Source organism: Gopherus flavomarginatus, chromosome 3 (assembly GCF_025201925.1).
Source record: "Gopherus flavomarginatus isolate rGopFla2 chromosome 3, rGopFla2.mat.asm, whole genome shotgun sequence".
Taxonomy (NCBI): Eukaryota; Metazoa; Chordata; order Testudines; family Testudinidae; genus Gopherus; species Gopherus flavomarginatus.
The window spans coordinates 166,170,055-166,227,502 of NC_066619.1; the positions used below are offsets into that span (position 1 = coordinate 166,170,055).

The 57,448-nt window shown below is 43.3% G+C and overlaps 1 protein-coding gene across 1 annotated transcript; it reads left to right on the forward strand.

Annotated features, from left to right (window-relative positions):
* Positions 1-534: 534 nt before the first annotated feature.
* LOC127047363 (melanopsin-like) lies at positions 535-56,978 on the forward strand. Its single transcript, XM_050945482.1, has 10 exons — positions 535-552; positions 907-1,049; positions 6,303-6,436; positions 10,147-10,350; positions 21,571-21,742; positions 23,839-23,994; positions 25,147-25,254; positions 42,630-42,804; positions 47,620-47,772; positions 55,615-56,978. The coding sequence occupies exons 1-10, from the start codon at positions 535-537 to the stop codon at positions 55,999-56,001; spliced, it is 1,650 nt and encodes a 549-aa protein (XP_050801439.1). The 3' UTR covers positions 56,002-56,978.
* Positions 56,979-57,448: the final 470 nt, after the last annotated feature.

Below are 57,448 nucleotides of genomic sequence, written 5' to 3' on the forward strand. Positions count from 1 at the left end.
CATTTTTTAAAATGTTTTCCTCTTATTGAAATCTGTATTATTTAACCCAAAAAAGGTCATTCAGGATTATGATGGAAATTTAACTCCGTTAACAGGTGACCTGAAGAATTTTAAAAAAGATTGTATGCATTTATTTTTGGTAGTTCCTTTTGGGCAGGTACAGTACGTTCAATTCCCTCTTTAAAGCAACATGCACATGTATAAATCTATTATTTGTATCATGGTAGCATCTAGGAATACTAGTTAAAGACCATGACCCCACTGTACAGGCACATACAAAAAAGACAGTTCCTCCCTCAAAACACTTGCAATCTGCAGTCAAACAGGAGACAAAACAGATAAAGGGGATGGGGAAGGAGATGTTGAGAGGATGAGGTTACAAAGCTTCACAGACAAGTAGAGGCCTCAGCTTGCCATCCAGATAGGTAGTGATTTGCAAGCATCGTGGCACTTGACATAAATATTAAATAATGTAAATAAGAGGATTTTATTAGGAATTCTCCTTTAAATTCCATATTCTTTCACTTTATCCACATGTCCCCCAGCAAAAAAGTAAGTATCTAGATATATTTAGCACCTGCTTCTTATCTTAAATGTGAGACTGTTCTTGCAATCTCTCACATAATCCAGTAGTTCATTTTTTCCTTACACTTGTGTATGCTGTTGTGAAAGGTGCTAGATAGAGAGGCTTGGAGAATGAAGTGCTCTGTTTACATAGTACGAATATAGTGTTATCACTGGCAAGGCCAAATTTTCTACACGGCCCTACAAAAGTAAGGTATGTAAGAATCTGGCTTTAATTTGTAGCATGTGTTTAGGAATACATAGTGTATAGACAAATTGTCCCCTTGATTAAAAGCACTGATTTTGGTAACTTTTTCATTTTTCCTTTGCTTTTCTTTCCAGATCCTGGATATGGGAATTCATCACCATACTGTGACAAAAGCAGAAGTTCCTGATCATATCCTTTACATTATTGGAACCTGTATTCTTATAATTGGATCTATTGGAGTTATAGGAAACCTTTTAGTTCTCTATGCATTTTACAGGTATAGAAATTCAGTTCCAGACATGGTTGATTCAGCAAGCCCAATGACTTGAGCTTGTACAGAAGAGTGTGTGTGTTATGTGTGAGGGAGAACAGTCTGAATCAGTTTCTTCTCTGCACATATTTATTGATGTAAAATGCAGAAAAGGCCATGTACATCACTAGGAGCATCACTGTAAGTACTTTTTTCTTTGAGTAATTCAAAACTATGAGAAAATAAACACATGGGACTTGTTTCGTGATGGACTAAACTTACAGATTTGAAGAAATGCTTAATTGCACCATTATATTCTCTCTCTCGCTCTCCCTGACTCCCTTCACCCTCTACCACCCAAGAATATGTAAAAGATACTGTCAAGACTGCCTCAGACAGTCACCCGAAGGTGCTGGGGGAGGGGAAGGGAAATTGGATCCAGGAAGCGCCCAGGTACATGAAATAAGGCTATGCCATCAATGCTCTCCATGCCTGCAGGCAGACAGTATTTATACATTGATGGCTCATGACAATGTGAAGCAGGGTGAGCTCTCCCGTCGACATAATAACCAGCTCAACAAGCAGCGGTAACTATGTCAGCAGGAGAGCATCTCCCACTGACATAGCGATGTGTACATCAGCGTTTAGGCCAGCAAAATGTATGTCACTCGGGTGTGTGTTTTCACACCCATCTGGGAGGGCTGGTTTAGTGGAGAAGAATGGCACAGGGAAGTGGTCATCCCATCCCATGCCAAGAGCCTCACACCTATGAGAAAGTTTTCATCAGGAGAGACAAGCAGAGCGCGGTGTGGAGCCAGCACTTGCTGCTTTTATACCTTCCCATCTAAGATCTGAGGGCTTCATCATCTCTTTTGCTCACAGTGAGCTGTCTGCAGGGCCGAATTTCCAATTAGGCTCAGTAGGGATGCCTAAAAGTTAAAAGTGATCTCCTGGCACAGGTTGGTGGCTGCCTAGCATGTGGGGCTGGAGCAGGGTGAGCATCTGAGTCAGCCCACATGGGGGCACTATGAGCCATGGCCAGGAGGGGTGGCTGCTGCAAGTGCTTGGAGCATCCCAGCCACTTCCCAATCTCAGCTGCCTCTGCCCTGTGTCTGGGAAGGACAGGGAGGGGTGTGGCTGGCACCCCATTCACTTGCATGGGCAGAGCCAGAGCATGGCTGCCATGCTGGGCTGTGGGAGGGACAGAAGACGCTCAGGAACTGCTCACCATTGGAAGAGGTACAGTCCCCCCCTTCGCACCTTGCCTAGGGTGGGCGGGCTGTGCCCTGGCTCAGGATGGGAATGCCATGTGTAGCAGAGGTTCTCATGCCTTCCCAGGAAGGCTGTGCCCTGGCTGCTCCTGCTTCCCTGGGACTGCTCCGCCAGCAGACGGGGGGCTAGGAGCGGGCAGCACTGCTTTGAGAGGCTGCTGCAGGAAGGAAATGGGCCAGTATATTGTGGCCGGCATGAATACGCAATACGTTTCGCGTTCATATTGGTGCAGGGTCAGCTGTAGGTGAGGGGGGCACTGAAGATGGTGTTCCTAGGGGCACGTAAGGTGTAAATCCGGCCCTGGCTGTCTAAATTATGCCAGCCAGACTGATGTGGCTACACTTTTCCCACAGCAAACTATTATTGCAACACTTACTATTTTGCCCTTCGTATAAAAATGGCTCAACTTTGAGACTTGGCGTGTTAATACTGCTCCATCAGCCAGTGAGTTTGAAAAAAAATTGGTTAGATAATATTACTATATGCTCTTGGAAAGTCACTTCTGAGCATGCTCATTAGATATATTATAAGTAAACTAGAAAATGCAAGTTTTTCTTTTAAAAATAGCTTTTTTAACATGGCAGTGCTTAACATTAGGAACAGAAGAAAGTTTTGGTTTTGTGAAAACTGCAGTTCTAGCAATTTCACACTTTTTGCTGCATTCTGCAGTGTTCTGCTTTCATTTAAAATGTTTTTTTTTCCCAGTTTCCATAATAAAACCTGCTGTGCGTCATCAGGCATAGTTCTGTTGCCCTGTTCAATCAGACATGGAGAAAACTGTCTCCAGGAAACAATAGCAACAGCAAAGGTCCGAACTCTGCCCCCCCCTACAATCGATTCACTGCAGCAGGTTGTGAGTTTCCAAACCTAATTGGAACCATACAAAAGTTAACATTATTACTCAGGAGTGATTTATGTCTCAGTTTTTACTTCCTTTTTTTTAAAAAGAAAATTAAATTAGATTGACAGTAAGTATTTATCCTTTGGTAAAAGCAGCAAAGAGTCCTGTGGCATCTTATAGACTAACAGATGTTTTGAAGCATGAGCTTTTGTGGATGAATACCCACTTCATCGGATGTATGCATGCAAGTGGGTATTCACCTACGAAAGCTCATGCTCCAAAACATCTGTTAGTCTATAAGGTGCCACAGGATTCTTTGCTGCTTTTACAGATCCAGACTAACACAGCTACCTCTCTGATACTATCCTTTGGTAGTCATCAAAAGCCAGGTACTGTACAAACAGAAAACAGGCCAGCTCTGATTTGAAGGGTTTACCATCTAAAGGTTTTTGGGGGAAACCTATATTAATTAATTACTTATACTGAACCCATCACCATGAGATCCGAGCACTAAAGGGTGCATAGCTAAAATAAATAATGTAAAGTTTTTCACAGACCACTTGAGAGACTTTCAACATTAAATTTGTTTTCTATTTTTGTTTAATCCCATGTTAGGTCAGTGTTTTTTCTTACAGCTAAGAACTTTTTATTATCAGTCTGGGCAATGATTCCTCCTGGTCATGAAAAAATGAAAGTGTCTGTAAATTCTTCCATTCTGAAACCTTCAGGTGCCATCATCTTTGATTTCGTACCATTGGTAACAGCGTACTTGGCATCAGCATATTCTGCTTTCATGTTTTAGCTTTCTAGTGTCAGAAAAGGACTTTCCAGCTACTAATTCCAATCAGTGAACATTCTTGAGCTTTACTGGAGACATACAAGGCTGCTGATGGACTGGCTGAAATAGGTTCTCTTGCTTTACTAAAGACATACCAAGGATGACATCCTATTGGAAAAATATCAATGGAGTTTTACGGGTTGCTTTTTAAACTTGTTCAAGACCGAAAAATTAACATGTAGTCTGTGATTCAGCTGTGACTTTTTCTTTAAGTGTATCTTGTTACATCCCTTCTAATAGTATGCACAGTCAGGATTGGCTGTTTTTATATATATATGTGCATCCTTTGGATGTAATCCTGAAATACTAAGAATTATTGCAGATGGATTCTGAGACCAAAAATAAAAAAAATACTGCGTACTCCTTATATCTGATAGACATGTGATGTCACCTCTTTTTATATTCTTAATCCTATGAAAGGGGCTGAATTCAAATTCTAGAAAGAGAAGCCTTCTATTTGTCCACATGACTGATACAATAGAAATCACAGTACTGAGAGCATCTCTCCACAGTGACTTCAATCCTGTTCTGAGTGGATCACCCACAGAATTGAGAGGATGTGGTAGTTAGTCTCCATGTCTTTGCCATCCAGGGTCCCAGTAATAGTGCTGTTTTCTACATGAGCTGAAACCACTAATTTTTATGTAGCCCACTGACTCTTGATCAGTGGATGACGACTTTTGGTCTTACCAAGAGGAATAAATTCAACCCAGTGACCTAATGCAGAAGTGAAAGGTTCCATATCTCTTTACCAGACCCTTGAGCCAGTCAGACTCCAACTTTAATATAGAATGGCATTTGTAGGCTTTATAGTACAGAATCACATGCCACCCTTGGGAGATCATAGCTTAAGGTCTGTCTCAGAAGTCAGTCTCTGGGCCAGAGCATGACAGTGTGTGAAAACAGCACAGCCGATTATTGCAGACTTGATGCTTGTATCCAGTTAGTATATATGGCTTCTTTGAAGCACCTTCTGATAGCTGAAGGGTGGATCCATTTGACACAGCTAACATTTTCGACAAAGATTGAGTGGAGAGAGAGAGAGAGAGGAGACTGCAGTATTTACAGTAGGCAGAAAATGCAGGTCACACCTTGGTCAGGCTTTTCTATACAAGTCACTGCTTTAGGGAAGCTGAGTGCCACTTCTGGCATGTGCCTTAAATTTGAATGAATTTTCAAATGCAAAACTACACAGAAAATCATTGAGATGAAAGCTCCACAGTGCCACTTTTACAGTCACTTTCCAGTTAAATGATTTTAGAAGCCAAGGGAGAGTAGAATCAGCATTGAATACGAACTTCTTTATAATGGAGGGGTCAAATACAAGGAGCTGCTGTAGTTATAAATTGCTTCAGCTTCTTTGTTGAAGACAATCATAAAGATATTCTATTGCAATATTAACCCGTCTGTGATCATTACGGTAGGTACACAGAGCAGTGCTGAGAATGTATTTTGCCACATGTACCCGTTATATTTGGTGGCATTGAAGCAGTTAAAATGTCTCAGCATTTCCATTTTGTGTGTATATCTTCAAGGATTTATAACTGAGATGTAACAATTCTCCCAGGCAGAAATTTGGCATACAAGTAAGGCAAATGTTATAAATACTACAGTGCTAGTTGGAAGAAATGAAAATATGTAATTGTACCTTGTGGTACTTTGTCTCTTTACACACCAGTTACTGTTTTAATTATAAATATGTAGTCTATAGTTTTACTTCTTATAAAGAGCTCTTTAATGTGAGACTCCAAGTGAATAAAATGTCGTTTGGTCTTGTATGTCTCCTTTGAAGCTCAGGTTATCAAAAATCACTTGGAAAAAAAGTGAGTTCGGTCCTGCTAATACAGAGACTGACTGAACCAGCACAGCAGCTGTTAAAAATTCAGTGATCACCTGCGTGCAGCCTTTGACACTGTACTCTCTGTTAGGGTCTGACTCTGTGAAATGGTGAGCACTCTCAACACTTACTGGTGTCAATGGCAGCTGAGCGTGCTCAGCACGTCAAGATCTGTCTCTATTGAGCAATAACATGTTTCTCAGGAAATTTAGAGTTCTCTCCTACTCTGTTAAAAGGGAGTTTGGTAAGTATGAGTATGTTCAATATATTTCTACATTTATTGATAAAATGTTGAAAAATAGATCCTTTCCTCTTCCCGTAGTCATTATTCCAAAATCCTGACATCCATAGCTGTGGTAATGGATTGATGAATGAAGCATAAAACTGTAACCTAGAAAGTGTCAGATTCTTTGAGTAAGGAAACAGTAAAAACAAACTTAACTGTCTGGCTTGCATTTATTTATTCATTTTATTTGTTTTATTATATTTAAGCAACAAGAAGCTGAGGACACCGCCAAACTACTTTATAATGAATTTGGCTGTGAGTGACTTCCTGATGTCTGCTTCTCAGGCCCCCATTTGCTTTATCAACAGTTTGCGCAAAGAGTGGATACTTGGAGAAATAGGTACTTTTCAATACTACTTCATATATCCCTCTGCATGGGAACCTATCTTAGCCACCAGTGTGTGGCATGGAGGCAGCAGCATCAAGACTCTTGAGGCACAAGCCAGAGTCTTGACATCATCAACCAACAGGACTGGCGCAAAGTCACTGAATTCCGACCCTCTTGTCTTTTATAGGTTTGGTTCCTTCCCCTTCCAGTTCTTTGAATGAAAGGAATCAAACCTTTGGATTCAAGAACAACACCATAGTGATCACATGACCACTTAGCATATGAGGCCAGTTACCATGCTTGATGATGGGTAGAATAATAGGTAGGATAGTTTTGTTAAGGCATATATAGAGTTTTTTCTTTTTCTTGATTGTCAGTGAATTATGTATTTATTTGTTTAGAAATGTATACCCGGTACCCAGTGCGAGGCCTCTGGGAGCATTCAATCAGTAAAAAGAATCACTGAATAAGAGAGCCAAATGATGGTCTTAGCTGTTTCTCTCTTCCCCAAAACAAGGAACATGTGACATCTAAATTGTAGTTCTTTTGAAAATATTGCAAGCTCCGATTAAAGGCCTGATTCACAATTGTGTTAGTTTTGCTTTTAGGCTGGCATAACTCCATTGATAGCAGTAGAATTAAATCAGCATAAAACTGTAGCAGCACAGTGGTGAATCAGGTCCTGAAACAACCTATTTAGTACCAGCAGAGGAGATGTATTCATTGGGCTCACAGTATTGTTTGTCTCTCCCACTTCGCTAGACAAATCCTGCCTGCCATGCTTACGCAGGTCATCCCATGATCATAAATGGGACAGTTTGCATGAGTGAGGCAAGAAGGATTTCGTCCATTAACTCCATGCTCCTGACATTGACTTGATTACTTTTGGTGTCAACTGTGTCATTTTGAATTATGTGCTGTCTCTAGCATACCATCATGTTTCTCTAGTGTACCATCATGTGTGATGACACGATGTCACAGACAATCCTAAGAAACAACTATTTGACACTGATTTCCAGGTCAAATTATTCAAATTGCAACTCTGTCTTTGTCTTTTAGAGAATATACAAAAGAAAAATCATTCTGACTCAAAGTGAAAATTGTAACTTAAAATAACATTGTGTACCATATTTCATAGGAAAAGTGGCTGTGTTTTCCATATAGGCTTTTAAAATGGCATGGAGTCAAAAGCACCTCTGCATTTTTCATTCATATAAAACAAAGTTAGATACACAATGTGGGTGAAGTTTTATTAGACCACTGTTGCTGGTGAGAGAGACAAGCTTTCAAGTTACACAGAGCTCTTCTTCGGGTCTGGGAAAGGTACTAGCTTGTCACGGTGAAATGCAAGATGGAATGAATTGTTAGCATGAGTAGTTAAGACATATTTCAAGGGAACATTAAAGGTGACATGCCCATTAATCCCTCTCCAGTCATATGGGGAAGGAATTGGGGAAAGAGTCTGGGTTGGAGGGCATGGGAACTTAGAGGTGCAGAGGGTGCTGCAGCACCCAAGGTTTTACGCAGGCTCCTTCTTGGAGCTCCCAGTTGCTGCCCCCACGCAGGTCCTGGTTGCTGGTCTGGGGCTCCGCTCCTGACCCTGCTCCCATCCTTCCCCCAGCTGTGGCCCCATCTTCAGCCCCCTGACCCCTGTCTGGGTCCCCCTCTCCTGGAGACACGTCCCTGCTCCCAGCCCCAGCCTGGAGGTCGGGGGAGGACAGGGCCCACTACTAAAAGAATTCCAGCACCACTGCGTAGGATTAAGTGGTTTACAGATTGTTGAAATGAGCATAAATCCAGTGTCTGTGTTCAGTCCATGACTGTTAGTGTCTAGCAGAGTTATGAATTTAAGCTCCCAGGCTCTCCTTCTGAAGGTGTCTCTTTTTCCTTTGAGGATGAGGGCTGTGAAGTCAGATACAGAGCAATCATTTTGTAAAAAGTGAAAGGTGATATGGCATTTTTTGTCTTTTATCATTTTCCTATGTGAATTCATTGACAAGCATAGTGATTCTCATTTCACCCACCTAGTTGTTACTGGGGCATTTAATACATTGGATGAGGCCAACCATATGTTGTGATAGGCATGTGTTGGACCCATGGATCTTGAAAGGTGTGTTGTGAGGAGTGTTGATCATCATAGCAGTGAAGATAAGTCTATAGCAGTGGTGGGCAGCCTGCGGCCTGCATGCGGCCCATCAAAGTAATCTGATTGCGGGCCGCGAGACATTTTGCTGATGTTGACCATCCACAGGCATGGACCTCACAGCTCCCAGTGTGGTTTGCCGTTCCCGGCCAATGGGTGCTGTGGGTCACAGGGAAGTGCTGGCCACCGCTTCCCGCCGCTCCTACTCACTGGGAACAGTGAACCGCTGCTAATGGGAGCTGTGCGGGGCCATGCCCGCAGAAGGTCAATGTCAACAAAATGTCTCGTGGCCCGCAATCAGATTACTCTGATGGGCTGGAGGTTGCCCACCACTGGTCTATAAGTTTTGCATTTTTTGTTCTGGCAAGGTCTGGTGCCACTATAAGTTGGTGTGGTCCTGGTGTATGGGGAGCTTGCTTCTGATGATGAGCTTGGAGAGGTTGGAGGGTTGTTTGAAGAGGGGGTTCATCCTGATTTCCTTTCTTTCACAATGTGGTCCTCATTGAGTATGGGTTTTAATTGTTGCTGATATCCCCCATGGATTCCAATGTGGGGTGGCAGTCGGAGGGGTTTTATTTCTGTATTGAAGTAGGTTCTCTCAGGGTATTTGGGTGGCCCTTTCCCCCTGGACTGGAGAGGTGTTAACTGGCCACTTCACCTTAAATGGTCCCTTGAAATAGGCATTAACTACTTATGCTAAACAATCTGTTCCACCTGGTATTTAGTATTTAACAGTGACACTCTGGGTATGTCTACAGTGCAGTTAAAAACCCACAGCTGGCCTGTGCCAGCTGACTGGGGCTCACGAGTCTCAGGCTGAAGGGCTGTTGAACTGCAATGTGGAAGCTCAGACTGGAGCCCAGTCTGTACAACCATGCAAGGTGGGAGGGTGCCAAAGCTTGGGGTGTAGCCCGAATCCAAAAATCTACACCACAGTTAAACAGCCCTGCTCCTCAACTGTGAGCCTGAATCAACTGGCTTGGGCCAGCCATGGGTTTTTAATTGCAGTGTAGATTTAGCCTCTGAGTAAAGTTTCCCAGACCTGAAGAAGAGCTCTGTGTAGCTCAAAAGCTTCTCTCTCTCACCAATAGAAGTTTGTCCAATAAAAGAGAGAACCTCACCCATCTTGTCTCTCTAATATCCTGGGATCAACACGGCTACAACAACACTGCATAAAACAATGTTCATTTTTTGATATATCCTTTTGTCTCTAGGACACAAATGTCTGTTTCAGTATAGTTAAGGTCATTATATTGGGCAGCATTCCAGGAAAATGTAACTTTAATTGTATTGGATTTTTGTTGAGGCAGTTTTCCACTGACAAATGATTCTCAGTCATAGCCTACAGTAGAGGGTCGGACATTTTTCCTGCTTACTTTTATATTAATTTTATATTTGCCCCATTAAACAAAAATAAACTACTGATGCAGGAAGGCTGTATAAATTCCTATGACAAGAGAAGTGTCTTGAGTCAAGAACAGCATGATCACAAATAGGAAGTTGATTGCATCAGGCTGTAAGAGACAGTTCTACATTTGTTTAGAAAACTAAAAATCTTGCGTTCCACTTTTTTGTTTAGGTTGTGACCTGTATGCGTTTTGCGGGGCGCTCTTTGGAATAACCTCAATGATGACTTTATTAGCTATTTCCATTGATCGATACCTTGTGATCACTCAGCCTCTGCAATCCATGCGGTGGACTTCCAAGAAACACACATCGCAGATCATTGTTATTGTCTGGCTCTACTCGCTGGGATGGAGCGTGGCTCCACTTCTTGGGTGGAGTACGTTGTTTACTCTTTTGTGTGTGTGTACATTATGGAGCTTTTGCTTTGTTGCAGATGTGTAAAACGGCCCATAGGCATTATTGTTGAGTGTATATATGGCTAATGCCTGGGGGTTTGCTATAATATAGTATATCTGTACCTACAGCAGTGCAGGTGGGTTTTTTTTTTCCAAGTATGCTCAAGCAAAACAAATCCCCCAATGGCATAATAGGCGTGTATCAGTACTTCTCAAGTCAGGAAGGGTAGGTACCTTCTCTCTTCAGCAGTAGTTGTCAGCACACTCTTACTTTCTCAGTCATCTTTTATGTCAAGATATAAAGGGACAGGTTATCAAAAGCCTGCCTTCCCTTCTGAGCTTGACAATAAAAGCAGGAGTGATGAATGTCATGTAGATACCTGAGGTGAATATGCAACCTGGTAGTCAGTTATCTACATTAAATCAATAGCAACCTCGGTTATTTGCACATGCAAAATTGTATGCACAAAAAGGGAGGGCACGTTGAGCCAAGGCTGAGAATTTCCCCTAATATTTTTTTTCCTTCTGTATAGGCCTTATATAAATACATTGAAGTGACTATCTCAGGAGGAGTAAAATATTAGTGTTACCACTTTTAAAACAAGTAGCTTTGAAAGATAACACTGAAAAATAGTATGTCTCCCTAGTCAGTGAGAAAAAATTGTCATCTCCATTTCAGCCTGAACAGAGATTACATAAAAAATAATAATACAATATTTAAAGTATTTTTAAGTTCTACTTCAAAGTCCATTGAAGATAGGAGGACTCTGTCTATTGGCTTTAATGGTGTTTGGATCAGGACCTTAAATTCCTCCTACCTTCTTGTCTTTGTTAGTGAATCCAGTCCCTGAGTATCTCAGTCTGGCTCATAAACTTTTCCTTGGAAGTGTTTGACAATTCTAATTTTGTTTAGCAAGTGTCGTGCTCCTAAGAAGAAGCAAAGCAGCACAACTGAGAAGTTGCAGTTCCATCCTGCACTGTGATCAGAACAGAGAATCTCCTGAAGAAGGAAATCCCTGGGTTCAGTCCAGCTCGTGTGACACCTAACGCATGCAAAAGTGTAGGGCTCGTCTAGCAGGTGCAAATAGCCAAGTCAATGTCTTTTGTGCAGCCTGCAAAATTTATTCATAGTTCCTTTAAATTGTACTAGAACTGAGTATTGTATCCAGTGTTATACACAAGCATACTGATATATGAGAGAGGAATTACGGTCACATTTTGTAGATAAGAACATAATAATGGCTGTACTGAGTCAGACCAATGGCCTATCTGACCCACTATCTGTCTTCTGACAGGGGCTAATGTCTTTTGCTTCAGAGGGAATGACCAAACTGGCAAATATTGACCCCTACTGTCCACTCCCAGCTTCTGGCTGCAGAGGCTAGGGACACCCAAAGCATCTTGGCTAATAGCCACTGATCACCTATCCTCCGTGAACTTATCAAATTCTTTTTTGATCCCCTTTATAGTTTTGCCCTTCACAACATCTCCTGGCAACAAGTTCCACAGGTTGACTGTGCATTGTGTGAAGAATTTATTTCCTTCTGTTAGTTTTAAACTTGCTGCCTATTAATTTCAGTGGATGATCCCTGATTCTTGTGGAATGAAGGAGTAAATAACACTTCCTTATTTATTTCTCCATGCCATTCATCATTTTATAGACCTATACCATATCCTCCCTTTAGTTCCCTCTTTTCCAAGCTGAAAATTTAGATTTGCATCTAAAATCCATCACTGTTTGCTTGCTTCCGCTTATTTAATTTGGAATTAAACTTTGATCATAAATAATTTTAGCTTCCTGTGCTTTTAGTTTCCTTTCTCTTTCCTTTTTTAAAGCCCTGCTTTCTTCCTATCCCCAACTTTTCCTTTATTCTCTTTTCCAAATGATCTCTCCCTCCTTTCTCTTTCCACTGTCCCTTCCTTCCCTTTCTCCACTACTTGCCACAACCTTCTCTTACTGTCTGCTACTAAACTTCTCCAGACACATGCACGCACACATTCACATCGCATACCTACCTGTCTCCACACCCACCCACAGATCCATCACTTACCAAACATCCTCCCCACCACAGATCCATCCAATCTCCCACTAGTCATTACTTCCTCCATCTGTTGGGTTTCTCTCCACCCTCAGCGTCTTATGCTGGGACATTGAGTATCTATCTCTCCTTCTGTCCGCTGCTTGGCATCTCCTTACCCCTTCTCAGACAGCCTGGCTAAGTATGACAGGGATGTGACAAAAGTGGGGGAAGAATAGTTTTCTGGTTAAGGCACAAACCTTTGAGCCTGAGAGCCACAGCTGATAAGAATTCTATTCCTAGAGTCTCCACGCCTGTCTGATCTTGTCCAATCACTTGGCCTCAGTCTCTTAATTTTCTTGTCTGTAAAAATGGGATAGCAATGCTTACCTATCTCACAGGGCTATCATTTATTAATATTTGTTAAGCACTCGAAGACCCTCAGCTTAAATGTGCTACAGTGGAGGAAAATAATATTTCTGAAGGGCAACATTTTCAAAAATGACTCTCACTTTTGGGTGCTGGATTTTTTTGTGTGTGCCCAATTTGAGACATCTTAAAGGATTTTTAGCAGGTGGATACTCAGCACTTCTGAAAATTGGACCTCTTTAAAGCATCCAAAAAATCAAGACACTCAGAATTATTGCTCGCCTCTGAGAATGTCAGCCTTAAGTAACAATAATATTAGTTTGGTCTTCTGTAGCATATTTTATCTGAGGATCAAGAAGTGCTTTACAGATTTGAAGGTGTCATTACCCCCTCTTGAAAATCTTGGTCTAAATCTAGATATTTAGCACAAGTCAGATTTTTGGTCTTAAACTTTGATGATATTGTCCCTTTGCCTGTAAATTTCTCTACTTCTGTGATTTTACCTCATGACCTTAAAGTGAGGTTTCATTGAGATAAATGACCTAGTAAAAATTATGCCTTCTTACTCAACAGAAATATTCCTTGGGTCAGATCTTCAGTTGACATAAACTAGTGGGGCTAATGTGATATACACTTGTGTTTATTCAGTCATATCTACTGACTTTTGTGATAGAAAAAGCATCTTACTGCTTTTGAGCCTGGTTAGCCCAGGTAGTGTTAAAACAGATGGATGAGCTGGATTTCTGCTTATTATTGTGCATCATTCACAGACATGTTTAGTTAAATCCCATTTGGTTAAACCTGTGCAATGGGGATGCACAGATGTAACAAAGGGTATAATTTAGCCAGCAGGACATGTATTGATGGTGTTGTTGCACAAAAAAGGAAAAAATGAGGTTGAGTTTGCAGGGCTGGTAGTTGGGGGCAGGGGTGTGGAGGGAATGGATTTTTACTTATAGGTAGAGCAGCTTTGTTATGGAAATTATTGAGAGACCATGACACTGTGTTTAGAGACATTTTTCAGAGTAGAACAACACTTGAATATTTTGAATTAGTGCATTTAGTGTTTGAATAAGCAGAAAAACCTCTTCATACTTAACAGAGCATATAATCTCTTCACAAATAGTAATGAAATCTATTTACTCATGTTTTTCCTCCAGGAACTGAGGCAAGCATGCCACTTTCTGCTTGAAAATGTTTTTGTGTTTTTAGAATTGGTCAAAACAAAAAGTAATCTGGATTTTGTGGGTTTTCTCCCTTTTGTCCCCTTTTCTAGTATTGAACCAAAAATGGGAAGAGGGGTGGATCATTCCTGTTTCAATCAAATTCAGATGTTTGATTTTGAATGAAAATGAATTTTTTGTTTGATTTCAATGAAAAATTAAAACCTGCCACATTTTCAAACAAACCAACCAACCCATATTTTATTTATTTATTCTTAATTTTTCACTAAAAATGCTTTCCATTTTTGGAACAGACCTAATATTATCATAACTATTAATTTACTGCAAAGCCAGAAACATTTCAGCCTTCTTGTCCCCTTCATCAGAATCTTATGAAGCCTGATTTAATCTCATGTTGTTCCTTTCACTGCAAGTGAAGGTGCAATTTAACAACTGACAATAGCCTTTTTGTTTTAATATTAAGATAACATAATTCCATGCCTTGTTTTGCTGCTCTAGTTTTCTGTATTGATTTATTAGCTAGCTTTCTTTTAAAAGATAACAGATTACGTTATCATTAGATATCCCAATAACTACACTTTTGTGTCATCGCTGCTATCTTACAGCTCTTCTGTTACCAGTATCTAAAACTGAATTATTGTGAACATAGAATATGGCATTTTTCCTGCAACTGGGCTTTGAATTCAGCTACACTGCAAAAGACATCTGCCTGTAATCAATAGCTTAACAGCTGTGTATACTATGTAGGATTTAACTCTGAATAAGGCTTTAGCATTGATATCTGGGACAATTAATTCTTGTAATAGTAAGTAATGATCTGCTTAATTGAAAGCCTTGGATATGTCAATAAAATAACACACAAAGTTATTGCCTTTAATCAGGCTTGCAAATTTTACTCACTCATTTGCCTGCGGTAAAATTTTGTGAAGTCTTCAATCATAAGTGCCATCCCAACAACAATAAAAAAAATTGGATCTGAGTCCCATTTACACTAAGAGGTTTTGCATTGAAATTTACACTGGTGCCCAATTGTCAGGAAGTAAATCCTTGCCAATGTGGTCTGTTAAGATGTGGAATAGTCTTGCAGTGAAAGCTCCATCACCTGAGTCCTGTAAAATTAAACTGGGCAAAGCAAGTAGAACAATCCTGCACTGACAGGGTAATTGCACAGTGACCTGATAGTTCTTTTCCATCTCTTAATTCCTAATATATGAGTTAGAACAATATTGTGGCATCAGTAGAAGAAAATAAACCAGATCAGCCTTGCAGTTGCCACATCTGCTGATTTCCCAAAACACAGTTGTCATAGTTCAGGGCTATCTGCACCTTTGAAGCTGCTTAGTTTTTCTGCACCCACCCCCTTTGTGTTACATGCCTGTGTCTTCACTTCTCAGGGTGGAGTCGCACAATTTCCCACCTCTCAGACTGGTGCACCTTGTGCACCAACAGTGATTCCTTAGCAGGCATGAATGGTTTGAGCTGTACAAATCTTCCCTTCAGGAGCTGTGACCAGTGTGTGAACACAGTAACATATGGGATGGGATATTCACCCCCACACAAGGCAGAGCAGGGTAAATTAGGTGAATTAACCTGAGAGGCTGCACCTGAGGGAGAAATATGGTTTGAGAAGCTGTTTGATGATGGAACCCAGCTGAGAAGGAACCTGCAGGGCTGCTATAAAGCCAGGAAGCTGGCAGCAGAAAAGAGCTGCAGGGGAAGTTGTCTGCAGTTTCCCTCTGAGAGAACAGGTGTGTGTCTGGGAGTTACAGAGCTATGTAGTCTGCAGTTAATCCATTGGAGGAGGGAGTGTGGGCTGGCTGACTTAGAGAGAGGAGAGTTAGAAGATGTAGGAAGGAGTCTAGGGAAAGAGCAACAGGGTCTGGGAGAAAGCGGAACACGGTTGGCTAAACATAATCCCCGATCTGGAACCTGGGTTAGTGGGTGGGCTTGGGTTCCCTACCAGCCAGTGGGGGAACTGGCAAAGACTGGGCAGGGGAGCAGAAGACTCTCTCGGATAGTCATGTGATCATAGTTTAAAACCCCAGAAGTGATGCATTGTAGTGAAATGGCTGGGAGCCCCAAGCCATGAAGAGAGATCACCCTGAGTTGCATGGGGCAGCAGGGTGCATGCACGAGTGACAGAAGGAGCTGTTGGACCTGGAAGGAGCTAATCCCCCGAGTAGCCAGGAGGAGACACCCTACTAGTGAGGGGACCCCATGACAACATAAAACAGTTTAAACAAAGCATAGTTTAACCCAACAGTAAGAACAAAGCATAACAAGAGTGAAGCCTTTTTAAATTTAAAAACCTGTCTACGTGCATAATTGCCTTACCTAAAGCTTATGTATGCAGTGTTGTTGTGTTTGTCAAAGGATATGAGGAAGACAAGGTGAATGAAGTAATATCTTTTATTAACCAACTTTTGTTGGTGAGAGAGACAAGCTTTCAAATTTAGAGGGAGTTCTTCGTCAGGTCTGGGAAACTTAATCAGAAAGTCACAGCTAAATATAAGATGGAACAGATGGTTCAGCATAAGTAGTTAACACATATTTCATGGGACCGTTCAAGATAAAGTGACCCGTTAACCCCTTGCTGGTAATAGACAGAAAAGAAAGAGGGGGAAGCATCTGGGGGTGATTACTGATAAGTTTTAGATTGTTGTAATAAGCCATACATCCAATGTGTCTATTCAATCTGTGATTTTTAGTATCTAGCAAAATCATGAAGTTAAGCTCCCAGGTTCGTCTTTTGAAAGTGTTGTGCAGGTTTTCTTTGAGGATGAGGACTGATAGGTCAGATACAGAGTGATCGTTTTGTGAGACGAGTTCACCCACAGGTGATGTGTGTTTTGTCTTTGAGAGTTCATCCAAGAGTATAGTGATTGTCTGGTTTCGCTCACATAGTTGCTATTGGGTCATAGTGCTTAGGTAGGCCTAACTTGTCTTGACTTTCCAAGATTTGGTACTGGGGTTCAGTCTGCTCCCGGGCGGGGCGTGTGTGTTTGTGTGTCCATCTGTCCCTTCCTCCCTCCTTTAGGGACTGCATTCCTTTATCTACCCCAACATCCTTTGGCTTGGTCTACACTACAGAGTTAGACTGACACGAGCTGCCTTATGTCAACCCATCTCTGTAAGTTTCTACACTAAAAAGTAGCTCCCACTGATGTAACTTACCCATTATAGCGATTTAATAATTCAGTCTCGCTGAGAGGTGTAGCGCTTAGTCAACGTAGATAGGTTGCTGCAGTGTCAGTATAGATGCTGCATTGCTTATGTTTACTGCAGTTGCCTTTCGGAAACCATCTCCAGTGCCCCACCCTGGTAGTTAAATCAGTGCAAACATTCCTGGTGAGGATGTGCACCGCGAACACAAGGACGTAGTGTGAATGTGTAAAACTGATTCAATTACTGCCGTGGCTGTACGTCAACGTAATTTAGGTTGACTTAATTTTGTAGTGTAGACTTGCCCCTTGTCTCCCTGTGTCTCTTGACCCTGTTTAAACTGGTTTATGTGGCCCACTAGGTGGGAGTTGTTAGGCAGCACACAGAGGGAACACAGTCCCCGCAACAGTGGGGAGTTCCAAGCCCTTTAAATCCCACCCGCAGCTCCGGCGGCCGGGCTGGAGCCGGGATTTAAAGGGCTCGGAGCTCCCCACAGTCTATAGTCTATAAAGTGCCACAGGATTCTTTGCTGCTTTTACAGATCCAGACTAACACAACTACCCCTCTGATACTGATATGCTAGTGATCTTTCTCTAAAAACTTTTTAAAAGAGTTTAACATCATCCAATGTTGTTCAGCTTTCCTGAGTGAAGAAATGGAAGTGGGTAATGAGTGATATTTTTCTTTTTTGTTATTGGTAGTGAAAGCCAGGCACTTGCTTAATGTTGTTTCCCTTGACTTGCCTATGAAAAGCAAAAACAGTACAACTTTACCCTGATAGTGAGAATACTCTGAATTCTGTTAGCATAATAAGATAGCTAGCATGCAAATACTAATAGAATTACTTTCATCCAGTGAAGAGGATTTTCTGATGCTAAAAGGGTCAGACAACAAAGAAAAATTATATTAAGCATCTTCAAGCTGTTTTCCTTTGCCTTCACTGATTTTTTCTTCTAATTAGCATCTCTGCTTATATCCATTCCAAAGCTTGCACTCGCTCTCTAACCACCACAGCTCTGCTTTTGATATTCAGCACTGTGTGTCTTATATTTACAGCTCATAATCAAGAAAAGGAGTTAGGTGGAGTACTGGGTTTTACTGCATAGCCCATTAGGATTATTTCTCATTTGTTAAGCAATGACAGTGTGTGTCACAGTTTATAAGACACAGCGGTCCCTGCTTAGGCTGTATCCTAAAGTGTTTAAAATCTAAGGCCCAATCCTTCAGGCTGATCCATGAGCCTGCAAGTTACCCTGTTCAGGGTATGTATTCACAGCGGGTGATGGTGTGATGGCAGCTCAGGTGCACACACTAGCTTCAATCTAGCTAGCATAGGTAAAAAGAGCAGTGTTGACATTGTGACAAGGAGCTAAGAACTAGAGTCAGGGGCGCGGGGGGAAGCTGGTACAAATTACTGGGGCCAACGAGGGGGGCGGTCCGGAAGGGGGCCTGAGGCTTGGCTTCCCCGGCTTCATCGGCCCTGTTTAGCTGGTCCGCCCTTGCTGGGGTGCCCAAAAAAAATATTTCACCAGGGCCCGACCTGTTCTCGATGATCCTGACTAGAGTACATACCCAGCCTCCCTTGGTTGCTAGGTGCGCTGAACCTCCTGCTGCCACATCTACATTACTACTGTTACCTTCGCCAGCTAGATCAAAGATAGCACACAAGTGTTACCATACTACAAGCACACATACATTTGCAGTATAGACATACCTTCAGTGAGGCTCAGCTGAAGCATAAAGTTCTGACTCCACTAGTCAGCTGGCAAGATCAAGGCCTAAGCCCCTGACTGTGCCAAGGAATCTGGGCACATGCCTGCACCTGTACAGAGTCCCATAGACCTCAGCAGAACTCCATGTGGGTGTAAGAGTCTGCCTATGCAGAGCTCAGGCCTTCCACTGAACTAAGGTGAAAGTTCTGAGTGACTGGAAGGGAATGGTTAAGAAATGCTTCTACAGCATTCACTGCTTCTCCTGCTCTAATACACATGTACATAAACCCAGTATTAATACAATATCATGGAGCAGATATTTACCATTTCACTGGTGCAAACTACAATTGCAGCCATTTCAAGCCAGCTTCAGAGGATTCCCACAGCACAAGGAAATCCTCAGCTGGCAGAAAGCTGCTGTAGCCAGCTTTGTGCTATTCTCTCCCACTTCACTCTCAGCGTAGGCATGTGTCAGATGCAGGGAGCAGGAGTGGAGCGCGCACACTGAGCAATTTAGGTTGCCCAAAATCTTAAATTAGTGCCAGTAAAAGCCTTCTAGTGCACCACACCATCAGGCATTTTATATGCAGATGTTGCAAGAAAGCAGTTTAGAAATGCTTCAGAGAGGTTTTGAACATTTTATTGGGACTAGTTTTGACATCTGTCTTGTGTAAAATGAGTCTAGTTTTAACCACCACACACCTATCCCCCACACAGCCCCTTGCCCCTGCCTTTCCCTAAGGGCAGTTGCTGAGAATCTCTGGTGGTTCTGCTGTCCCTCCACATCCAACCCACATCTTTTTAGGACATATCGATTTATAAAATATGGGTAGGGAAAGTAGCTTCTAGGATGAGACTTTGCAAAGATTCATCCTGTATCAAATTTGCACAGGTAACGTTATGAATCCTTTTAAATGAGAGACCGTCTCCAAAGTAATCTCAAAAGACCCTCAATTACAGTGGTGTCAGCAGATTCGCCTTTAAAACATGTCTATTACTGAAGATTCTTAAACATGTCTTCTGAAAATGACCTCCTTGCAAGTAACTGAGAGGTGGGGAGCAGTTGGATAGATTGTCTCTCCACTAGACAGTATTCAAAATGCCATCATGTACCACTTAGAGTACTTTAAAATGTTGCTCATGGAAGACTGACAGTTAAGAACATAAGAACGGCCATACTGGGTCAGACCAAAGGTCCACTTAGCCCAGTATCCTGTCTTCAACAGTGGCTAATGACAGGTTCCCCAGAAGGAATGAACATGTAATCAAGTGATTCATCCCCTGTCTCTCATTCCCAGCTTCTGGCAAACAGAGGCGAAGGACACCATTCCTGCCTGTCCTGGCTAATAGCCATTGATGGATCTATTGTCCATGAATTTATCTAGTTCTTTTTTGAACCCTGTTACAGTCTTGGCCTTCGCAACATCCTCTGGCAATGAGTTCCACAGGTTGACTGTACATTGTGTGAAGAAATACTTTCTTTTGTTTGTTTTAAACCTACTGCCTATTAATTTCATTTGGTGACCCCTAATTTTTGTGTTATGAGAAGGAGTAAATAACACTTCCTTTTTTACTTTCTCCACACTAGTCATGATTTTATAGACCTCTGTCATATCCCTCCCATTAGTCATCTCTTTTCCAAAGTCCCCATTTTATTAATCTCTCCTCATATGGAAGCCGTTCCATATCCCTAATCCATTTTGTTCCCCTTTTCTGAAGCTTTTCCAATTCCAATATATCTTTTTATTTTTTTTTGAGATGGGGTGATGACATCTCTACGCAGTATTCAAGATGTGGGCGTACCATGGATTTATATAGAGGCAGTATTATATTTTCTGTCTCATTATCTATCCCTTTCTTAATGTTTCCCAATGTTCTGTTCATTTTTTGACTGCTGCTGTACATTGAGTAGATTTTTCAGAGAATAATCCACAATGACTCCAAGATCTTTCTTGAGTGCTAACAGCTAATTTAGACCCTATTATTTTACATGTATAGTTGGGGATTATGTTTTCCAGTATGAATTACTTTGCATTTATCAACACTGAATTTCATCTGCCATTTTGATGCCCAGTCACCCAGTTTTGTGAGATCCTTGTTTAGCTCTTTGCAGTCCGACTGGGACTTAACTGTCTTGAGTAGTTTTGTATCATTTGCAAATTTTGCCACCTCACTATCTACCCCATTTTCCAGATCATTTATGAATATGTTGAATAGGACTGGTCCCCTGGGGAATACCAATCTTTACCTCTCTCCATTCTGAAAACTGACCATTTATTCCTACCCTTTGTTTCCTATCTTTTAACCAGTTACCAATCTATGAGAGCACCTTCCCTCTTATCCCATGACAGCTTAATTTGCTTAAGAGCCTTTGGTGAAGGACCTTGTCAAAGGCTTTCTGAAAATCTAAGTACAGTATATCCACTGGATCCGCTTAGTCTATATGCTTGTTGACCCCCTCAAAGATTTCTAGCCGTTTTCTTATTGTCTGTGCATGATGCAGTTTTTTTAATGAGTTCAGACTAGGTGGGAGACAAGATGTATGCCAACACTGTATCTGTGCTCTCCAAATTCTGGAACTGGCTTGTACAATACAGCAGTTAAGTAATTATGTAGTACAGGATGGCCAGTGAGGGTCACATGTATAGTATTACCATTTGCTTGTTAACTGTCCAGTTCTTAAACCTTGACCAGTAATTTTACAAACTGTGTGTGTATACATATGTATATATATATTTACTTTTCATGTTTCTTAGGTTCCTATGTGCCAGAAGGGTTGATGATATCTTGTACATGGGACTATGTAACCTATTCCCCAGCAAACAGAAGTTACACCATGATGTTATGTTGCTGTGTGTTTTTCATTCCCCTGGTTATAATATTCCATTGCTATTTATTCATGTTTCTGGCCGTAAGAAGTACTGGCAGGTAAGCAGGGTAGCAGGGGTAGTTAAATCTCTTGTCTTCTTGCTGTAAAGCATACTTTAAAGCTCTTGGCTGAAAATCAAGCTGGGCAGTAGATTTATTAATGATGCTGCTTACACTGAATATGTATTCTCCTTTGATGTCCCACAGAATTACAATACAGAGAACTCCTTGCTCACATGCTCCAGATAGACAGTCGAGTTAGCATTTCTGCTTCTATTTATCTATTTTCTCATATTCAGCTATTTTTCATTTTCTTCAGTGTTTGGGTTCATCATTTAAGCCTCCTGGAGGTTATGACAATGAATACATCTGTTATACAGCAAAATGGGCATCACCTGATTTTAGCGCACTCCACAGACTTTAAAGTCCTTGACCTCAAGAGTTTCATGTATTGTAGACATTCCAGAAATCACAGCTTTTACAGCTGAATTCAGGGAGATGAGATGGGCCATGGTGCATACACATCTGTTCGTGCATGCATTTGACCAAATTTCATGCAAATATACAGGCAGGTACAAATTGTTTTGCACATGACTCTCAGCCTTCTCTTGTAAATATTTGAACTAAAAATTTGGCCTGATCAGAGATCAAAAAGGGAACTCTCTCTATTGTTTTGCCTCTCAATATGTACATATTACTCATTCGGGGCCTAATCCAAATCCAGTTGAAGTCTGTCAGTCTTTCTACTGACCTGAATGGGATCAAGCCCTGTTGCCCTGTTTCAGCAAAGTAACTAATTCCATGCCTAACTTTAAACATGTTTAACCCCCAACGACTACAATGAGACTTGAGCACATGGTTAAGAAGCTTTGCTGAATAGGGATGGACTTGCATAGGTGCTTACAGTTACACACTTGCTTGTGTGCTTTTCTGATTAGGGGGTTGTGAATGCTCTCTGCAATTGCAAATTTGATAACAAGGAATGGTAACTTGGTCCTTTAAGCAATATCACTACATATGAGCATTCAGCATGGCTGCTGCAAGAATTGAATATGTATTCTTCTTGCCAACACAGTGTCTTCTGCAGGCTTCTTCCATAGTGCATCTATTTGTGTATTATCATTTTATGGAAACAGCTCATCACAGCGCTAATTTGCATAGTGGCCTTCCTTTTTAAGTAAATCTTCACTAAAATTGTTTGTTTTTATGCTAAATCCTGTCAGACCAGTTTACTATAAATTGCAGGATATTAGTTGATTTTACTGCCATAAAAAAGTGATGATGATATCTGAAGAATCCCCACACAATAGCTGTGAGAATTTCTCCAGGCTTGTATTAATGATTCCTTCAGAATATCTGCAGCTAAACCATGATCTCCAAAAAATATCCCTAAGCAAAAATTATGTCATCTCTCATTGGCTCAAATACCACTGTCCGATGGATAAACCTGCAGGAGTGTGAAATAGCCCCCTTAAACATTACGTGCCAGCATACAACACCAATATACCTGGCTCAGTGAGTTGGAATCTGTGGAGTTCATTTGACATCATCTCCTCAAGAGACAGGAAGGAGTCAGTGGAAGTGTGTAGGCAGCAAGGAGCGCTGCCCTTGTGAGGAGTGAATCCATGCATAATACATGAAATCCCCAGAGATGAGATCAGCCCTGATGACAGCTCTGTTGTCTGGCCTCCCACCCAACCCTGCCAGCATGGCTCCTCAAGGAAATGAGTAACCTCCTTGTGCCTCTGGCACTGTCGCAGAGGGCAAGGAGTGGGATTTTCTGCTCATTCGCTACTGGAGATCTGTCTGGTCCAAAAGGACTATGCTACTCCCCAGCTGTGTTAGCCTCATCCCTCAGAACTGCACAGCCCCATCTGGGCTGTTCTTGAGGACAAAGAGTGAGCATGTCACGGAGGCAGTGTCTCTCTTCCTGCTTTCTCCTTTTGGCTGTTTTGAGGCCATTTTACATGTTTACTCCCCTTTGCAGGGTGTAGCAGAGTAAGATCTTTATCCTTAAGATATTAAATAACTGAGTATATTTGGGCAGGGAAAGATAAAGTGTGCGCTCCATTTTATTTATTGTTAATAATGCATTGTGCGTCTTGTACCAAACGTTTTCTTACACTGGGTGACTTCCCTTGTTGTTCTTCTCACAGGGATGTTCAGAAGCTAGGGTCCTATGGTCATAAATCCTACCTCTCGCATTCCATGAAGAATGAATGGAAGCTGGCAAAAATTGCTTTTGTGGTCATCGTTGTGTTTGTCTTGTCTTGGTCTCCATATGCTTGTGTCACCATGATTGCATGGGCAGGGTAAGTAGAAATCTGGTGGCCCTTAGTCAAGATAAGTTAGTAATGAGGAGCAAGTGATCTAGCCTGAAGCTGCCCTGAGATATTTCACAGAAATCTGACTCCTCCATGGATTGTAAATGAGATTCAACTATAATCAGTGTTGTCACCCATAAGGAGTTCATCTTCCTTTTAAAAGGAGTTAAAATAGACACCAGATTAGAGGTGATATATCATTCCTCAGGATAGCCCTTTGAATAAAAGAGTACAAGATTAGCTAGTTCTTACATGAAACTTCATGTGCTTTTTTTTCCTGAGCACAGATTTTTGTTTTCACTTCCTTCATGCTGCTTTGTGTGTGTGTGTATTCTGATTTTATGCAGAGTAATCCTAGGCATCTCAGCAGATGATCACTCTCCTCACATCTGATCTCTCAAGAATCCCCCTCCTCAAGACAGTGACCAGTAGAGAGAGAGAGAGTCAAGAGGCTTTTTTACCCATCTTTTTTAATTCAGAGCTCATGTCCTCCTCCCTTTCCCAGCTCTCCCCTGTAGGGGGACCTCTTCCCCTGTTGATGCACATTCAACTTCACTGATATTGTAGGAGTTACATGATTAATGGAAATTTAGACTCCTCTTAGCAGCTGGAAGAGTTTGAGGCAAAAACAGCTAAAGCTGATCTCAGCCCACTTCCCCTTTTTCACGCTCCTTTCTTTTCAGACACTGGAATTTCAGTCTCCTTGATGCCCTTTGGTGTGCAGAATGAAATTGATACTATGGGGTGGCAATATGAGATTTCCATTCTGAACTGGTTTTTATTACCATTCCATGCCTATCTTGTTCTCCACATTAACAATCTCTTCGCCTGCTTCTGACTAGCAGAACAACAGAGAAAGAAGTGATTGTGTGTGTTCTGGGTGCTTGTCGTTCTTAGAAACAGAAAAGTCATTGGTTGGTGGCCATTCAGCTTCTCCAAGTAAATGTAACCAGTATGGCACCAAATCATGGTGGTCTTAGTCTCCGCAAGGAATGCACTGAAACAAATTAACTTTTCAAAGCTATTTGTTGTCAGACCATCACAGGACATAGTCACTCAAGAAAGAGTAGTTTGTTTTGGTAATTTAGTTAACACACATCCATTAAATACATTTGTGTTTTTGTTTTTGTTTAATTTTAGCCATGGCAACACTCTAACTCCATATTCTAAGTCTGTGCCAGCTGTTATTGCCAAAGCTTCTGCAATCTACAACCCTATCATCTATGCAATAATTCACCCGAGATACAGGTACAGTGAACACAGTACAACTGTCTGTCAGTACACATACAGAGGTGTACATTAACAATAATCCCTTCTGTGGAGGGCACTTCACTGCAGGAGCAAGTGGGCACAGTGCCATTGAAATCAATAGAGCTGTGCCCCCTTTTGTCAGTGGTGTATATGGCCCAATAGCTGTAAAATGTGGGTTGCAGGATAAAAAAGTTATTGCAATTGCACAGTGTTCCCTAATATTTTTCATCCATGTGCAGAATGAATTTTGTTATGTGCACCAATATCAAGGTAATGTGCAGATGGCCCTGGTGCCCTTCTGAGCCCCAAACCCTGCCCCCCTCTTGCACTCCTAACCTCTACACTATGTTCCCTTCACTCTAACCACTACATTCCCCTGCTGTGCCTTGAACCCCTGCACTTTTTCCCCTTTACCCATAACCCCTCCTGCGCCCCTAACCCCTGCACTGTGCTCCCATCACCCATAACCCCTGCATCTCCTTCCTGCACCCATGAATTTTCTGAATGAGGATGGACTATTTGCACTATGCCATCTTGCTTTTTGAAATCCCAGTATACCTAAGTGCAGCAAATCTGCTGTGTGATTGTTGTGAATTGTTTCCTGATTTATTTCTTTTTCTCCTGTTTATTTCCTTGCTGGTTCCTTCACAACTGGTTTATGGGTTTCTGTGCTGAAGTATTTGAATTCTGTTTTACCCACCACCTCAATGAACCAGAGGTTGAGGGGGTATAATGACCATCCATTCCCATATAGATGAGAACATTATGTAGGTGATATTGGGGGTGGGGCGGGGCAAAGGGAAGGATTCTACCCAATCACATGGATGAGGACACCCAAAAAATTAGGGTGAGACTAACTGGGGAGAGGCGCATATGGGTTAGGATAGTACTTAAGAGTGGGTGGAGGGATAATGTGATACATCTTAGGCAGACTTCCAAAAGACCAGACATTCTTCGATTCTCAGCACAGGCCCTTTTGCAATCTCCATTAGTGACTCCTTCATGGCCTCGACAATGTTCCCACAAGATCCAACTTGTTCTTCCTCTGCTACCATAGGAGAAGCCTGGGGAAGCACACATCGTGCTTTTCGTAAAGGTCATTAATCTAGTCTTTGATTTGTAAATGGCTGAAGCACTGCTGTTCCATAATAGGTGATTTTTTAAAAATACTGAAAATCCTTTAGCAGTCTGAAAGGAGTCTGTTCCACAAAAGCACTGCCTCATCTTATACAAGACAAAATATATCAAAGGGCTGGGGTCTTTCAGTGGCACAGTCCCAAAAGATATTAAAAAGCACTAAACCTCAGGTCTAGTGAGGTGTCCGACTGAATGGTGTCAAACTAGCACATACTTACACTGCATTTCCCAGCAGCAGCTTAAGCCTTGGACTTCCTTTAAGCCAGAGGCTTTTCTGGGAGTTGCTGTGAAATTTCATTCCAGATAGACCACTGGCCTTAATGATGGCGTGGGTCCAAGGACACCCAATGTGGCTGATTGTCATCAATAATTATGTTGGATATTGTATAATTGTTCCAGCTAACAGTGGGAAAGCTCGCTGGCTGATGGCCACTTAGATTTTGCCTATTACAAAGAGATATAACCAAGATCAAGCACTAGCTCAAATGTAGCAATTTCAAAGATATTTAGCTTGTGCTATATCCATCAACCTAGGGCCACGTCCAGACTAGGGTATTAAAATCGATTTTAGATACGCAACTTCAGCTACATGAATAATGTAGCTGAAGTCGAATTTCTAAAATTGAGGTACTCACCCGTCCAGACGGCGCGGCATCGATGTCCGCGGCTCTCCGTGTCGATTCCGGAACTCCGGGTTGATGGAGTTCCGGAATCAATGTAAGCGCGCTCGGGGATCGATGCATCGCGTCCAGACTAGACGCGATATATCGATCCCCAAGCAATCGATTTTAACCCGCCGATGCCGCGGGTTAGTCTGGACGTGGGCTAAGAGTCATCTCCATGGCTAAAAGAAGAGGACCATGAAAACTGAAAACAAACCCTAAATTGGAATGGGATTGCAATCATATTTTTTTCTATCAAATTGGGATGTGGAAAGCAGAAGATTCCATTGTATATTTTTCTGCTCACCATTCTTTTCTGGTTTGTTTTCTAACTTGGTAGGAAAGAGTTCAGGGGTGGTTTACACCCGTAAGAGTTCTAAAATGTTTGATTTCTAAGAATCCTGTGAAAACACTTCTTTTTCACACAACTTTCTGTCCAAATACATATTTTCAACAGAAAATATGTGACTTTTTAGAAGGAGAATTTCTTCTAACCATAACTGTTTTTCATTATTTCACATGATTCGCCAACAATTCTTTCAAGGAGTATCTCTTGCAAAGCGACTGTATATATAATAGCAAGCCTTTGAACAAAGTAAATGTGTGAGGTGATGGTAAATATATAAAGAATTGTACCACTAGATGGCAGTGTAAATTGTCTATAAGATTTTATTATCAGTAGAGGGGGAAATTGCAACATTGTCTCATTTGGAGCTCTAATTTTTTCCCACAGTTGGATGCTGGGAAAACCCGGATAGTTAATTACTTTGAATATCTGATATGTAATTAATTAAGATATTGGAGAAAAAAGATTCATATAAAAATGAGAACATATTTTTCTGAAAATTAAACTCCAAATTAGACAATTTTGCACTCCAACATTTTGATTTCCTGCTTAATTTCAGAAGACTGTCAGATGTCTTGAGTGTACAGTAAAAATTTTTGTACCACTTTACATCTTAATTGGTTTTCACTAGAGTTGACTAGCTTTTCTTCGCTCATTTCTCTGCCTATGGGGACCAAACTATTGAAAGCCTGGAGAAGAGAGAGAGTCTATCCCCTATCAGAAACATAACTCTTAAAAATCAAGAGCTACTGAAGAATCAAAAATTGCCAGTATCTTTTTTGTAGTTGGCATCTGCCCAGACTGCTTAGAGGGGCAATGTCAGATCTCCCTGTCTACTTTCAGAAGTCAGCAGCCTCCAGTGGTTTGCAGAAATAGAGGAAAGTATAGTATGAGGCTGGAATTTCTGAGCCAAAGTTACTTTTTCCCACGATTTCATGTTTATATTTTATGTTTGTAAAGAAATAAATTACTGTTCCCTAAATAAGCACTATGCTGTAGGAACTGCTTCTGAGAGTCTTTGTATATTGAGCAGAGTTCCTGAACCAAAATATTATGCAGCAGGGACTTTTCAAATGTGCTCAGCATTGGCTTAATTTTATTCTCTTTGAAGTTAGTGGAAATGTTCCATTTATTTAAATAGGAACAAAGTTAGGTTACCACTGAGCACTTTGAAAAATCCCATCCCTTCTTTCCCATCTGTATTTCCATGACTACAGACACCAGAAGTGTTCATGAAATCCTTGTGAAAGCACTTTATGGATCTGAGAATCATCCAGTCAGAGAGTAGAAGCAATATTATGTCACTTAGGAGAATGAATCATGCAGACCACATAGAAAGTTACAAATAGCGAATAAGTCGACACGATGAATAGTTTGCAAGCAGTCCATTGATGGAAATATATATGCATATATCATTCCCCAATAAGTCTGACTAATGAGCAAATATTCCAAGATCAAAGTCTGTTTATGGATAATTCACAAACAGTGAAATGGTCTGGATTAATCAAATCATCCATCCAACTCTAAATATCACAAAGATGAGACATTTTGTTCAGTTTTTGACTATGAACAAAACAAAACAATTTTGTCTTTGATCTTCTGACTTGAGTGAAACCAACTTTTCCCTTTTTGACTTTGATAGGTTTGGATGGTACACATGAGTCACAGAGTTCAGGAATAGTGAACTAAAGAGTTCACACACAGTGCAGGACGTTTCCTTGTGCTGAGAATTGCTGTTGGTAGTGGGATGAATTTAAAAAGTAATCAATGTAAGGAAACATACTGTAAAAATATGTTGTAAATAGGTAAGCCAAAAAAATGACTGCATATAATAGAGAAAATAGTGCTGATTCCAGTTACAGTCGTAGCAACATCAGGAATTTCTTTAATAATCATGGCATGTGTGCTCTTTTTAGCCTTGCTAAGGTCCAGTAAATCCTGTGGAAGTTCATTAGTTGGACTGATCAGGTGTTTATTCCTAGATACCTGCTGAAAAAGCACTATCCAAACACTGACTTAGTCGTTATTGGATTACTAGGAGTTCATTCAATTTGAAATGATGATTTTATATCCAGAATTATCTTGCTGTTAAAGCAGGATCTCAATATTACATCTGGTTAAAATTTTTCAAATTTTAAAATTTTTGTCGGATATTTTTGTCTGAAGTGTCAATGAAAAAATTTTTTTTTGTTTGCAAAACATTTTTCATTTTTCAACCAGCTTCACTTGAGACGTGAACAGCTACATTTCCTAATACACCTCATCATTTTTCTCTATGCCAGTACAATAAGCTATAGTATGACTTGACTTGAAATTCGCATGTTCATTCTAATGGCCTGGAATAAACCATCTCTCCATGATAAAGATCACTGGAAATAACAAATTTTTTGAAAACCACTAAATATGGAGAAAAACTGTACATAAAACTAAAAAAAATTACTTGATAAAAAGTTTAGCATTCATTTCATTTTAGAATTATTGCTGTTACTTTCACTGTGATTTGAAGGGATTTATTTAAATGATTGGTTCATTCAAAACAAATTAATTTTTTTTCCTTTCTGTGTTTGTGAATCATTGTCAAGCAGATCACAATGTTCTCAAATGGATTTGTTCAAAATTATTCACCAAATAACTTCCATGAAGAAGTTTTGGTCTATAGCTTATTCTCAGGTAGTTCTCTGCGAGTACTCAATATATGAAATTTGATTACTTTCTTTTATTTCAATTTACTGTAAAATCATCATCCAGTAAGTACCCTTCACAAGCTGCATCCATTTTAAATTTTAAAATGTAAATTATGAAAGCACACTTCAAAATCCATGTTAGCTTCAATGTCCCATTCTAATCACCTCCAGAAGACTAACATTATTATAAATCCTGTTCCTCAATACACCTGTTCCTCACATGCCCCAAGAAAAAGCTTGGTTTTGCAGTGTGTCCTGATGGCAGTCGAAGAGAGAAGAATGGCAGAGGTGGTCTCCCAGGTAATCTGGTCCTAAACCCATTCAGGTCTTTTGAAGGTTAGAATAGACCTTAAATTCTTCCTGGAAATTCACAGGCAGCTAGTGCAGTTCATGTAGCTCCAATGTTTAATAAGCAGGTTGCCACCATCTTTAGTTACTGAATAGTGATGGGAGAGTGCATTACAACTATCTAGTCCCAGTGTGACAGCAGCATGAATTATGGTAGCAAAGAAGTGGTTGCACTTCTCTTCCTAGCTGCAGGCAGAAAACGGTAGTCTTGGCCGCAGGTCCTATCAGACAATTCAGCAGCAGCCTGGGGTCTAAGAAAATGTCTCAGTCATGAACCTGTGTCACAGTCACTGGTTGCATTCCCTCAGCTACCAATAAAACCATTGCTAATTCTTCCAGTTATTTCTTCCACCCAATGAGCGTTACTTCTGTCTCACCTAGATTAAGGCCTCAATCCTGCAGTGAGCTCCAAAGGGGCAGATCCCTGCCTTCACTCAGCACTACTGAAGTCAGGGAGGGGCTCTGCAATTGCATAGGCGGGACTCTTTGCAAGAACAGAATCTAAGACTAAGCCAGCTACCACTCATTTGGGCCCAAATCTCCTGTAGACATTAAGGCATCCATTCCATTGTCCCAGCAGGGTCTGTAGACAAAGAGCTGGGGGGTCCTAAGACTACCGAATATGATGCAGTCTGTCTTGGATTCCCAGATCATATGATACATTTTTGTTCCTTATTCATGTGAGAGTATCTTTCAGAATCAGATTTCTGAGGCCTCTGTGCACTTTTACAAATGTAATATTTTCTTGAATATTGGAGTATTTGCTGAAAAGTCACTATTTCCTCACACATTCCTGCATGCAAAGTTGTTCAGAAATTTGTTTAAAATGTTGAATTAATGTTGAAGCAATTTTTTTTTTGTTTTTGTAATAGTCATCCAGCTCTAACATGTGCTTCTGGAGTTTAATATATGTTTTTGCTTCCTTCGGTGATATGTGATTCACAAGTGCACAGAGCAGTAGTGGTTGTCCACTGTATGTGTGGCTTGTCCTATCTTATTCATTGTCTTTGTGCGTTTCCGTCTGTAGCAATATTTGCTGGTATTGTGTTGATTGCACTAGAATTAATCTGGAGTAATATGAGGTTGTAGATTTATTATACCAAGTACAAAGGCATTGGGCCAGATTCTCTGCCCTTGAACCATCTGCTTTGCACAACACAGGGAGCCTCAAGGAGCTGGAATCTAGTCATCGCTAAGCAGCTGAGAATTCCCTCAGCAAGGAAGAACCGTGAGTTGGCTTCAAGTCAACATGCCTGGCTCCTGTGCCAACTGACCACCACATCACAGGGGAGTGGGGGTGGTTGGGCGAAGGACCAGAGGGCTCTGCCTATTCTCATCTGCCAGTTTTCAATTGGCATATGGTCCCTTGTGGAGTGTAGCCAACTGGCGTGGATTAGTGGAACCCCCTAGGCTGCTCTAATTTATGCTGGGGCTGGGCCAGCACAGATCAGCCCAAAAACTCAGGGACCCATAACTGTTACTTAAGGCCTGTCTGCATGGTGCAGCAATGTGCATGAGAGGGTTGTGAATTCTGAAGTATTCCAGTGCGTTGCACACAAAGAGTATGGCTACACTGCAACAAAGACATGCGGCAGGGCTGCAGTTGGCCTGGGTCAGCTAACCAGGGCCGTAGCAACAAAGAACGTGGCCCCCTCCGAACATATGTCCGGGGCCCCTTACAATGCAGAAACTAAAATGCGGTATTTATTTTATACAATATACAGGGTTCATATTATGTATACATAGGCCTACAGTGTACATGTATTCCGTATTTACGCAAAGCGCTTCTTTCAAGCCTTGTTCTCCGCAAATTGGTTAATCAATGCATCATAGTCCAGAGATCTGGCAATCTTGTTTTCGACTGAGATAACTGCAAGCGCAGAAAGCCTGTCATCTGTCATGGTTGAGCGCAGGATATTCTTGATCAGTTTCATTCTGCTGAAGCTCCTTTCAGCACCAGCGACAGTAACTGGTGTGGTCAGAAGAATTCTGATGCAAATGCAAAGATTTGGATATATCTCCTGAAGGCTGTTCTTGTATATGTATGTTAAAAAATTGTTTGCCGTGACAAGTCCTCACTCTTTCTCGATGACATAAATAAAACGATTCAATTCCATTATGAGTTCGTTGGCATCAATGTCTCCCATTTTTCTTTCAAAATTTTTGCTGTGATTCTCCAGTTCATTTTCTCTGTGACACTGCTTCAGGCTGATAGCGTTGTACAGAAATCCAAACAACTTATACCACTCCACGAGTTGGTCAAATCGCGACGAAACAGAAGATATGGCCTGATCAGTGAGAACAAGAAAGAACTGCGATTTGAATTTTTCTTCGGCAGAAAGATGACTCGAATCATCAGCACATTCGTAATCAAACACTCTCTTCTTACGTCGCACCCTGGTTTCTGGAAACACCTGCTCAATACCCATATGCTCTGCTATTTCACGTGCATTTGTGACGACAGAGTTATATCCTGTATTTCGATAGTCTTCCAAAAACTTCATTGTAGCACCGACTTCTGCCTGCAGTATGTCAATTGATACATCTGGTGACTGAATTAATTTGCTGGTTTTATTGACTTGAAATAGTATATCGTACCACGTGTACACAGTCAGAACAAAAGGCCACATAGTAACATGGTCTAAAAGCACACCAGCTTCTGTTGCTGTATTGCCATCTTTATTTTCGAGCGCATATTCTCGCAAAGATGACAAAGCGTTGCACAATTTTTCAAGGTGATAACGCAATGGCTTCACAGCATCAATTCTCGACTCCCAACGAGTGTCCAATAACCCTTTAACAGATATTGGCATATGTTCTTGAAGTATATCCTAACGTGAAGGTGAAAAAGAAAAGATAACGTATATTCTGTTAATCAGACCGAAAAAGTCAACGGCATATTTCGATGACTTTGCCGCGTCTGAGATCACAAGATTCAAAGTGTGAGCTCCACATGGTACATACAAGGCACAGTCATTTATTTCTAGCATGCGGGCTTGAACTCCTTTATTCTTTCCTCTCATATTTGCGCCGTTAACATATGCTTGGCCTCTCATGTCAGCAATGTCTATTCCTAAGTGGTTTGCCTTTTCAAGAAATGCTTCCAATAAGCCCTTGCCAGTTGTATCATGAACATTAAGGAAACCAACAAATGCTTCACGAATATTGACACCGTCTTCACCGTTGCATTCAACAAAGCGTAACACCACAGACATCTGTTCTTCATGTGACACGTCGGGAGTACAGTCCAAAATAACTGAATAATATTTTGCTTTTTTAAGCTGCGCTATGTTGGCCTCTTGAATGTTACTGGCAACAAGTTGAATCAGCTCATTTTGGATCTGTGGACTGAGGTACTGAACATGTGTCTCTGCCTTCTTAATCCTCTGTAAAAGTTCGCTGAGGACAGTATCATACTTTGCAAGCAATTCAAACAGTCCCATAAAGTTGCCATTCGAAGGATCGCCGAGCTTTTCATTACTTCCTCGAAATGCCAAGTTTCTTTCGGACAAGAAAATAACGACATCAACCATGCGTTTGACAACATTTCTCCAGAAATCTCTTTCTTTCAGAAAAGCCTGCAGTTCGAGTTGGTCAATCGATGTACGGTTTACTATGCCTGACCGAAGGTCAAACCATTTCACCATACAGTCTTGATGACCTTTGCCTGTTTCATGCTGCTGAAGTCTTTTTGACAGTGCTTTCCAAGCAGATGTTCCACGACGTAGCGGTATGTCGCCAGTGCCAAATAATTTACAACAAAAACAAAAAATGGCATCTCTCGGAACTGAGTACCTTAACCATGAACGTCTTATTTTCTCGCCATTTGCCATGGTTCGATAGAAATGAGTACTTGTGAACCTCCGTCTTTCCTCGTTAAATGGAAATTCATAACTTTCATTCTGCTGCGGTGGGCCACGTGCAACAATGTCACACACTTGCCTTTCCGATATTATAGATGGCCAATCTCCTGGATCATCAGTCAGTGGTTCAGATTCAGATACTTCTTTCCCGGCAGCAGCTGGAATATCTGTCACAGTTTGTTTGGTAGAACAACTGGCTTCACCTTCGACCTCACTTGAAGCACTTCTGGATAATTCTGGATACGATTCGTCGCTGCTAGCGCTGTCCGTTTCATGTGCCTGTACCTGTACGTTGGATTGCAGCGCAAAATACGTTGACGACTTTGGAATTTTCTCAAGTTCCTTCTCGGCTTCTTTTGCTGCCTTTCGTTTACTAGCTCCGCTCTTATACATTCTCTTAGACATCACAAAGCACGCTTCTGTGTTGGAAACGATAAAAAACTAAACTAAATTAATAACATTTATCCGCTGACCGCCATTATGAATGCAAATACACATTCTTTGAATGGGTCCAACTAAAATTCGAAACTGACCGACAGACAACTGATGTAGCCAATAGCATTATGATGTATCATAATGACTTCACGGTTTTGTCAGTAAAACCGACATGCATTGTGCAATAGCGTCAATAAATGTCACTTACCTAGTTATACCTTACATTTTTTTTTGCCACTTTTAGGGGCTCCCTTCCTTGCGGGGCCCCCTCAGGTCAGAGGGTACGCTTGCTACACCTCTGCAGCTAACTCAGGTTCTTCTTCGAGTGATTGCTCATATCCATTCCAGTTAGGTGTGCGCGCCGTGCGTGCACGTTCGTCGGAAACTTTTTACTCTAGCAACTCCAGTGGGCCGGCAGGTCGCCCCCTAGAGTGACGCCGCCATGGCGCCTGATATATACCCCTGCCGGCCCACCCGCTCCTCAGTTTCTTCTTACCGCCGTGTCGGTCGTTGGAACTGTGGAGCACGGCTTTGCTGTCTTCCACGTCCCTAGCTCTCCTTCGTTGTACTGTTTATAGTTGTAGTTAGTAGTTAAGTGTAGTTAGTTAAGTAGTAATATAGTAAATAGTTGTAAATAATAGTTGTAAATATTTGTTAGCCGGTTTGGGCCGTAGCCCTTCCCGGCACCGGGCCCATGCCTGGTTCGCCGGGCTTCAGGCAATGCGCGGCCTGTAAGAAGCCGATGCCGACCAGCAATCTCCACAATGCGTGCCTAAAGTGCCTGGGGGAATCGGACATCTCGGACAAGTGCCGCATTTGTAAGGCTTTTAAGCCTAGGACAAAGAAGGAGAGAGACCAGAGACTGAGGACTCTCCTTATGGAAGCGGCACTCGACCCGGCAGCTTCACAGACCGTCACCTCTACACCGGCACCGGACCGCACCGGCAGCGGAAAGACTCCCCGGCACCGACCTTCCCCGGCACCGGGTCCCGAAGCAAGGCCCTCGAAGTCTGCAACTCCATCCAGGCAGACTCGAGTGGAGTGCCCGGCACCTGCCTCTGCCGTGGCACTACCGACAGAGATCCCGTCGAGTCCGGTCCCGCCTAGCTCGCCCATAAGATCTGGGGTTGAGCTATTGGTCCCATCGACGCCGGAGACCTTCACCTTGGCATGGGACCTAATTGCCCTGACTGAGCCAACTCAGCCTCCACCCCCGGTACCTCCGGTGCGGGTTGTGTCCAGAGGCAAACCGATGATGAGAGCGCCGTCTCGGGACTCACGCTCGCTGTCAAGGTCCTGTCACCGTGGTCGCTCCAGATCCCAGCGCCGCTCGCAGTCCCGGCACCGCTCCCCTCGGCGGTACCGGTCGCATTCGCGGCACCAGTCGTCCTCCAGGCAGTCCCGGTCTGGTTCCAGTCACCGATACCGGCACCGGGACTCTAGGAGCCGTTTCCGCCGTCGATCAGCTCCCCGGTCGACCTCCCGGCACCGAGCTGGTGGCAGGTCCCGGTCCTGGTCGACCTCCCGGCACCGCGTCGGTGGCAGGTCCCGGTCCCGATCCCGGCACCGAGTCAGCAGCCGGTACCGGTCCCGATCCCGGCACCGAGTCCAAGACAGACCTCGGTCCCGATCCCGGCACCGGTATGACTCCCGGTACCGGTCCCCAGCACCGAGAACATCTTCGGCGCAGGGACAAGGAGATTCGTACCAGCCGCGGTCGGCCCCTCCATGGCCTTCCAGACAGCCGTCTGTGTCGTCGCAGGCGGACAGTGTTTATGCGCTGGGCACAGACAGGCACGCGGCCCTTTTTCAAGACCCTCCGCAACAGGACCAGGGACCGCAGCAGTGGGGGTTCTGGACACCCTGGGCGTATCATCAAGCCCAGGGCCCCCAACAGCCCCCTCCTAGGCCTGCGACGATGGAGCACAGGGCTCCGGAGGCGTCGCTGTCTCGCCCCCCCCCCCTCCCCGGACGGGGAGGACGGGTCAAAACAGCAAGACCCTGAGCTCCCTCCGGAGTCAGAGGCGAGGGCTGAGACAGACCCCCCGCTGGACACTCTCTTGCCAGGGGTCTCCTCATCGTCTTCTCCCGATGAGGCTGTGGCAGGCACCTCTTCCACTAGCCCTCCTCCACTAGATCTCAGGGCACATCAGGACCTCCTCAGGCGCGTAGCGCAGAACTTGAGCCTGCAAGCTGAGGAGGTCTCTGAGATCGAGGATCCCGTCGTCAGCATCCTCTCCTCTGATGCTCCCACCAGGGTCGCCTTGCCCTTTATTCGAATGATCCAGGCCAACGCCAATAAGATCTGGCAATCGCCGGCCTCCATCCCCCCTACTGCACGGGGCGTCGAGCGGAAGTACATGGCCCCCTCCAAGGGCTCTGAGTACCTCCATGTTCACCCGACACCGTGCTCCCTCGTGGTGCAGTCGGTGGATGAGAGGGAGCGTCATGGACAAGAAGCCCCAGCTCCCAAATCCAAGGAGGCCAGGTGTATGGACCTCCTCGGCCGCAAGGTCTATTCAGTGGGGGCCCTTCAGCTCAGGGTTTCCAACCAGCAAGCCCTTCTTAGCCGCTATGCCTTTAACTCTTGGGTGGCAGCGGATAAGTTTAAAGAGCTGTTGCCACAGGAGGTGCGTCAAGAATTTGCGGCAATTCTTGACAAGGGCAAGAAGGTTGCAAGAACCTCGTTGCAGGCCTCCTTGGACGCTGCGGACTCGGCTGCTCGCACCCTCACCTTGGGGGTGACAATGCGCCGCATCTCCTGGCTTCAGGTTTCTGGCCTTCCACTGGAGCTCCAGTACACCATCCAGGACCTCCCGTTCGAAGGCCAGGGCCTGTTCTCGGAGAAGTCAGACCCCAGACTAAAAAGTCTGAAGGACAATCGGGTCATTATGCGCTCCCTTGGGATGCACACTCCCGGGACACAACGCAGACCCTTCCGGACGCAACAACAGCAGCAGCGCCGGCCGTACCCCTAGTTCCACCAGCGGCAGGACCTCAATAGGCGCCGTGGCAGAAATGGCAGGCGCAGACAGTCGGGGAATCAAGGGGGGCAGAACCAAAGCTCGTCTAAAGCCCCACCTGGACCCAAACCTTCGTTTTGAAGGTGCACCTGAGGGCGTAGTACCAGTTTCCCCCACGGATCCTTCCCCCCAGTTTTCCAACCGCTTTTCGTTTTTCCTCCAGGCGTGGACCCAAATAACATCCGACCGCTGGGTCTTACACACGGTGCAGACGGGATACCGTCTGCAGTTTATGTCTTTTCCTCCCTCCTGCCCCCCACCCTCGTCCCTCTTCAGGGACCCCTCTCACGAGCAATTCCTCCGCCAGGAGGTGCAGACGCTCCTTGACAAAGGAGCCATAGAGGCGGTTCCGGAGAACGAGAAGGGCAAGGGGTTTTATTCCCGCTACTTTCTGATCCCCAAGGCCAAGGGAGGCCTCAGACCCATCCTCGACCTGCAGGAACTCAACAAATATCTGGTGAAGTTGAAGTTCCGCATGGTATCCCTGGGGACCATTATCCCATCTCTGGATCCTGGTATGCCACCCTCGACATGCAGGACGCTTATTTTCATATCGCCATATGGCCACACCACAGACGTTTCCTTCGGTTCGTGGTCGACCGCCATCACTACCAATTCGCAGTCCTCCCGTTTGGCCTCTCTATGGCCCCGAAGGTATTCACCAAATGCATGGTTGTCGTTGTCGCACATCTTCGATGCAGTCGCATTCACGTGTTCTCTTACCTCGACGATTGGCTAATTCGGGGCACGTCAGAGCTGCAGGTCCGCAGCCACGTCCGCAGGATCACTGGCCTGTTTACTACCTTGGGCCTCATGATCAACGTGGACAAGTCCACTCTGCTCCCCTCGCAGAGGGTAGAGTTCATTGGGGCCATCCTGGACTCCACCTTGGCCAGGGCCCTTCTACCGTTGCCCAGGTTCCAGTCGCTGTCGACCATCGTTCAGCACTTGCTGGCGGCACCCCTGACCTCTATAAGGACATGCCTAACCCTGTTAGGCCACATGGCGGCCTGCACGTTTGTGACAGGGTATGCACGGCTCCGCATGAGGCCCCTCCAATCTTGGCTCATCGCACAATACCAGCCGGCTAGACAGTCGCTAGACACACTTGTCACAATCCCCCAGGGGGTGTTGGATTCCCTCGGCTGGTGGCTAGACCAGTCCATCGTGTGTGCGGGGCTCCCATTTCACCCACCCCAGCCCTCGGTGTCCCTAACAACGGATGCCTCAGATCTCGGCTGGGGGGCCCACCTGGGAACCCTGAGGACACAGGGCCTGTGGTCCCCGCAGGAGGTGGGTCTACACATCAACATGCGGGAGTTGAGAGCGGTCCGCCTTGCTTGTCAAACTTTCTGTCACCAGCTTCGAGGTCGTTGTGTCGCGGTATTCACCGACAACACGACGACCATGTACTATATCAACAAGCAGGGCGGCACCAGATCCTCTCCCTTATGTCACGAGGCGATGCGACTCTGGGACTTTTGTATAGCCCACTCCATTCACCTCACGGCTTCCTTCCTCCCCGGAGTACGGAACACGCTGGCGGACCGCCTGAGCAGATCCTTCCTCTCGCACGAGTGGTCCCTCCGCCTGGACGTCGCCCTCTCGATCTTCCAGAGTTGGGGTTGTCCCCGTGTGGACCTCTTCGCGTCCAGGGGGAACAGGAAATGCCAGGCGTTCTGCTCCTTTCAGGGCCGGGAACCTGGGTCTATAGCGGACGCCTTCCTTATTCCGTGGATGACCCACTTGTTCTATGCGTTCCCTCCATTCCCACTGGTCCACAAGGTCCTTCTGAAGGTGCGCAGGGACAGGGCCCGTGTGATTATGGTAGCCCCAGCGTGGCCCAGGCAACATTGGTACCCCATGTTGCTGGACCTGGCTATAGCCAACCCAGTCCCCCTGCCCCCTCACCCGGACCTGATCACCCAGGACCACGGTACTCTCTGTCACCCAGACCTCCAGTCGCTGCAGCTAGCAGCGTGGCTCCTGCGTGGCTGACCAGATCCGAGTTACGCTGCTCTACCCCAGTACATGAGGTACTTTTGGGCAACAGGAAGCCTTCCACCAGAGCGACGTACTCGGCCAAGTGGAAGCGTTTCTCCTGTTGGTGCACAGAGAAGGGTTTCCTCCCTATGGAAGTTTCGGTCGCCAATATTTTGGACTATATTTGGTCCCTCAAGCAACAGGGCCTGGCGATATCGTCCCTTCGGGTTCACCTGGCGGCTATCTCCACCTTTCACCTGGGTGGGGATGGCCGCTCCGTTTTCTCTCACCCGACGGTGACTAGATTCCTTAAGGGGCTGGAACGTCTATACCCCAACGTCCGACCCCCTGCCCCTACCTGGGATCTTAACCTGGTTCTGACTCTGCTCATGGAGCCCCCCTTTGAGCCGTTAGCTACTTGCTCCCTGCTCTATCTTTCTTGGAAGACTGCCTTTCTAGTAGCCATTACCTCAGCTAGACGGGTGTCGGAACTCCAGGCGCTCACGGTAGATCCCCCGTATACGGTCTTCCATAAAGATAAGGTGCAGCTGAGACCGCACCCTGCCTTTCTCCCCAAGGTGGTCTCAGCCTTTCACGTCAACCAGGAGATCTTCCTCCCAGTTTTTTTCCCGAAGCCTCATTCCTCACGCAGGGAGCAACAACTCCACTCGCTTGATGTCCGTCAGGCTCTCGCGTTTTATGTGGAGAGGACCAAACCGTTCCGCAAATCCCCCCAGCTTTTCTTGGCAGTAGCGGACCGCGTTAAGGGGCTTCCCATTTCCTCGCAGATGTTATCCTCGTGGGTAACGTCCTGTATCAGGACCTGCTATGACTTAGCTCACGTTCCTACGGGCCGTGTGACTGCGCACTCTACCAGGGCGCAGGCGTCGTCATTGGCTTTCCTCGCCCGTGTGCCCATCCAGGAGATCTGTTGGGCGGCGACCTGGTCATCGGTCCACACCTTTGCTTCCCACTACGCCCTGGTCCAGCAGTCCAGAGAGGACGCGGCCTTCGGATCTGCAGTGCTCCATGCCGCGACTTCTCACTCCGTCCCCACCGCCTAGTATGGCTTGGGATTCACCTAACTGGAATGGATATGAGCAATCACTCGAAGAAGAAAAGACGGTTACTCACCTTTGTAACTGTTGTTCTTTGAGATGTGTTGCTCATATCCATTCCACACCCGCCCTCCTTCCCCACTGTCGGAGTAGCCGGCAAGAAGGAACTGAGGAGCGGGTGGGCCGGCAGGGGTATATATCAGGCGCCATGGCGGCACCACTCTAGGGGGCGACCTGCCAGCCCACTGGAGTTGCTAGGGTAAAAAGTTTCCGACGAACGTGCACGCGCGGCGCGCACACCTAACTGGAATGGATATGAGCAACATATCTCAAAGAACAACAGTTACAAAGGTGAGTAACCGTCTTTTCATGGGGCTCATGCTGATGGGCTACAAAATTGCAGCGTAGATGTTCAGGTTCGGGCTACATCCGGGGCTCTGAAACCTCATAGACTCATAGACTCTAGGACTGGAAGGGACCTCGAGAGGTTATCGAGTCCAGTCCCCTGCCCTCATGGCAGGACCAAATACTGTCTAGACCATCTCTAATAGATATTTATCTAACCTACTCTTAAATATCTCCATGAGGACAGTGGGTTTCAGAACCCAGGCACCAGTCTGATCTCAAATGTCATACTGCAAGTTTTAGTCCTGCAAGCCCAGGTAAATGGACATGGTCCCTGACACTCAGGGCTACAGACTTTTTTTTTGCAGTGTATATGTACCCTAACTGGCCCCATGCTATGCTAGCATGCTGGGGAACTTTTAGTTCATGCCAGCAGGTCTGTACAGGCTTGTTTGTGCACAACACATCGGTGCACTTTAGATTCATGCCCTTCTAGTGTCCGTGGCAGATTAGCCCCTGGGCCCATGGGGCCCATGCCCAGGCACCCTGGCCAATTAGGGGGTCTCCAGAAAAATGGGCTCCCCCACGCCCTGACTCCTCTGCCTGCCCGTCCACCAGATGCTCCTGTTGGGGCATGTGGGCTTTCCCCACTCTTCCCGCCTGCCTGGCACTCCATTCGGGGCACGGGGGCTTGCCCCACTCCACCCATCCACCTGGCACTCCTGCCAGTTCCACTCCCCAACAGGAGTGCTGGGAGGACGGGGGAAACCCTTGTACCCCAACCCTATTTCCCCTGCATGAGCACCAGGGAAGGGGAGGCACTTGGCCCAGGGCCCCAAACATCCATAATTCGACTCTGTCTAGTGTGCATTGCTATGCTGTGTAGACAGGCCCTTAGATTGCTACTAAACATTGTGCAGATTGTAAATGCTTGTCGATTGTAAGCATCTTTTTGTTCTATGTTTGTACGTTGCCTAGCACATTAAGGTCCTGGTCTGTGACTGAGGCTTCTAGATACTACCATGATACAAATAAATAACTGGCTCCTCAGTGCTGCTCCCCTTCTCCTGTGCACAGAACACATGTCATCACAGGACAGAATCTGACCCCTTATGGTTAAATAGCTTTGTATGTTTGCATATTAATCCTTTATTTGCAATTAAATGAACAACTAATCATTTTTAAGTTGAACATCTTACTAAAAATTGATTGTATTTTCAATTCTCACTACTCATCCATGCATCCTTTAAATCCTTTTGGTTTAAAGCCACTGAATCCATGTGATGTCTTTCCTTTTGTCTTGTTAACAGTTCACGTGAGCCCTAACAAGCTACTTCCAAGTAATCTTTAATCTTTATACAACAAAACAAAAGCTATACTGAGATTACTGAAAGAGAGAGAATTTCTGTAAGATCATTTTCCAAATAGTGCTGCTAGTATTTGTGGAGTTATGCAGCTTGTAACTTTTACTCTTCTGTTCCCCTTCAGGAAAACCATTTGCAGTGCTGTTCCCTGCTTGCGATTTTTCATACGGATATCAAAGAGCGATCTCTCATCAGGTTCTATAAATGAATCATCATTCAGGGCCTCTGTCTCCAGCCATCGCTCTTTTGCCTCCAGGAACAAGAGTAGTTGTGTTTCATCAGTTTCCACTGGAGAAGCAGTAAGTCTGTCTTATTTCCATGGAGGAAATTGGGTATAAAACTTGCCTGTCTGAAACAAGTCAGGTCCCCAGTTAATTCTCTATAAACGTATCCAAAGTCATACTTTGGCATCTGTTTCTGAAAGCCTTGGAAGGATAAAGTTTCTGTATGAGAGTAATCACTGTCTGTGGTTCAGGAATATTATTGTTTGATTTATTTATCCAACTTTTACCATGCATTCCAATATGGTTGTTTCGTAGAAGTGGAATCTTGGGCGTCGTAGCAGCTGGTGCTCTGCCTGGGGTATAGCTGTGACAGTGCAGAAGGATTTTATGTGGAAAAATCACACATATTAAATTCACATTAATTACAAAAATGTATTTTTTTAGTTAAATTATGAAAATTAATGCTCTCAGCCTTTTAACGCTTTATCTGTCAGGTAAAATTCAACAGAGCCCAGGCCTTTTAGGCTTCATATCCATAGGACCAGACAGAATAGTACTAAAAATAAAAAGTTCCCTTGGGGACTCTCATCCCCCAGACTCAGAGGGGTAGCCATGTTAGTCTGGATCTGTAAAAGCAGCAAGGAGTCCTGTGGCACCTTATAGACTAACAGACATATTGGAGTATGAGCTTTTGTGGGTGAATACCCACTTTGTTGGGTGCTTGTAGTGGAAATTTCCAGAGGCAGGTATATATATGCAAGAAAGAATCAGGCTGGAGATAAGGTTAGTTCAATCAGGGAGGATGAGGCCCTCTTCTAGCAGTGGAGGTGTGAACACCAAAGGAGGAGAAACTGCTTTTGTAGTTGGCTAGCCATTCACAGTCTTCGTTTAATCCTGAGCTGATGGTGTCAAATTTGCAGATGAACTGAAGCTCAGCAGTTTCTCTTTGAAGTCTGGTCCTGAATTTTTTTGCTGCAGAATGGCTATCTTTAAATCTGCTATTGTGTGTCCAGGAAGATTGAAGTGTTCTCCTACAGGTTTTTGTATATTGCCATTCCTAATATCTGATTTGTGTCCATTTATCCTTTTACGCAGGGACTGTCCAGTTTGGCCAATGTAGGGGGCCATAGCTGGCATATGATGGCATATATTACATTGGCGATGGTGTGGCTGACCTGGTTAGGTCCTGTGATGGTGTAGATATGTGGGCAGAGTTGGCATCAAGGTTTGTTGCATGGATTGGTTCCTGAGTTAGAGGTACTGTGGTGCGGTGTGCAGTTAATGGTGACAATATGCTTCAGGTTGGTGGGTTGTCTGTGGGCCATCATATGCCAGCAATGCCCCTCTGCTATTAAACAAAGACTGTGAATGGCTAGCCAACTACAAACCTTGTTATCTCCAGCCTGATTCTTGCTTGCATATATATACCTGCTTCTGGAAATTTCCACTACATGCATCCGACGAAGTGGGCATTTACCCACGAAAGCTCATGCTCCAATACATCTGTTAGTCTATAAGGTGCCACAGGACTCTTTGCTGCTATTCCCCAGACTGACTTCTTACCATTCCCCCCAACTTCTGAAAAGTCAGCCTTTTGTGCATTGACACTGTGACTATTAGGGCATTACTCAGCACATCAGTGATCTGCATAGAGCAGTGTTTCCCAAACTTGGGACGCTGCTTGTGTAGGGAAAGCCCCTGGCAGACCGAGATGGTTTATTTACCTGCCGCGTCCACAAGTTCGGCCGATCGTGGCTCCCAGTGGCCGTAGTTCGCTGCTCCAGGCCAATGGGAGCAACTGGAAGCAGCGTGAGCCGAGGGACATACTGGCCGCCACTTCCTGCAACAGATGCTAAGTTATTATATTTTAAAAGTTAAGTTACATAGCATCACCGACCTGCAGTGTTTCTCCTGTTGTTATTTTGCAGGCTAAGAGTTGTATTTGATAGTATTCTACACCAGTTTGTCTTTGACACCAAAGCTTTGCCTACGCTAGTATTTTGGGTGGAACCTCCCACCATTACAGGTAGCAGGTCATGGGGTGCCTGCTTTTGTAAACAGGGTATAGTCATTTTATCACTCTGTCATTTAGATCTGCTCTGAGCCAAACTAACTTAGGAGTGTGCGCTGGGAACATTTCAGTCTTCTGAAAAATCAGGACAATAAAATAGTAAAAACCTGTCCCCTCCTTACATTAGCAGTCTGTCATATATAGCTGATTCCAATGGAGTTGCACCAGCTGTCTGAAAAACGCTAGCGCAGACATAGCTGCAGGAAACTACACACCTAAATCTATATACATTGAACTGAGAATATCTGTATCCTTTGTGATTCTTGTGTGTGGTCAAAAAATCTTCCTGCTTCAGAGCTAAGGAAATGAAAACTTTTAGCAGGCATACAAACATTTTATCATGTAAAAGCACTAGCTCAGGAGTCAGCAACCTTTCACTCTAATTTAAGGTTTCACGTGCCAGTAATACATTTTAACATTTTTAGAAGGTCTCTTTCTATAAGTCTATAATATATAACTGAACTATTGTTGTATGTAAAGTAAATAAGGTTTTCAAAATGCTTAAGAAGCTTAATTTAAAATTAAATAAAAATGCAGAGCCCCCTGGACTGGTGGCCAGGACCCAGGCAGTCTGAGTGCTGCTGAAAATCAGCTCGCATGCCACCTTTGGTACACGTGCATAGGTTGCCTACCCCTGCACTAGCTGGTGTGGGTCAGGGCTAGCTGAGAGAATGCCTCTCCCTGAATGCCTCATTGCAACAATTACAATTACTTCCAATGCTTTTAAGATTGCTGAATGGAACAGAATTTTCCAGGAGTAGTATTGTCTGCAGAACACCAGTCTCTTGGGAACTTGCTCCTTCATATGGCCCTGATCTTAAATTCTGTAAGTCTATGTGATCCAGAGTTTTTCAACCTTCAGGGCAAATTTTAAGACTTCCCTGTTCAACCAGGCATTTAACTGATTGTCACTATGTTAGGATGAAGGATCTTAACATGGTAGAAACATCGCAGCAATTGTTTATTGAACCATCTCTATGAATCACTCATTTTTGTATTTATTGTGCAGTGCTATAGATGCCATAGCAACAAAAGCTGTTTAAAAAAAAGTATAAGTAATTCTGTTATAATGTAAAGAAAATGTGGAAACTTTTGCCCATTGAGCTAATTTACACTCACAGGCCACGAAGTTTCTTACTATGGGGTTGATACATTAAGGTATTGCTCATGAGGATGGACGGTAATGTAATTGCCCTGGAGGTTCTATGGAAGCATTAAGATTATTCTCAGAAACCTAGGCTATTGTATAAAATATATGAAGCATTCTGACAGGAAAAGCAGGCACATTTTCTGCTGTAAGATACATATCCAGCAAAGTTACTGGAACTACTCACATGCTTAGAGTTAAGCACATACTTAAGTGCTTTGCTAGATCAAGGCCTAACTCACTAGTTGTACATAGTGCTTATGCAAGGGTGGCACTGGAAATATGTTGTTTCTGGAGATGATAAAATAAGAGTTTAATAGAAAAAGGAAGTCTTCTAACTCATTTATTTTCCCCTCTCCTACGTATCCTCCTGTTCCTTTCACCTTTCCATTTCCCTTGACTCTCATTTTCTCCTTTATTTCCCTCTCAACAAATTTTTTTTATGGATGAATAGATCAGTGGATGCTAAATGAAGTTCACTGTAGTCATTCTATCGCACCTTACATGTCCTGACCTGAGTGAGCCATTTCTTTTGTTCTGTTTGTCACCATTAATTTTCTGTAAACTCAGTTGAGTCATTTTGTTTTGCTTTGTTTTGTTTTGAAAGTATTCTCCTTTCTAGGCCTGGGATAATGTTCTCTAAAGGTGTCAGCCTTGGCCTAACCTTTGCGTATAGGTCTCAAACAAAACCGCTGCTGCTGTTGTAATGCAGTGCTCTGTTGATTTGACATTGCCAGAGGCAATTACTCTTTCAGTGACTGACAGGAAACATGGATTTAAAATGCCAGTTCAGTGCAGCTGTGTAGATGCCCTTTGAAATAAAAGCTTACCCCAGTGGCTTTTTCATATTGCATGGTAGCAGTTCATGGTGAAGTTTTGTAACACACTTGCTAATGCACAAGTTGGCAGCACCAAACAGGAATTGTAGCTGTTTCCACCAAACAAATTCTCTTGTTGGAGTGTGTGCCCGTTTCTAATGTAAATAAAATGGCATCTCTAGTTTTAATTATACAAGGAAGGAAAAATGAAAAGACTATTCGTAGCTGAGGGAACTGAGTAATCCAGTGATGTTCATGCATTAGTTTCACACCTTCATGGACCTCATGTCAAATCTTCACTTAAGTGCATGTGGAAAACAGTTTGATCTCCACCTTTTGTCCGAATCACAAAATCAAGATATAATTTGTCGTGATTCACAGTCTTTGCACAAGATAGGTCCAGAAATGGAATATCTGAATTGTAGCAAATCAGGATTGAGCTCCATCCCTAGTGAGGCACAAGAAAAATAAGTGAAGTAACTGCCCACATTCCAGACTGTTCTCTCTCTCTCTCTCTGCAACTGGACATCTAATTCTTAGGTGCCACAAGCATCACTATACTACAGAGATCAAAGGTGAGTAAAAAGTCTGGGTAAAAATGGATGCACTGTGTTTTACAAGCTTTGTGCTTCCAAAGAGATAAATGTGAGGAGAGCAGTAAGAGAGAAAATCAAGAGTATGCGGAATAATTCTTGTCTAACGGGGGATTCATCAGGGCTGGGTATATGGCCCATTTTAGAACACTCTCATTTTGTCTACATGCAAAAGCAGCCTGCTTACCAGCAGATGAAAAAGAAAATTTAAAAAGTTAGAAAGAATATAACCACTGGAAATAATTCTCACCTGGTGTTTAGGCTTGGAGTGACGTAGAACTTGAGCCAGTGGAGCCAGTTCATAAGAAACTGCAGCCTTCCAGAAGTAACTCTTTTTCATCATGTCCAAGACAGGAGGAGAAGGGGGAACTGCTTCTGAAGGCCCACAGCTGCAATGCAATAACTGAAGAAAAGGTAAAAGAAGGACTTAATTGCTTCTTGTTTTTATTGTATAATTTTTCTTTGGCAAGTGTTCTCCGGTTTACCCATTCAACCTTGATGCTCAGGTGGATACATCTTGAAGACCTCACCTGTATTTGTGGTTTTGAAGGTTTCTCCCACCCCACCATTACAGGCCCTATGAATGCTTTAACTCTTTTCCCAGCTGCTTTGCCTTTGCTGGAAAAGCAACCTACCGTTCCAAAGCCAGATCAAATGCTGACTTGTAGCACAATTAGCGGAGATGAATTGAAGAACCTGACTGCTTCATCTCAGCATGGTTGATCTCATCCCACTCCCAAATCTAAGGAATTCACTTCCATGTTGTGGCAGACTCCATTTGCTACAAAATAAGGGTTTCAGGTCAGATTCAGAAGTAGTGAAGCCACTCTTTTTTGCACCCTCATTTTAGTATACATTAAACAATGTTTTATCTTTGTTGAGGGGGAAGAGGAGAGAGAAACTCCCATTTCTCCCTGAGAGTGGGGAAGTCTGGCAGCTTACCCCCCTTCTCTCACTGAAACTGGAGATGGTGAGTACTGAACGCATCTCTTGTGGATGCAACAAAACTACAAACCAAACTGCTGCAGTTTGGTGTCATTTGCTCAGAAGTGTCACTTTTCTAGAGGTGGAACTTCGGAAGATGACCTCAGATCACCCCTGAATCAGCTTTTGCCAATACTTCAGTATCACTGGACTTCCAGATATAGTATTGCTGTGAATCACATGGGAAAATATGCCAGTGCCACACCTTCAGTAGACAAAGGCGTAAGACTTTCAATACCCAACCTACTAATAGGTTGGCTAGTACTCCCAGGTCTGTAGGTATCCAGCTCCTATGATATGTCTAACTGAACTAACAATACACCATAAGAAGGTAACCTGATTCAGTCACCTTTCTTTCCTTTTGGATCTCCGGTTCTTTTTCTAGAGACAGCATAGTTTAAGCAAACTGATCTCCTTATTCCTGAATGCATCTAGCAGCAAAGAATCCTGTAGCACCTTATAGACTAACAGACGTTTTGGAGCATGATCTTTCGTGGGTGAATACCCACTTCATCAGATGCATGTAGTGGAAATTTCCAGGGGCAGGTATATATATGCAGACAAGCTAGAGATAATGAGGTAGTTCAACTACCTGCATATATATACCTGCCCCTGGAAATTTCCACTACATGCATCTGAAGAAGTGGGTATTCACCCATGAAAGCTCATGCTCCAAAACGTCTGTTAGTCTATAAGGTGCCACAGGATTCTTTGCTGCTTTTACAGATCCAGATTAACACGGCTACCCTCTGATACCTGACTGAATGCATCTGCTCACTCTTCCTCCAGGTGTCTCTTTCATATTGTTTCGTCCACAAGGCTGGAAAACCTTAGTCCTCCCCTTTATAAAGTGTTGACAAAGCAGGCAGTAGAAAATAATTTTTGGAAAAAAAAATAAAACAGCATAAGAATGATTGATTGCATCACTGACAAGTTGTACGGCATTGTCAGCTCGTGCTTTTGGATCCCATCTCTGCACTTCATCTGTGTGCTATCTGTTTAGGTTGCATGTTCTCTGAGGTCTGGACCTCCACTCTCATCCATGAAAGCATGCACCACACCGTTGCTGCTATATAAATAATGGGCCTGAACCTCATTTACATTTGTGGCCCATGTATGCTGCTCAAGCAATGTAAAACAGACTTAAAGTGAGTGTAAATGCAATTTGTTTCTACTTTAAGGCCCTTTTACACTGATAGGATAATGTAAAGGGACCTTAATGTAAATGGGAATCTGGCCCAATAAAACATTGCTGCTGGCTGCAGAGTAACATTACCGCTTTATGGAATCTTGGGCAAGATAAAATAATTTGGTGTGGTGTGATACCTTCTTCTGTTGACAGAATAATCCTTTCATTCCAGGTGGTGCCACTGCAAAAGTCACATCAATCAGTTTCATCACTTTAAACACCCCCCAAAAGACAATGATGGTAGAGATCAAGTGCCACCACTTAAGCCAGCGTTCTGTAGCTTGGTTAGCCAGTATGGACAATGAGTAGGTCTGCTCCTCAGGTGTCAGTGAAGTACCTATTGGGAGCAAGAGATTTGGTGCCAAATCCCACCTCTCTCATGCACCCTGGGCCACACCCTCACCTGGTATGAACTGGCATATTTCTACTTAAATCAATGGAGCTACTTTGATATACAACAGCTGAGGATTTGGCCCTTTGTGCCCAGACCTCCAGTTTGTTCCTGTCTCTTGCTGAGGAAGGCAGCTAGTGTTTTATGTGGAGGTGCTATATTTGGCTTTGGAAGCTATGGAAACAGTAGAAGCTCATACTCTCTGTATAGAAGAAAGTGGGGAAAGGGCCCTGAGTGTGAAGTGTCCATCTAACCCTCAGTCACAGGCTGAGTGAGTGAAATGTCCAGTTCCTGCTGGCAGGAATGGACCCAAACTGGGTGACCTCACCTTGCTTCAGAGCTCCCTTGCTAAATCCATGTCTGGACATAACGCCTCCGATACAGGAGGGCCAGAGAGCAGTGGAAGAGTGGTCGAGGGGAAGTATATAAGCCCTGGGCTAATTAAGGTGTGGTTCCCTGAAGACTAGGGAGGGTTGCTACAGGTTAATTGTAGCACCTGTAGTCAATTAAGGCCCTGTTAGCAACCTAATAAAACCCCCTGCTTCAGGCAGTCAGGGGAGGAGGAGGAAGGAGGGAAGACTGGAGCTTGGAGGTGTGCTGTGAGACTTGGAAGATCAGAAAACCAGAGTAAGGGAGACCCAGCCCCAGCAGTCAAAGGACTGAAGGTACCCCACCCAATGGGGAAAAGGGTAAGGACCCGCAGGTGTTGAGAGGGGCCGGGACTCAGAGTGAGGAGCAAACCCAGACCCCTCCCATACCCCCCCTTTACCACCTTCCCGGGCCACTAGTGGGGCCCTCAGTGCCCCAAGAGCAGGGGCAAGAGGTGGGATCTTAGCCCCCACCAAGAAAAGCGCAGGACCTACCATACTACATTGCCCATCTTGTCACGCACCCAAGACAGTGGAGAGAAAGAAGAGTTAGGGGATTCCCTCCAGACACCCCAACTCCAAATTCAATCTCTTCTCTTTTTTTTTTCTGAGAGAGAAGTGGAGGGGAGGAAATCTGAGGTTTTCTTCATAGACATTTTGACCCATAGTAATTCATTATTTTAATGGCTGTAACTTGGCCACACTGTTCTCCGCAAGAAGAATCACAGAGGCTATGCTGATTTTTGTCCTCGAAGGATGGCTGTCAGATAGTTTTGATAAGTAGCCCTCGATTGGGTTCCTGCACTCTACTGATCTCAGGACTATTCACTGGCAAGTGGTTTATAATGCTACAGATAGGCACTTTCACAATATTCATGTTGAGTGTCCTAGGTGCAGGGTGTGAAGCTCTTCTTTGTGCTGCTTTCATGCACAAGCATATCTCAGTAGCTTCCAGCACGTATCCTCTTGTCAAGATCAACGGGAGCACTTCATCATCAGGTCTTCTGGTTGCCCTAAAAACACAAAGTTGACCTTTTAGGGATTTACTTTAGACTTCTAGACAGCATGACCAGATTGTCTACAACAGATTTTGGTTGTAACACTTTAAACCTACTATTGATCTTGCTGTGAGTTGGAGTCAGGTCAAGGATCATTTAGTCCATGTGTTTATCAATATAGTAAAGTTTGTGAGGCAGAGAATAATCTCACTTTTCTTCTGCTCCACATTTTAAAAAAATAAACAAACAACTGCTCATCCTGTCAAGATTGGGAACTTATTGTATCCTATGATATCTTCTTCGTAAGTTGATTCAGATGAGGATTGCTTAATGCAAAATTACTGGTGGGCTGCTGACATATACCCAAGGCCAGAGTGTGGCAGCTAATTACCACCCCAGGGGCAATGGCTCCCAGAGCTCGCAGCATGTTGGGAGAGTGTGCTTTCTGTGTTAGCACCTAGGAGTGATGAGACTAATGGCCTATGACAATGGACTACAATGACATGATTACACATCAAATCTAGAATGACACTAAAACATGTGAAAGACGGGGGGGTGAGGTGGTAACTTCTGTCGGACTGACTTCTGTTGGTGATAGAGACAAGCTTTCTAGCCACACAGAGCTTTTCCTCAGGAACGTGATGCGTCATGTGACAGTGACTAGGCAATGTTGGTAGTGTGAAATGAGACTCTAATCAGACAGTTACGATGATCTCACAGGGCAGTCCCCATACCTGCTTTGCACACCTACACTCCCGAAAGATAGCCATATCTACTGTACCTGTGTATCTGTAGATGAAAAGGCAAATATTGTTAGCTGAGATACAATGGGGATGGGCACTACAGAAATCCCTGTGGCAGAGAAACAATAATGTATACTGGGTGTAGAAGACCTATAGGCATACTGAAGGTCCATATTTTAACACTAGTCTAATAATTAGAGATATACCTATCTCCTAGAACTGGAAGGGACCTCGAAAGGTCATTGAGTCCAGCCCCCTGCCTTCACTAGCAGGACCAAGTACTGATTTTTGCCCCAGATTCCTAAGTGGCTCCCTGAAGGATTAAACTCACAAACCCTGGATTTAGTAGGCCAATGCTCAAACCACTGAGCTATCCCTCCCGAAAGTCCAAATGGTACTTTTTTTTAGCAATTCCCCCTAGTCTTGGAAAGCCATGAGCCTTCAAAGACAAGGACTGACACAGTACTATCGTTCAGCAAGGTAGCTTGCTGGCTCTAATGTCTTTGTTGTCACCCCATTAAACTGTTCTTCTGTTCTCCCTGCTCTTTACATTCTTGTGAGTCTGCAGGGGGTTGAAATTAACAAGAATTCTGCTCTCCTAGCACTTTAAAGAGCAGGATTGCTGTTATTTATAACAAGCAGCCTGCTCACAGGAGCAAGCCAGGCCCACCAAGCTGGAAGATGGTGCCATGTGTGCACACAACCATATTCACTACAAACACAGATCTCTGATGTGGGGTGAATGTCTTATGCAGCTGGGGAGCTGCAGTTTTAATTCTCTAGCTGGCCCTGTTTGGAGGACTGGACTTTTCTTCTGTGTCAGGGATCCTGAAAATGTTCATTTAGGGAATGTCATACTCTGGTTTTGTCCACTTTGAGTGCATCCCTTTAAAATGACCATGACTGTAGCTGCAGAAATCATTGTAATTAAATTAAAATTATTAATTCCTGGCTATGGAATTGGAATATATTGTTATGTTATAGCATAAGCTATAGGCATCCAATGTGATACCCAAAGAGAGGGAGAGATGGACAATAGCATCAAACCTGTCCTATCCCATTCCCACAAATGCAAAATCTTTTGCTCAAAGGTGAGCTATCTTACAATCAGACTGTCATGATCTAAAAGCATAAGCATCAACAGTTTGAGATCAAGAACCTAGTTCATCAGCTCCAAGGCTTTAACAGATTCAGGAAACCTCTTTGTACAGAGTACAGCCACTAGAAAGAGATAAAGATGTACTTGGCCATCATGTTGCAGTGTACTAATGGTATGAGCTTAAGTACTATGTTTTATCAGTGTTAGAGAAATACTTCCGATAGAAGAAGAAAGACAGTTGATGTATTTTGAGAAGAGGAGACCTAAGAAGACACTCAAGGCTAATAATATGTAGATCTGTATATTACCATAAATTTACGTGATGCTTTATAAAACAAAGAGCAAGACTTGTTCTCTGCCCTGAGCTATATCAGTTTTCGCAGAAATATCCAAAGGAGTGAAGTATTCATTATATTTTTCTTTTTAATGTTGCTTCTCCTTGCCAGAGAGGGGTTTCTATTTTTCTTTAACCACTTCCTTTCTATCTCTCACTAAGTATTTTTATAATCATCATTTCAGTTATTGTAGGAAAGCCAATATTAATATTTCACGCCTTCCATGTTCAGAATGTTGTGAAAACATTTACTAACTAATCTTCACAGCATTCCTGTGAAGGATTGCTATAATTTTGGACATGGGAAAACTGAGGGAGAGGGGTTATGCAACATGTCTAAGGTCACTGAGGGAGTCATTGTCAGAGCCAGGTTTAGAACTCAGGAGTTTCTAGCTCCTAATTATGAGGAGGGAAAAAGGAAATAAAATAGGTTTTCAAAAGGAGACACTGTCTTTTTCTCTCCCTCCTGTTTCTTCAGATGAGCTAATTAAAGAATTTACATGTTCTCCCAAAAGAACACAGACCTGTTTACTTATACTTAAAAAATATTAGTCTGATTACAAAAACTTCCTTTATTATTATTTACATTTTTTTAAAGCATTAGTGTTTGTGGTGGTTGATTTTTATACTCCTGATGATGATTGGATTGATCTTTTGAGAGTCCTAGGTAAACTAAAATGGTGGTCATGAAATTATAGATCAATCAGAGTGAATAGAAAGTGAAGAGCTTCTGAAGCCAAAGAAGTGGAATTATTTTTCTTCTTTTTTGTTAACTATGGTACTATCTATATTTCTTATGGTTACAGCGCCACCTTCTGGGCAAACAAGATACATAGGAAACATCTCAGGACACAACTATTGAAATTGTTAGTGTGGTTGTGGCAGGGAAAATGGAATTTTAAGAAAATAAAGATATGAAGAATCAAACTGTTCTATATTAATATTTAATCTGAGATGATACTTTGTTCATTATACAGAAAAAAGGTTCCAGGATGTGACAGATTTCATGTGTTAAAATGTTTGAGAAATAACATTTTAAACATGTATGAAGCATCTGATGCAGGATTGGAACTTTCTTAAGGGTGGGGGCAGAGGCTATTCTAAAACCCTGAGGGTATGTCTACACTGCAATAAAAATCCTGCAGCACCAAGTCCCAGAGCCTGTGTCAGCTGACTGAGGCTGCAGATCTAAAAATAGCTGTGTGTGCATTTAGGCTCAGGCTCTGAAATCCTCCCCACCCACAGGGTCTCAGAGCCTAGGATCCAGCCTGAGTCTGAACATCTACACTGCAATTTTTTAGCCCCGCACTTCAAGCCACGTGCTCCAAACTCAATTGACTTGGGCCTGCTGAGCCTGTGCACCTGTTCTTTTATTGCAGTGTAGATGTATCCTCAGATACTACTACAGTGATAAGAGCGGTATTAGACTCTGTGTAGAACAGAATGAATAGAAAGTGTTGTGAAATAAACTCAGTTTTATTCTGAAAAGTGAGCACATGGAAGTTTCTACTTTGATCCCCAAAGAGTTATGATGCAGCAGCATAATGCTGCGTCACTACTGGGATGCCTGAAAAAAATTCTCCTTTTATAAATAATTTTTTTCTTGGAAGATTTTTTTTTAAAAAAAAACCCAGGAAGTCAGTCAGGTCCTTAGATGATGTAAATTGTCATAACTCCAGTGGAGTTGTACTGATTTGGAGCAGCTGAAGATTTAGCCCAGTAATCATAAAAACTTATGGCAGAATGGGTACAATACAGTTCCAAATTAGTAATGGATAAATAATGTGTTTCAGAATGTGCTTCTCCATTGATCATAGCATAAAATGGGTTAATGTCCATTACCTACACATTTTTGAAAACGTTTAACCAAATACGCATTTCTTTACATCATTTAGTATTTTGTTGTATATGTTGTGCATTTCTAAAAGTGACAGTTTGGTAAATTTTAATACATAGATCACATGATACTGATTTTATTTTGGGGCAGTGGCTCAAATATTAATGGGGAAACAGCTCAAGAGAACTAACACCTAAAATGTTAATAGACTGGTATAAGAGATTTCAAACACTTGTTTCAGTGTGGTGAGATAACGTACAATTGTTATATGTCAAATGATGGTTCTAAAGATTTAATGTTGTTTTTACCCTAGGTTTTGCTCTCCTCCAGCTACTTGCAGAAGCTGCTTGGGAGGTCGGTCCTACAGAATTCCCCTAAAGCACTTGTGACCAGTTCCTTAAAAGCAGCTTCTCTTCCCATTGGCTTGAACAGCATCAGCAAAGGAAGAGGCTCAGATACCTCACAAAGGGAAACTCAAATAAACAGAGGCCTGGACCCTATCATTAGTACTGTAGTCCCACGTATCATTGTCATTCCTACTTCCGAGACCAACCTTGTTGAAGGACAAGAAGAACATGAAAATGGAGAGGAAGAAGAGACTGATTTATTCCACTTTCATGGCAAGAATAATTTATTGGACATAGATGGGCTTGGCTCTTCCACAGATTTCCTTGAAGCATTTGAGAAGTTTCTGTCATAAGTGTAAAAAAGAAAACTTTCTGGTCATTGTTTTCTTGGCTGCTTCTCCACATTATTATACCAAATAACTAAAGTCTTCTAGATTAAATCTTCAGACTTTTTGTATATTTGTATTATAGTCACTAGGCAGTCTTTGAATCCATCTTTGTTCAGACCTCTTCAGACACTGAAACAGCCTTTTAGATGGTGCTGCTAAAATGAGCAGTGGAATATCTGGCAGCAAACTAGAATGGCGTATTTCAAGTCAACCTGCTGCTTCATGGTTTTTAATATAGATGGGCGGATGCCAGCAAAGAACTATCTAGCACCCAATGAATACTTCTCCTCCTACCTGGGTGCCCAGGATGCAATTTCATGATTCAACATCATTCCAAGTACTATTATCTCTAGAAGGCAATAGTTCCTGGAATTTCACCACAGGATAAGCTATGTAGTGACTGCATACACCAAAATTTGTTGACGGTATGGACTTCAGAAGTAGTACTGCCCAAAATTATGGCAAACAGTATAGCAGCACCCACTGAGTTGATTAGTAATGTGGACACCTTGTACTAGTCTCTCTTGCAAGTCTCCATGCAACCTCACAATCAGAAGCACCTATGTCTTTTTGTCAGGTCTTTTTTTTTTCTAGTAGAAAGTTTTCTGTACTAGCTAGATGAATGGATCATTCAATACAAAAGTGATTATTTGTTTAGAAGATAATAAGGGTAAGAAAGAGAGGCTTGGATTTCAGCTGAATGTTAGGACAGCCACCATGCCCATTCAACAGATTACTGACAGGATTAGAGGAGTTATACTGCCCCAAAAACAAATTTTAAAGACATTTTAGAGTATCTTGGGGTGCACGGTATTGTTTAAGCATGTGTGAATTGTAATGACTCCTGTTCAAAGAGTGGATTCTCACAATTGGCTTAAAGACTCATTGATGAAAATAAAACACCAACTGCTATAGTTCAGTTTTCTTGTTGGTGGGACGCAAAGGGAGGGGGCAGGTATTCAGAGCTTTTTTCCCCTCTCAGCTGCCCATGAGAAAAAGAACAGGGATGCATAAACTTTACTGTGAGGGACCAACCTTCCAAAGTACCTCAGAGGGACTTCCTACCCAAACCTGAAAAAGAGCTCTGTGTAGCTTGGGAGCTTGTCTCTCTCACCAACAGAAGTTGGTCCAATAAAAGATATTACCTCACTCACCTTGTCTTCCTATCCCAACTGTCATTTCTCAGCTGTCCCTGTGGGGATTGAGTATAGTAGCATAGGGCTCTACCACTGTAAATGTGGGATTTACTGCAGGATGCCAGTTCACATATTTACTTGTGGATAATGGTCTTTTGTTTCTTTCATCTTTGATTCATATTAGTTCCTTGTGTTCAAAATCCCTTCCTAGCTTAGCATTTTGTTCCTTGTGGTTTTGTGTCTTTCCCCATTTTTCCTTTTTTAAACATATCCTC

Bases quoted from the DNA above. Each gene is read 5' to 3' on its own strand.
- LOC127047363 (XM_050945482.1), top strand. The intron at 1,050-6,302 runs GTATAGAAATTC...ATTATATTTAAG, and splicing joins GTTCTCTATGCATTTTACAG to CAACAAGAAGCTGAGGACAC. The intron at 10,351-21,570 runs GTACGTTGTTTA...CATGTTTCTTAG, and splicing joins GGCTCCACTTCTTGGGTGGA to GTTCCTATGTGCCAGAAGGG.